Source organism: Lolium perenne, chromosome 5 (assembly GCF_019359855.2).
Source record: "Lolium perenne isolate Kyuss_39 chromosome 5, Kyuss_2.0, whole genome shotgun sequence".
Taxonomy (NCBI): domain Eukaryota; kingdom Viridiplantae; phylum Streptophyta; class Magnoliopsida; order Poales; family Poaceae; genus Lolium; species Lolium perenne.
Window position 1 is genome coordinate 222,035,909 of NC_067248.2, and position 71,575 is coordinate 222,107,483.

Below are 71,575 nucleotides of genomic sequence, written 5' to 3' on the forward strand. Positions count from 1 at the left end.
AAAGTTGCGTACATATCTGAGGATCATGCACGTAAATTGGCTTAATTTTCTAAGCTACCTACAGGGAGATGGACCCAGATTCGTGACAGCAAAGAAATCTGGAACTGCGCAGTAATCCAAATCTAGTACTTACTTTTCTATCAACGGCTTAACTTGGCACAACAAAACACAAAACTAAGATAAGGAGAGGTTGCTACAGTAGTAAACAACTTCCAAGACACAAAATAAAAACAAAGTACTGTAGGTAAAAACATGGGTTGTCTCCCATAAGCGCTTTTCTTTAACGCCTTTCAGCTAGGCGCAGAAAGTGTGTATCAAGTATTATCAAGAGACGAAGTGTCAACATCATAATTTGTTCTCATAATAGAATCAAAAGGGTACTTCATTCTCTTTCTAGGGAAGTGTTCCATACCTTTCTTGAGAGGAAATTGATATTTTATATTACCTTCCTTCATATCAATGATAGCACCAACAGTTCGAAGAAAAGGTCTTCCCAATATAATGGGGCAAGATGCATTGCATTCAATATCCAAGACAACAAAATCAATGGGAACAAGGTTATTGTTAATGGTAATACGAACATTATCAACTTTACCCAAAGGTTTCTTTGTAGAATGATCAGCAAGATTAACATCCAAATAACAATTTTTCAGCGGTGGCAAGTCAAGCATATCATAAATTTTCTTAGGCATAACAGAAATACTTGCACCAAGATCACATAAAGCATTACAATCAAAATCTTTAACCTTCATCTTAATGATGGGCTCCCAACCATCCTCTAGCTTTTTAGGAATAGAGGCTTCACGCTCTAATTTCTCTTCTCTAGCTTTTATGAGAGCATTTGTAATATGATGCGTGAAAGCCAAATTTATAGCACTAGCATTAGGACTTTTAGCAAGTTTTTGCAAGAACTTTATAACTTCAGAGATGTGGCAATCATCAAAATTCAAACCATTATAATCTAAAGCAATGGGATCATCATCCCCAATGTTGGAAAAAATTTCAGCAGCTTTATCACAGGCAGTTTCAGCAGTTTTAGCAGTTTCAGGCAGTTTTTCGCGCTTCGCATTAGAAGTGGAAACATTGCTAACACCAATTCTTTTATTAGTATTAGTAGGAGGTGCAGAAACATGTGTAGCATTAGCATTACTAGTGGTGGTAATAGTCCAAACTTTAGCTACATTCTTCTCTTTAGCTAGTTTTTCATTTTCTTCTCTATCCCACCTAGCACGCAGTTCAGCCATTAATCTTATATTCTCATTAATTCTAACTTGAATGGCATTTGCTGTAGTAGTAATTTTATCATGATGATTTTCATTAGGCAAAACTTTTGATTTCAAAAGATCAACATCAGCAGCAAGACTATCGACTTTAGAAGCAAGTATATCAATTTTCCCAAGCTTTTCTTCAACAGATTTGTTAAAAGCAGTTTGTGTAGTAATAAATTCTTTAAGCATGGCTTCAAGTCCAGGGGGTGAATTCCTATTATTGTTGTAAGAATTCCCATAAGAATTACCATAGCCGTTGCTATTATTATAAGGATATGGCCTATAGTTGTTACTAGAATTGTTCCGGTAAGCATTGTTGTTGAAATTATTATTTTTAATGAAGTTTACATCAACATGTTCTTCTTGTGCAACCAATGAAGCTAACGGAACATTATTAGGATCAATATTAGTCCTATCATTCACAAGCATAGACATAATAGCATCAATCTTATCACTCAAGGAAGAGGTTTCTTCGACAGAATTTACCTTCTTACCTTGTGGAGCTCTTTCCGTGTGCCATTCAGAGTAGTTGATCATCATATTATCAAGAAGCTTTGTTGCTTCACCAAGAGTGATGGACATAAAGGTACCTCCAGTAGCTGAATCCAATAAATTCTGTGAAGAAAAATTTAGTCCTGCATAGAAGGTTTGGATGATCATCCAAGTAGTCAGTCCATGGGTTGGGCAATTTTTAACCAAAGATTTCATTCTTTCCGAAGCTTGAGCAACATGTTCAGTATCTAATTGTTTAAAATTCATTATGCTACTCCTCAAAGATATAATTTTAGCAGGGGGATAATATCTACCAATAAAAGCATCCTTGCATTTAGTCCATGAATCAATACTATTCTTAGGCAGAGATAGCAACCAATCTTTAGCTCTTCCTCTTAATGAGAAAGGGAACAATTTTAGTTTAATAATATCACCATCTACATCTTTATATTTTTGCATTTCACACAGTTCAACAAAATTATTAAGATGGGCAGCAGCATCATCAGAACTAACACCAGAAAATTGCTCTCGCATAACAAGATTCAGTAAAGCAGGTTTAATTTCAAAGAATTCTGCTGTAGTAGCAGGTGGAGCAATAGGTGTGCATAAGAAATCATTATTATTTGTGGTTGTGAAGTCACACAACTTAGTATTTTCAGTGTTGGCCATTTTAGCAACAGTAAATAAAGCAAACTAGATAAAGTAAATGCAAGTAAACTAATTTTTTTGTGTTTTTGATATAGCAAACAAGATAGCAAATAAAGTAAACTAGCAACTAATTTTTTTGTATTTTGATTTAGTGCAGCAAACAAAGTAGTAAATAAAACTAAGCAAGACGAAAACAAAGTAAAGAGATTGAGAAGTGGAGACTCCCCTTGCAGCGTGTCTTGATCTCCCCGGCAACGGCGCCAGAAAAAGAGCTTGATGGCGTGTAACTCACACATTCGTTGGGAACCCCAAGAGGAAGGTATGATGCGCACAGCAGCAAGTTTTCCCTCAGAAAGAAACCAAGGTTTATCGAACCAGGAGGAGCCAAGAAGCACGTTGAAGGTTGATGGCGGCGGGATGTAGTGCGGCGCAACACCAGGGATACCGGCGCCAACGTGGAGCCTGCACAACACAACCAAAGTACTTTGCCCCAACGAAACAGTGAGGTTGTCAATCTCACCGGCTTGCTGTAACAAAGGATTAACCGTATTGTGTGGAAGATGATTGTTTGCAGAAAACAGTAGAACAAGTATTGCAGTAGATTGTATTTCAGTATAGAGAATTGGACCGGGGTCCACAGTTCACTAGAGGTGTCTCTCCCATAAGACAAACAGCATGTTGGGTGAACAAATTACAGTTGGGCAATTGACAAATAAAGAGAGCATGACCATGCACATACATATCATGATGAGTATAGTGAGATTTAATTGGGCATTACGACAAAGTACATAGACCGCCATCCAACTGCATCTATGCCTAAAAGTCCACCTTCAAAGTTATCATCCGAACCCCTCCAGTATTAAGTTGCTAACAACAGACAATTGCATTAAGTATTGCGCGTAATGTAACTAGTGACTACATCCTTGAACATAGCACCAATGTTTTATCCCTAGTGGCAACAGCACATCCATAACCTTAGAGGTTCTTGTCACCCCTCCAGATTCACGGAGACATGAACCCACTATCGAGCATAAATACTCCCTCTTGGAGTTACTAGCATCAACTTGGCCAGAGCATCTACTAATAACGGAGAGCATGCAAGATCATAAACAACACATAGATATAACTTTGATAATCAACATAACAAGTATTCTCTATTCATCGGATCCCAACAAACGCAACATATAGAATTACAGATAGATGATCTTGATCATGTTAGGCAGCTCACAAGATCCGACAATGATAGCACAATGGGGAGAAGACAACCATCTAGCTACTGCTATGGACCCATAGTCCAGGGGTAGACTACTCACACATCACACCGGAGGCGACCATGGCGGCGTAGAGTCCTCCGGGAGATGATTCCCCTCTCCGGCAGGGTGCCGGAGGCGATCTCCTGGATCCCCCGAGATGGGATCGGCGTTGGCGGCGTCTCTGGAAGGTTTTCCGTATCGTGGCTCTCGGTACTGGGGGTTTCGTCACGGAGGCTTTAAGTAGGCGGAAGGGCAAGTCAGGAGGGGGCACAGGGGCCCCACACCACAGGCCGGCGCGGCCAAGGGGGGGGCCGCGCCGCCCTAGGGTTTGGGCACCCTGTGGCCCCACTTCGTTTCGTCTTCGGACTTCTGGAAGCTTCGTGGAAAAATAGGCCCCTGGGCTTTGATTTCGTCCAATTCCGAGAATATTTCCTTACTAGGATTTCTGAAACCAAAAACAGCAGAAACAAAGAATCGGCACTTCGGCATCTTGTTAATAGGTTAGTTCCAGAAAATGCACGAATATGACATAAAGTGTGCATAAAACATGTAGATAACATCAATAATGTGGCATGGAACATAAGAAATTATCGATACGTCGGAGACGTATCACCTGGGTATTTGATACTGGTTCGGTTGCTCATATTTGTAACTCGAAACAGGAACTAAAGAATAAACGAAGACTACTAAAGGATGAAGTGACGATGCGCGTTGGAAATGGATCCAAAGTCGATGTGATCGCTGTCGGCACACTTCCTCTACATCTACCTTCGGGATTAGTTTTAAGCCTCAATAATTGTTATTTTGTACCCGCGTTGAGCATGAACATTATATCTGGATCTTGTTTAATGCAAGACGGTTATTCATTCAAGTCTAAGAATAATGGTTGTTCTATTTTTATGAATAATATCTTTTATGGTCGAGCACCTAAAAAGAATTGCTTATTTCTATTAGATCTCGATAGTAGTGATACACATATACATAACATTGATGCTAAGCGAATTAAATTGAATGATAATTCTACTTATATGTGGCACTGTCGTCTTGGTCATATTGGAGTGAAACGCATGAAGAAACTCCATACCGATGGATTACTTGAATCACTTGACTTTGAGTCACTTGATAGATGCGAAGCATGTCTAATGGGAAAAATGACTAAGACTCCATTCTCTGGTATTATGGAGCGAGCTACTGACTTATTGGAAATCATACATACCGATGTGTGCGGACCAATGAGTGTAGCATCGCGCGGTGGTTATCGTTATGTTCTAACCTTCACAGATGATCTGAGTAGATATGGTTATATCTATTTCATGAAACATAAATCAGAAACTTTCGAGAAGTTTAAGGAATTCCAAAGTGAAGTAGAAAATCAACGTAACAAGAAGATTAAATTTCTACGATCTGATCGTGGAGGTGAATATCTGAGTTATGAGTTTGGCATGCATTTAAAGAAATGCGGAATACTTTCACAATTGACACCGCCGGGAATACCACAACGAAACGGTGTGTCCGAATGTCGTAATCGAACTCTCTTAGATATGGTTCGTTCTATGATGTCTCTTACTGATTTGCCGTTATCATTTTGGAGTTATGCATTAGAGACAGCCGCATTCACTTTAAATAGAGCACCATCAAAATCCGTTGAAACGACACCGTATGAATTATGGTTTAATAAGAAACCTAAGCTGTCGTTCCTTAAAGTTTGGGGTTGCGAAGCCTATGTAAAAAAGTTACAACCGGACAAGCTAGAACCCAAAGCGGAGAAATGCGTCTTCATAGGATACCCTAAGGAAACTATAGGGTACACTTTCTATCACAGATCCGAAGGCAAGATCTTTGTTGCTAAGAACGGAACCTTTCTTGAGAAAGAATTTCTCACTAAAGAAGTGACTGGAAGAAAAGTAGAACTCGATGAGATTGAAGAATCTCTGCTCGTTGATCAAAGTAGCGCAGTACCGAAAGATGTTCCTGTGCCGCCTACACCGGCAACAGAGGAAGCTAATGATAATGATCATGAAACTTCAAATGAGATAGCTACTGAACCTCGCAGATCGACAAGGGAACGTGCCACTCCTGATTGGTATGATCCTTGTCTAAATGTCATGATTGTGGACAACAATGATGAAGACCCTGCGACGTATGAAGAAGCGATGATGAGCCCAGATTCCAACAAATGGCAAGAAGCCATGAAATCCGAAATGGGATCCATGTATGATAATAAAGTATGGACTTTGGTAGACTTACCTGATAGCCGCAAGGCTGTCGAGAATAAATGGATCTTCAAGAGAAAAACAGATGCTGATGGTAATATTACTGTCTATAATGCTCGACTTGTCGCAAAGGGTTTCCGACAAATTCAAGGTGTTGACTACGATGAGACTTTCTCACCTGTAGCGAAGCTAAAATCTGTGAGGATTTTGTTAGCAATAGCTGCATTTTTCGATTATGAAATTTGGCAGATGGATGTCAAAACGGCGTTCCTTAATGGAGACATTGAGGAAGAGTTGTATATGGTACAACCCAAAGGTTTTGTTGATCCTAAAAATGCTGACAAAGTATGCAAACTTCAGCGTTCAATTTATGGACTGAAGCAAGCATCAAGAAGTTGGAACCGACGCTTTGATAAGGTGATCAAAGACTTCGGGTTTATACAGTGTCATGGAGAGGCCTGTATTTACAAGAAAGTGAGTGGGAGCTCTGTAGCATTCCTGATATTATATGTAGATGACATATTACTGATTGGGAATGATATAGAACTATTAAGCAGTGTAAAAGGTTATTTGAATAATAGTTTTTCAATGAAAGACCTTGGTGAAGCATCGTACATATTAGGCATCAAGATTTATAGAGATAGATCAAGACGTCTAATAGGGCTATCACAAAGTACATACCTGGACAAGATTCTAAAGAAGTTTAGAATGGACGAAAGTAAGAAAGGATTCTTACCTATGTTACCAGGCAAAGTCTTGAGTAAGACTCAAGGTCCGGCTACGGCAGAAGAAAGAGAAAGGATGAGTCAGATCCCCTATGCCTCGGCAGTAGGCTCTATCATGTATGCCATGCTATGTACTAGACCGGATATAGCACATGTTGTTAGTTTGACTAGCAGATATCAAAGTGATCCAGGAATGGAACACTGGACAGCGGTCAAGAATATCCTAAAGTACTTGAAAAGAACTAAGGATATGTTTCTTTGTTATGGAGGTGACCAAGAGCTCGTTGTAACAAGTTACACCGATGCAAGTTGGAACACTGATCCTGATGACTCTAAGTCACAGTCTGGGTACGTGTTTATATTGAATGGTGCTACAGTAAGCTGGGCAAGCTCGAAGCAGTGCACAGTGGCGAAATCCTCAACAGAATCGGAGTACATAGCGGCTTCAGAGGCTTCATCAGAAGCGGTATGGATGAAGAGGTTCATTGTAGAGCTCGGTGTGGTTCCTAGTGCATTGGACCCATTAGCCATCTATTGTGACAACATGGGTGTCATCGCCAATGCACAAGAACCAAGGTCACACAAGAGGCTGAAGCATATCAAGCTACGTTATCATTCGATTCGCGAGTACATCGAAGATGGAGAAGTAAAGATTTGCAAAGTACACACTGATCTGAATGTAGCAGATCCGTTGACTAAAGCTCTCCCTAGGGCAAAGCATGACCAACACCAGAATGCCATGGGTGTTAGGTACCTTACAATGTAATCTAGATTATTGACTCTAGTGCAAGTGGGAGACTGTTGGAGATATGCCCAAGAGGCAATAATAAAAGTGGTTATTATATATCTTTATGTTTATGATAAATGTTTATATACCATGCTATAATTGTATTAACCGAAACATTGATACATGTGTGTTATGTAAACAACAATGAGTCCCTAGTAAGCCTCTTAACTAGCTTGTTGATTAATAGATGATTAGTTTCATAATCATGAACATTGGATGTTATTAATAACAAGGTTATATCATTATATGAATGATGTAATGGACACACCCAATTAAGCGTAGCATAAGATCACGTCATTAAGTTATTTGCTATAAGCTTTCGATACATAGTTACCTAGTCCTTATGACCATAAGATCATGTAAATCACTTATACCGGAAAGGTACTTTGATTACATCAAACGCCACTGCGTAAATGGGTGGTTATAAAGGTGGGATTAAGTATCCGGAAAGTATGAGTTGAGGCATATGGATCAACAGTGTGATTTGTCCATCCCAATGATGGATAGATATACTCTGGGCCCTCTCGGTGGAATGTCGTCTAATGTCTTGCAAGCATATGAATAAGTTCATAAGAGACCACATACCACGGTACGAATAAAGAGTACTTGTCAGGAGACAAGGTTGAACAAGGTATAGAGTGATACCGATGATCAAACCTCGGACAAGTAAAATATCGCGTGACAAAGGGAATTGGTATCGTATGTGAATGGTTCATTCGATCACTAAGTCATCGTTGAATATGTGGGAGCCATTATCGATCTCCAGATCCCGCTATTGGTTATTGGTCGGAGAGAGATCTCAACCATGTCTACATAGTTCACGAACCGTAGGGTGACACACTTAAGGTTTGATGTTGAAATGGTAGAACTTGAATATGGAATGGAGTTCGAAGATTTGTTTGAAGTCCCGGATGAGATCCCGGACATCACGAGGAGTTCCGGAATGGTCCGGAGAATAAGATTCATATATAGGAAGTCATTTTATGTGTTTGAAAATGATCCGGTGCATTTATGGAAGGTTCTAGAAGGTTCTAGAATATTCCGGAAGAAAGTCACTTTGGAAGGCGGAGTCCCGAAGGGACTCCACCACCATGGCCGGCCAACCCTAAGGGGTGGAGTCCCAGGTGGACTCCACCTAAGGTGGCCGGCCACCCCCTCCCAAGGGAAGGTGGGAATCCCACCTCTAGTGGGAGTCCTAGCTTGGGTAGGTTTCATGTCATATGGAAGGTTTTGGTTTGCGGTCTTATTCGAAGACTTGTAGACCAACTCTTGGGTGTTCCACCTATATAATGAGGACCAAGGGGAGGGGGCCGGCCAACCCCAACACAACAAGGTGGCCACACCACCTAGATGGCCGGCGCCCCCCTCTCCCCAAACCCTAGCCGCCCTACTCCTCCTTCCCCGCACGCTTAGCGAAGCTCCGCCGGGATTCTCCACCGCCACCGACACCACGCCGTCGTGCTGTCGGATTCAAGAGGAGCTACTACTTCCGCTGCCCGCTGGAACGGGGAGGTGGACGTCGTCTTCATCAACAACCGAACGTGTGACCGAGTACGGAGGTGCTGCCCGTTCGTGGCGCCGTGATCAAGATCTTCTACGCGCTTTTGCAAGCGGCAAGTGAACGTCTACCGCAGCAACAAGAGCCTCATCTTGTAGGCTTTGGAAATCTTCAAGGGTGAGTCTCGATCATCCCCTCGTTGCTACCGTCTTCTAGATTGCATCTTGGCTTGGATTGCATGTTCGCGGTAGGAAATTTTTTGTTTTCTATGCAACGTTATCCTACAGTTTGCACATGTCTATGTCTGGAACCAAAGGCCCCAAAGTGACAGAAATTGGGACAACTGGAGGGGAAGGCTTAGATATGAGGATCACATGTTTTCACGGAGTGTTAATGCTTTGCTCCGGTGCTCTATTAAAAGGAGTGCCTTAATTTCCAGTAGATTCCCTAGAGGCCCGGCTGCCACCGGCTGGTAGGACAAAAGATGTTATGCAAGTTTCTCATTGCGAGCACGTATGACTATATATGGAAAACATGCCTACATGATTAATAATCTTGATGTTCAGTCTTAATGCTATTTCAATCCTATCAATTGCCCAACTGTAATTTGTTCACCCAACACTTGTTATTGGAGAGTTACCACTAGTGTAGATAGCTGGGAACCCCGGTCCATCTCTCATCATCATATACTCGTTCTACATGTCATTGGAAGTAGTATCAACTATTTTCTGGTGCCATTGCTCTCATATTACTCACGCTGTGTTATTCTTATTACGCTCTCATATTACTGCTGCTTTCACATCACCCCTGTTACTAGTGCTTTTCCAGGTGCAGCTGAATTGACAACTCAGTTGTTAAGGCTTATAAGTATTCTTTACCTCCCCTTGTGTCGAATCAATAAATTTGGGTTTTACTTCCCTCGAAGACTGTTGCGATCCCCTATACTTGTGGGTTATCAAGGGCCCAGAGTATATCTATCCGTCATCGGGATGGACAAATCCCACTGTTGATCCATATGCCTCAACTCATACTTTCCGGATACTTAATCCCACCTTTATAACCACCCATTTACGCAGTGGCGTTTGATGTAATCAAAGTACCTTTTCGGTATAAGTGATTTACATGATCTCATGGTCGAAAGGACTAGGTAACTATGTATCGAAAGCTTATAGCAAATAACTTAATGACGTGATCTTATGCTACGCTTAATATGGGTGTGTCCATTACATCATTCATATAGTGATATAACCTTGTTATTAATAACATCCAATGTTCATGATTATGAAACTCTAATCATCTATTAATCAACAAGCTAGTTAAGAGGCTTACTAGGGACTCATTGTTGTTTACATAACACACATGTATCAATGTTTCGGTTAATACAATTATAGCATGGTATATAAACATTTATCATAAACACAAAGATATATAATAACCACTTTTATTATTGCCTCTTGGTCATATCTCCAACAGTATTGCAGCGATGCGTTACACCCGAAGAAGGACGAGTACTCCTAAAAGATGTGCATGAGGGAGTGTGCAGACACCACGCAAGTAGTCGAGCTATAGCAGCCAAGGTTTTCAGAGCAGGATTCTACTGGCTAACAGCAATTGAAGATGCAAAGGACATAGTGCGTACCTGTGATGCGTGCCAAAGGTTTGCTGCAAAACCTCATTCTCCGGCAGCAGAGTTGATGCCAATACCATTTTCATGGCCTTTCGCTCAATGGGGTCTTGATATGGTAGGAAAATTGCATAAGGCATGGCCAGGAGGATACGAGTATATGCTCGTAGCTGTCGACAAGTTTTCTAAGTGGATTGAGGCAAAACCAATAAACTCGCCAGATGTAGCATCGGCGGCCAGTTTCATCAAAAGTATTGTTTTTCGATTTGGAGTTCCTCATAGCATCGTCACAGACAATGGCAGCAACTTCACTTCCAAGGAATTCAAGGCGTATTGTGCAGAGGTAGGCATCAAACTAAACTTTGCCTCAGTTGCGCACCCACAGACCAATGGCCAAGTCGAGAAAGCAAATGGCATCATCTGCAATGGCATCAAGAAACGTCTGCTAACACCATTGGAAAAAGCTCGACACACCTGGCCAGAGGAATTGCCTAGCGTGCTATGAAGTATACGGACGACACCCAATACAGTGACACAAGAAACTCCGTTCTTTCTGGTTCATGGAGCTGAGGCAGTGCTCCCGATAGAGATAGAACACAATTCCCCGAGAGTGGCTGAATTTGATGAAGAAACCTCGAGAAAGGCACTGGAAGATGATGTCGATGCACTCGACGAAGCTCGAGACGAGGTATTGTCAAGGGTCACCAAGTACCAGCAAGATATGAAAAACTACCACAGTCGACGTTTGCGACCAAGGTCCTTCCAAGTAGGCGACCTAGTCCTTCAGCTTATGCAAGATAGCCATGAGAAATTCGAGTCGCCATGGATAGGCCCGTACATCGTCACCGAAGTAATTGAAGGAGGAGCATACAGGATAAAGGACAAGAAGACAGGGATTGCCGAGCCAAATCCCTGGAACGTGGCGCAGCTTAGGCATTTTTACGCTTAAGCCGAAATACAGTCATATATGTAAACATACAATGTACTGAAACACCCGCGAGTTTTCAGACGCACTCTTTTCCTTTCAGGGCACTGAGTGGGGCTGGAAGGTTTTTAATGAGGCAGACTCGCGGTGCTGCAATATAGTAAAGATATTGGTGATATACACCTTTTTTTCTTCGACAGGCTCGGGGGATTGCAACCCGCAAATTCAATATATATACACAAATCTCTACAATATACAATCTACAAAGTTATTTGCCTTGGTCCAAAACACCCCGCAAACCAATAAAAATGAAAACACTTGCCACCAAAACGCTTACAATATACAGGGTCCCTTTGTCAAGAAAAAATTCGACAGAAGAAGCAGACTTTTATTCATGACCTATCAAGTCATCTATGTTCACTCTTTCATCGTCGGCACTGGCACCCATAAACTTGGCATAATTACCTTTCACGAAGAATTCAGCATCCATCCGAAGTAAATCATCTATTATTTTATCGGCCACGGGTTTCACAACATCGTCGATTTTGTCGACGTTCTTCCTCCTCTTCCTCAGTTTGTCATGGAAAAGTTCAACGATGTTGGTCATATCCAATTTCGAGTAGCAGATCTGCAGCATGATCATAGCAAGTCTAGCTCCAGCAATCAATTGGGCCTTCACAAAGTCATGAATTCGAGGAGCATTCTTGAATTTATCCATCAAGTTCGGCTGGGAGTTTCAAGGAAACATGGTGTTATAAACCAAGGCCAGCGTCCTTGTACAGAAATCAAGATATTCACGAACTTGGCCCGCGCGGTCTTGAAATCGGACGATTCGTCGAGTACGATCCAGTGTAGCCCAAAAGCTGGAGCCATGGTCCAGAGAAAGTTTGACAAGAAGGTTTGACCTTGCGTAACCCACTGGTCTTCAGCAGCAACATCCAAAAAGGAACCTACTCGACGGAAGTATCATAGTGAGATATGAAAACAAGTAAACAAAGTAGAAGAGGAATTTCAAACTTGTGAAGCATACCTGCCATATCCAGGCTAGCGTCAGTCATCAACTCAAGCATATAATATTCTCGGGAAGTAGCCTGTGCAGCTTTAGCGACCGCAGCCTCTTTTAAAGCTAAGGCTTCCTGGGCCTGCTGAAGAGCAATTTTCTCCCTCTCGGACGATTTTCGAGATTGTTCCATTACCACAAGTGCTTGCTTCTTCATTGACTAGAGTTGTTGTCGAAGTTCGTTCAAATCCTGTAGTGGATCAGCGTTCGAAGAATCTTCAACGAAATCATCAGCGGAAGTTTTCCTCGAGTAGGAGGAAGCGGGCAAAGCATCCGAAGAACGAGGGGTCGCAGTATAGTTGTCAAAAACCAACTGGAAAGAAAATCCCGACATCAATCATTTTGCAAAATAGAATTCCATTAAATCATTTGGATATTTACACATTCATTACAAGAATTGGCTCCTAGTGAACCAATGGCAGGCTGCCGCAAGACACTACTAAGGCGACATCATCAAAAGAAGAAGAAAAAGAAAAAAACAGAGACATGATGGTCTACTTGACCTCCGGCTTGGCAGAACTGGGGGAAGCAGCTGGCTTGTATCCGAGGATGGAGAGGATCTTCTTTGAGTGCGGTTTGGCAGCTCTAATCAAGGATTGCCACTTCTCTGTCTTCATCCTCTTCGTCTCACCAGCTTTCGCCCAGTCGACGTTCTGTTGGCTTTCGGCAACCAAAGCTATGGTGCCTTCAACGCCAATCTTCAAGTTTTCCTGCCGGAGAGCCAGCCCAAGATCTTCTTCGGGAATGAAGTGCTTGGTAAGGTCAGCGAAGGTATCTGGCTGGTTTTTCTTCGGGAAAAAGTAGGGGAAAAGGCGCGAAAATGCCGTCTTAGCATCAGCGATACTGCGGCGCACCAGATCCCCATGAAGTTCGAGGAGGGAAAGAGCGTCGAGAAGACGGTCATCTTCAGGCTTCTGAAGTTCGAAATCCTGACTCATCTTCCCTGCTGAAACAAATTTCGGGTTATCAACAAGTATAAGGAGAAGATAATTTTGGAAGAAACTTGATCAAAGTGATTTACGAACTTACTGATAAAACGCCGATTCCGTGACTCCAGGCGGGCGATGACATCTTCCTCACGAGCGATCTGCTGAGTTATTTTGTCACTCAAAGCAGTTTCAACTTGATGGAGTCTCTCTCGAAGACTTCCAACAGAGGCAGCGTCTAGCTCGGCCTTTTCGCGAGCTTTTTCACTTTGCTCCAGCTCGAGGGCAAGATCATCGGCACGCTTGTTAGCTTTGGCGAGAGCCTCTAGCAAAAGAAAGGACGGCAATGTCAAGATAAAAAAAGCAAAAGAAAGTTTACTCGATAAAAAGGGATGATAAAAAGGAGTACCTTTTAAACTATCAACAGTGTCACGGTACCCAATAAATTGAGTACCAAGACGAATGAATTCTTTCATGAGAGGCTGAAAAAAGAAAGTCGCTGAGAAGGTCAAAAAGGGAATAACTCAACAGAAGACAAAATAGTGGTAAGGATTCTTACATCGTCCAAAGAAGGAGTTGCCGAACTCCCGGCCAAGAGACTTTGTTCCTCGCGAAGCTCAACTCTCGCTCTCTTCGGCGAGGGGGCACGGGGGCTAGGGACAAGAGTCGACTTTCTAAGTCCTGCTGAGGGGGCGAGTTTCCCTCTGTTGCATGGCGAGTTTCCGAAAGAACTAAAGTTTGTGACGTGCTCGTAGGAGACGTCACATTAGCAGTGGGTTCTTCTTCTTCGTCGCCACTGTGCACAAAAGATAGTATGAGAATATTCAAAAAACAATATACAAAGAGAAAAAGACGGTAGAGTAACCTACGAGCTAACAAGGGCATCATCGTAAGGGTTGAAGGCATCCTCCTCTTTGGGAGAAGTTTCCTCGGCAGGTGATCCGCCGGCTTTGGAGGTGCCGGAGTCTTCGACATCACCCCCTCTTCCTCTTGTTCCGGGAGGAAACAACAGAAGGGAGAGAATGTGCTGACTCGGAAGCCTCAGATTCAGTTTCTCTTTCAGAGGAACGCGCGGATTTGTGAGATCCCGCGATTTCAATCTCAGGGCGAGAAGTACCCTGCGCATCGTCGGCAACGATGGCTCGTTCATCGACTTCCCCACCTTCAGGTAAGGGAGGCAAAGAAAGGGTGAATTTGTGTTTCTGCAAAAGGAAAAACGATAACAAGGGACAATTGACGGAAGTCAACAGCAAGATAACAAGATAGCAGTCGAAATTTGAATCAAAGTCGTGAAAGCAGGTTAATCGAGATAGGAATCAAAAAACTCGAGAGACAGGTTGCTTACTTTGTGGAGAGCGTGGGCACCACTGTATGGTTCCACGCGACAGGAGGTTGGAACTGAATCTTTTTTGCTTAACGACGAAACACGCCGAACAAGCTTCTCCAAATCCTTCACAGAGAGATCTTTGGATATGCGGTCGACATCTTTCTCGCTAGCATACAACCATATAGGGTTTTTACGAGCCTGTAGAGGCTGCACCCTAATCCTAAGGAAATAGGCGGTAATTTGAATACCCGACAATTCTTTGCCTCAGGTATTCTGCAGCTCGTGGATGCGCTTCATCAGTGCATCTGCCGCCGTTTTCTCTTCTTCGGTGGCTTCTGCATCCCAGGATCGGCGCCGAAGGATTTTTGCGCTACCATCAAAGGGTGTGATGTTGTATTCCTGCGAGTCAGAGCATTCCTCGCGGACGTATAGCCACTTTTTGCGCCACCCTTGGACGGAGTCGGGGAATTTGACGTCGAAATACTCGACATCAGGGCAGACACAGATAACAACACCACCTATGTTGTAGGCAATGTTGTGGGAGCCGTTGCGGCGAATGCAGAAAATGCGTTTCCACAGGGCCCAATTCGGTTGGGTCCCGAGAAAGCACTCGCAGAGGGTGATAAAGGTAGAAATATGGAGGATAGAATTGGGAGTCAGCTGGTGCAGCTGCAACCCATACACAAAGAGTAATCCACGAAAAAATTCATGGATAGGAGCGGAGAGACCGCGGATGAGGTGGTCAACAAAGCTAACCCGATATTGGAGGGTGGGGGGGGGGCGCCGGAAAGCATTCTTCGCTGGGGAAGATCAACGCCGCCTCCTTCTTCATCAAGCCAAGCTTCTTCATCAGGTTCGTGTCTTGGTTTGAGATCTTAGATCTCTCCCACTCAGAAACCTCCAGATCTTGTGTCGCCATGCTTATCTCTGGGGTGGTGTGCCTTGTGAGCCTTGCCCGCGGTGGCATCAACGTTCGCGCTGGAAAGATTGAGGATGAAGACGAGCGAGCTTGTTTGGTTGCAATGGAAGCTTTTGGACAGAGAGAGGATAGGAGCGCGGCGCAGCGAAGGGGATCTCTGAGGAAGACGATGGTTATTTATAGCAAGCCAACGAATCGCCGCGCCGTTGGATGGAGAAGAAATGGATCTGGCACCTTACACGTGTTTCTGGGGGTAAAACAGTATTTTTACTTGGAGGTAACTAAACTGGCTCCACAGTGCGCGTGCCAGAAAAAGCGGAGGACGTGTGTCCCCCACTTACGTAACGTGTCAAATACCGCAGAGTTTCGGGCCCACAGGACAGTGACATGACAGAACTCGCGTCTTCCCGATACAGTGGTCGTGGCTATCGTCAGCACTGATGTTATTTTAAAGAAAAACTTCGACTGCGGTGCTTTGAGGATTGGCGACAGAGAAACATTAATGATAATTTCGGGAGCCTTTGATCAAATACAAGTTTTTGTTCAAATGCTCGGGGGCTACTTTATAAAGGGGTTTAATAAGAGTTGAGTCAGAAGGACAAACATTAGTCTACAACCATCATCAACAACAAAGTCACTGAAAGAGAACTTCGAGTAGCTTCATCAAGGATATCGACAGGGAAATTTCGAGTATTTCAACAAAGAAAAGGCGAGAGCCTATAATCAAATACAAGCATTTGTTCATATGCTCGGGGGCTACTCTTATCAGAAGTATTGTTTATACTTCTGATAAGAGGGAAACGCGGCTGATAAATATAGAGTTGTTCAACAATAAAGCAAGTTGAGCCTACAACCAAGTATAAATACTCGACTGTAGCCTCGGGGGATACTCCCATCGGGAGAGCTGTTCGCGCACCCGATAAAGATGGGAGAGTTCGAAGAGATGACAATATAGCGACAAAGGTGCTAAAAAGGTGAGCCTACAACCAAGTACAAGCACTTGGCTGTAGCCTCGGGGGCTACTCCCATCGGGAACGCTGTTCGCGTGCCCGATGAAATTAAAGAAGTCACGGTGAGCATATTTCAAGTTATAAAATAACTCTTCATATACTCCCATCGGGAGGACAAGATAAAAATATATAAGTCATCCGTTGACTTGAATAAATGTGCTATTCCAGCAGCCGAAAAAGGCACTCGACAATATATTCTCAGAGCGCCTCAGTCGCGAATTAATCTCTGAATGCCGCAATACTTTGCGAAGGTAAGTCCCCAGGATCCGTCCTGCGTGGCGTGGCATCGCCTCTGAATACGCTCTGCTACTTTTATCCGTATCAACAGATACGAAGAAAAGTCCTAACGGACACGTTAGATACCCGACAAAACATGACTGGAATTCGGCATCTGGTAAGGCCTTAAGCGGCACATGTCGAATTACGCCAGTATCCCGAGAACATGTCTAGGGACGTGATCTTGAAGTAGGTTTTTGCGGATTGCCACAAGAGCAGTTAAGTGGTACCTGATCCGTCAGATGAACCAGCCCCAACTACCGTTATCCCTCTACAATATACGGCTGTTTTGTGAAAGTTATTTGTTGACTCGAAGAAGTCATATGATAATTGTGAAGATGGAGATTTTCCCTAATTCTTCGATTCAAGCAAAATCTCGGAGGCTACTGACATAGGCATCCCCAATGGGTCTGCCAAAGATGGTACCCGGGATTTACTAAAGGCCCACGACCCGAAGTTTATGAAGCCCGGAAGCCTAGTTACGAAATAGTTTGGAAATATAGAGTTGTATGACTTGTAACTATTACGGGACAAACTCAAAGAGTCTCCCGGACTTTGTAACTTGTACATCACGAAACCCTCGGCTCCGCCTTCTATATAAGGGGAGTCGAGGGACAAAGAGGGGATCGATTTCATTGTCAACACAACCCTAGTTTCTTAGCAGTCGAGTACTTTTCCGGCTGAACTTTTGAGATCTACTTGCCCTTTACTTCCCTAAAAACCCTAGTCTACAATCTGTAGGCATTGACAAGTCGATACCTTGTCAATTGTGTCCGGCGTGCCCGGTGCGTCCCCTGTGGGTTGGGGACGGGCTCAGGGCGCCAGGCACCGTATCGGGGCGCGTCAGACAAAAATCGGCTTTGGGAGACGCGACTGGAACCGTTTTTTTATCCAACGCGCCCAAATAGCTTTGGAGGACGGTTTGAGAGACACGACTGGAGATGCTTTTAGAAAAATCTCAACGGAAACATAGGCACACCCTTAGGTTTTACCTACACCATACATGCGGTGCGCCTAGAGATCGATGGTGGACAATATCTTGGCAGTCTGAAAGAGACTTGCTTGCCTCGAGGTCGGGCAGTTCGTCCGTCCCTTGGTTGCTTGATCCGTTCGCAGTACTCCCGTTCTCCGGGCCCGGCACGGCGATCCGAATCGAATGTTCTTCTTTTTTTGACAGCGAATCGAATGTTCTTTGTACCGTGTGCGCACACGAACAAAAGTGGAGAAATGAGAATAATGTAGGCGTTTCCGAAAAGAACGCACAAAATAAAGATGCTTTTCTTCTTCTGAAAGTATCGATCAAAAGATACCTTTCTGAACTGCAACCATATCAGCTATCCAGCCCCAAACTCCAAGCATCAACTTAAAATTGACAACAAAAAAGTTATTTTTTTAGCATTAACAGTAGGGCAAATCCCTACTGCCTCATTTTATTATAATATTGGTATATTTATAAATTTTGAGAGAAAGTAAAAAAAAAGAGCACTGTATAAACAAGGAGTTTATAACAAATCAACCTGGCGAAGAAAAACAGCCTCGAGCGAACCTCCTAGGTCGCCCCCGCCTAGGTGATCCCAGAGGCCTCCCGTCGCTGTCGCCTAACCTTCCCCATCCCGCGGCCCTGCCAGGTCGCCGTCGTCGCCGACGGTGGTGGCGGCGCCCATCTTTCCCAAAACGGAGGGGTGATGATGACACGTTCGACCGATCTCCTCGGGCGGTGGGGTATGGCACATCGGGCCATGGGCATCTCGCGGAGGAGAGGATGGAGAGGAAGGGCGTGAACGGCGACAACATCGCTGGCTGGCGACGCCACGACAACCTTTGATGGCGGCGGGACAAGCCGATCTAGGCCCAATGGTGTCTGACCGGTTGCCTATGGTGTTGCGTGGTGTCTTACCGGTTGCCTATGGTGTTGTGTGGTGTCTATCGGCCATGCGACTAGCTGTTCCCTGTTTGGCTTTACGAATTCGTCTGCTTCTCCGCCGCTAGGCAATGGTGTGGGTTGCTAGTGTAGTTTTGAATAAAGGTGGTGGTCCTTGGATTTCCCTCTCTCTTCGTGATGAAGAACTACTTGTCGCAGATCGTCATTGATCTTGGACGAACTACCGAGTTCCAGAATGCTAGTGAATTCCAAATGGACGACATGCGTGGAGTTTACCGGTGCAGATGGTTTTTCGATCATGCGCAACCATATTGTTCTGACCGTTTGGTTTCAGAGGTGCCGTTGTGAAGCTCTGCTGTTTGTTGTCGTCATGGAAAATGCCTTAGTTCCACGGTGAAGTCAGACACACATAATGTCATGGAAGCGTGTCAATGGAAGTTTGAGTCCGGGGTATAGGGATTATGGCTTGATGATTTGTGACTTGGAGAAGCGGAATTGGTAAGTGGACAAAACAAGAGGAATTCAGTGCCTAAACCAACCTAAGGTCCGCCCTTAATTGGCCGACAATAACTTTGTTGAAGATATTATTTTATGAGTGCGGACTTTTTGCTGACAATAACCTTGTCGGACAATAACATTTTTTATTAGAGCGATGGTTTCTGGTGCTGTTATAAGGAACAGGTTTTCATAGCGGAACTTTTCTTTTATCTAATTCTTCTTTTTTAACTATGTATGTCTGGTATTACTATTAAGCCCCTACGTTGTTGCAGAGGTCCAAACAAATGAATTCTTCTCCATGACAAATCCAAGGAAAATTGTGGCCGTAAAATTCATCTACCCCACGGAATAGAAAATTTGTGCAGATGTGGGACGAGTGGGACCCATCCGTCCATCCAGCGCGTGAGTGAGAAGCAGGCAAAGGTGACTGACGGTGGAAAGCAAACCGGCCCATCACGCATCGCATGTTACTCTGCCCCGGAAATTCGCCTCCGCGCGTGCCGACGCCCCAACCCATCCCCGTAATTACGCACCTGCCCCCACCGGAGCCCGACCGCCATCTCCTCCTCCTCCTCCGGCGGCGGCGGCGGTCCTCTTTCGGCGGGGCAGACGGCCATGGCGGCGCCGGTCGCGCGGGGCCGCCGGTGCCGGGGCGCGGTGCTGCTGCTGCTCCTGGCCTCCGTGCTCGCGCCCCTCGCGCTCTACGGCCGCTCCCCCGTCTCCCTCCCGGACTCCACAGGTACGTGCTGCGCCCCCTCCGTGTTCCAAGGGCTACGTGGGGCGGCGACAATGCGGTAGAGATCCGTGCCTGATTTTGGTGGTGGTATCTTTTTCTTGCAGTGGCGAGGGGCGCCTTCGATCGGGAGGATGGGTCCAATCTGGTGTGGCCGCATATGGCCGCGTCCGAGGTCTCTCTAGCCAAAGGTGAGATTGCCTTTCCCCCTTTCCTTCTGCTTTGCCCGACTCGTCTTGGAAGGGAAGACACATGTTTCACTGTCCAATAGTAGATCATGACGGGTTTGTTTCACCTCAGTAAGAAAAGAAAAAACCATTTTTTTCGCAATTTTTGGTCAAGCACTGGTGAACAATCGTGCCCTTCGTGGTATTTCTGCTCGCGCCTGATTTTTACTGGAATTTGGGGTGAACTGCTTTTGCAGATTTGACAATGGAGAGGCTAGGGGAGCACAAGAACCGGGTGCTGTCAGCGGCCGACGACTGGCAAGCAGTTGAGATTGCGAAAAGAACCGATACGAGCGTGCGGTGGAAGGAGCCTGTGTCGCGGGATGCTGATGAGGTGGTTGCTGAGGGGAATGGGAGTTCTCAGTCAAGACAGGATGGCGTGATAAAGGAAGTTGTTAGCACCAATGGCAAGGGAGCCGAGGAGGGGGATGGACAAGGGGTGAAGGAAAAACTAGCGCAGGATACAGATGAGGTGGAGAACAGAGATGGATCTGGTGCAGCAGCAGAGAATAATAGCATTTCTGGAATGACTACTACTGGGAACCTGAGTTCATCTTCTTTACAAAAGGTAAAATTCATCTGAGACGACCAATTTACTGCTTGCCAAGGCCCAAGGACGATCAATATCTTGCCGCTTATAATAGGGAAAATTAGTTGAGGACTGTGAATCATACATGCAGACCTGATGTGTCTGGGCCATCTTATTCAATTGTAGGATGCCAAACTAACCTAGGAATAAACCTTGCTCCGTTCCATCTGTATTACTACTCAGTAAACTCATACTCATTTTATGAAGGTGAAATATGTGTGGACTGATTGAATGGACAATAGTGCTGAAATTATTTATTGCACAAAATCGAAGTTATTCTAGCACAATGCCTAAAGACATTGCAGCCATCTTAATAGATTGGCAAGATATGTCAAGTATTACCATTCCTTTTTACTACCTCCGTTTCGAAATGTAAGCCATTAGCTTTCTAACAAGGCTTATATTTCGGAACGGGGGTAAATAGCAGTTTATACTGTTCTCTGTTCTGTTTTACCTGTTCGTGAACATTAGGGTAGAATACAGAGTGAAGAGCATATCAGGACAATGATGTCCTGATATGTATGATTTTTGTTTGGTTTATCACTATTTTGTGAAATGCACTTGTATTTTCCACTATATTGGTCATTATCTTTATAATGTAGCTTGTTATTCATTTACAATCAGAGCGTGTATCTGTCGTCATCATGTTTCATGGTGGTTCTGGCTGCTAATGCTTTGCTTTAATTATCCAGGAAGATGAAACTACACGTGCCACCCCCAGAGAGGAGACGTCCACAGGGGAAGTTAGTATCAATGCTGATCTTGGTACATCACTTAGTAGCGCTGGTCAATCAGCAACTTCCCCAGATGCTACGATCCGCATCATCAAGGACCAGTTGACAAGAGCAAAGACGTATCTTGGCCTTCTAGCGTCTAGAGGCAATCATGGTTCCGCCAAGGAGTTACGTGCACGAATGAAGGATATCCAACGAGCACTGGGTGATGCAACCAATGATGGGATGCTTCCTCAGAAGTACGTTCTCTTTCACTGTACTGCTGAATTTCCATGGCTATAAGTCTATAACTGATGATGTATTTTTCCAGCCTAGTATGATTATCTATGAACTTACAGAATTTTCTGTTGTCTGAAGTGTCCATAGCAGAATAAAAGCAATGGAGCAGACACTGGGGAAGCTCAAGAGAACTCATGATAGTTGCTCAGGTGCTGTGAGCAGGCTCCGTACAGCCATTCACTCAACAGAAGAGCGGCTTCAATCTCACAAAAAAGATGCAAACTATCTTGCTCAAATAGCAGCAAAATCTTTACCCAAAGGACTTCATTGTCTCCCATTGCGTCTTACAAATGAGTACTACTCCACCAACTCCAATAATAAGGATTTCCCAAATATGGAAAAGTTGGAAGACCCCAAACTCCATCACTATGCAATTTTCTCGGATAATGTATTGGCTGCTGCAGTGGTTGTGAACTCCACTCTTGTTCATGCGAAGGTATACCACTTGACTAATGGGATATATAATTGTTGCTAATCGGGCTGCTGATTAATCACTGTGAATCAACTTTTGTTTTACTATAAATAAACCTCATTGTAGCTAAGCTTGTTTCTACCACACTAATATGAACTATTACTCTGCCCTGCAGAAACCAGCAAACCATGTCTTCCACATCGTGACAGATAGACTTAACTATGCTGCAATGAAGATGTGGTTCTTGGCTAACCCCTTGGGCAAAGCTGCAATTCAGGTTCAGAATGTTGAAGAGTTTACATGGCTGAACTCAAGCTACAGTCCAGTTCTAAAGCAGTTAGAATCCAGTTCGATAATTGATTACTACTTCAGGAGTGGGAAGGCTCGACCTGGTGAAAATCCGAAATTCCGGAACCCAAAATACCTATCAATTCTCAACCATCTGAGGTTCTATCTCCCTGAGATATTCCCGAAGCTTAATAAGGTGTTATTTCTAGATGATGATACTGTAGTGCAGCAGGACCTAAGTGCGCTTTGGTCGATAGATCTCAAAGGCAAGGTGAATGGTGCTGTTGAGACCTGTGGGGAGACCTTCCATAGGTTTGATAAATACCTCAACTTTTCCAATCCTCTTATCGCCAGCAATTTTAATCCACACTCTTGCGGTTGGGCATATGGCATGAACATGTTCGACTTGTCTGAGTGGAGAAAGCAAAACATCACTGACGTCTACCACACCTGGCAGAACCTGGTGAGTTTATGAACTTATGAACAACATATTATGGAAAAAAAAGCTCCACCAAGAACTGAGGCAATCATTCCCTAGTTCGCTTTCAGCTATTCTTCTATTAGTTTGACCTACAAGAAAATCCCTAGATTTCACCAAAACTGTGATACCCCCATTCTTCACTGATGTATTGTCTCATTTGTGCAGAACGAAGATAGGCTATTATGGAAGCTAGGCACCCTCCCTGCAGGCCTTGTAACATTTTGGAACCGTACATTCCCCCTTGACCGCTCCTGGCATCTTTTGGGACTTGGGTACAATCCAAATGTCAACGAGAAGGATATCAGGCAGGCATCCGTTATCCACTACAATGGAAATCTGAAACCCTGGCTTGAGATTGGACTGTCCAAATACCGCAAATATTGGTCACGCCATGTAAACTACGATCAAGTATTTGTACGGGAGTGCAACATAAACCCCTGACCCTGAGTGGCAAACACTTTGTGAATGATTTTTTTTACTTGCTAGATTAATTTAATTCTTTGTGCTCTAGGTTTTGGAAGATGTCTAGAGCATGTGTTCCTTTTTTTCCCAGTTGTAAGGAGGCAGTTCCTCCTATATAATTGTAAAGGTGCCAGATGTTTAGTGGTAGTCTTTAGAACAAGACATGGGCTTAGGTTAACCATCACGTAGATTTATGTTATGCCTTGGACTTATAGTGATGTGGATGCAGCTAATTGTTTGATTGTAACAGCACTAAGCACCAACAGTTCTAATAGTAAATTTTTATCTCTTTTTCTTGTGAGCGATCTGATCAGTTCATGCCTAATTGGGCATATGAAAGTGTAGTCAGCTCGTTTTATGTTCCGCCCACACGATGCCGATCTTTCCCAGGTTGCTAACGACGGCTTTGCCAGCAATCAACGTTCAGGACGTGATCAAACTGAAAAACAGAATATCCAGTGCCTTATCTTTTATTAACAAGATAAAGATGAAAAATATCTTAGTTATGGATGCCACGACGACTAGGCAAGGTTTTGTTAAGGTTTGATTCCGTGCAAGCTAAGGGCATGTTTGGTTGGTGCCCAAATTTGCCTTGCCAATTTTTTGGCAACCTATGGTATTTTGGTCCTTGTTTCATTGTTTGATTTGCTGCCAAAATTTTCTCACATTTCATTCCCTAATCTTGCCAACTTTTTTGTCTAAGGAATCTCTAACGAGGTAAGGCAATCTATATCATGAACCAAACATACCCGGAGTACCCAATGTCCCAATCCATCTATATATATACGCCTATACGGCTAATTGCCGATAAACTCAAAGTTTTTGCAACGTACATGGTACACGCACATCGGAATCTCATCTGTTAACTCTGTTCACGATGGCGATAGCACTCCTCGAGTCTGCCGGCGGCGCGGCAACGGGCTTCCTCCCGCCGTGGTTCGCGGCGCTCGGCATGGTCGTGGCATCCGTCTGGATCGTCTCGCTCGCCGTGTTCCTGTGTGGCCGCATCTCTCACGCAGACGACGACCTCCCCAAGAAGAAGCCCGCTGCAGAGACGACGAGGATGCCGATCAATGTCGCGCCCCCGAAGGCGATGTCACCGTCGAGATCCGGGAGCACGATGGTTGATCCGACGGGGATGTACGGAGCTGCGTCCGTCTCTGGTGTCGCAGCCGGTGGGTCCCATGGCCACGGCGGTGGTGGAGGTGATGGTGGCGGCGGTGACGACCTCCCCAGGAAGAAGCCCGCTGAAGAGAAGACGAGTAGACCGGCCAGCGTCACGCCCGTGACGGCGAGGTCGTCGGCGGGGTCCGGGAGCACGATGGTTGACCCGACGGGGATATACGGAGCCGCGTACGTCTCTGGTGTTGCCACCGGTGGTGGAGGCTGTGGCGGTGGAGGTGGCGGCGGCGGCGACGGCGACCTCCCCATGCAGAAGCCCGCTGCAGCGAAGACGAGCATACCGGCCAGCGTCGCGCCCGCGAAGCCGAGGTCGTTGGCGAGGTCCGGAAGCACGGTGGTTGACCCGACGGGGATGTACGGAGCCTCGTACGTCTCTGGTGGGTTCCATGGACACGGCGGTGGTGGAGGCTGTGGCGGAGGTGGAGGTGGCGGCGACCTCCCCAGGAAGAAGCTCACAGCAGCAAAGACGAGCATGCCGGCCAGCGTCGCGCCCGCGAAGGCGAGGTCGTCGGCGACGTCCGGGAGCACGATGGTTGAGCCGACGGGGATGTACGTCTCTGGTGTCGACGCCGGTGGGTGCCATGGCCACGACGGTGGTGGAGGTTATGGCGGTGGTGGAGGCTGTGGTGGAGGTGGAGGCGGCGGTGGCGGCTGTGGGGGCTGCTAGAGTTGAGCTGGCATGTGCAGCAGATTAAAATGATGCATGCGTGCTCATCTTATTTAAGTTAGTGATCTCGTCGCCCGGTGTTAATGTCAGGATCGTTCATGGTGTTTTTTCAGGGATACAACCATTGTGTTGGACAGTTCTCCTTGAAACGAAGGCAATATCTTTAAATAATTTATTAATTAAAAAAACTGTTCAGTTTTTAGAAGAAAATAGATCGAAAAACTATAACGACAACACACAGCTCACAAACACACCTAAACACACCCACAGCCAACACCACGAGAGAGCAAATTATTAGAGGCGCTTTAAAATGCCTTTAAAAATAACTAAAGTGTCTCTAATTATTATTATGAGCACATAAAAAAGTGCTGAGTTTAATCATATCGCTAAAAACGATAGACACACTTCGGAAAAATGGCCATAAAAATAGTACTTTCTGCCGCACTAAAAAATTTCTGTCCTAATTTTCCAACATTTTGAAAGTGTATTTAAAACCAAGTGTTTGCTTCCAGGTGCCAAAAACACCCATCCCCATAAAATATCTAAGGGCATGTACAATGGTGATATCTTAGCAGTGCCTCGTAGGATAAGCGCTGAGGTAGAGAAAAGAGAATGTTTTAAAAATTTTTTATCTTTTCTTAATTAAGAGATGATCTCTTAGTACAATCTCTCTCATCACAAATTTAGGATATCTGATTACTGAAAATAAGACTACAAAATAACCCAAAAAATAACCCGTTATACATCATGTTTTTATATCTAAATTGTGTGACAACGTTAAGACAAGACAGACTTATCAAGCATTGCACATGCCCTAAATGTACATGCAAATTTTATTTTAAAACTTTTTGTTATTTCAAATATGTTTTTACACAACATGTTCATATGCACCCGAGACCTGAGTTTTCAGATTATCTTTCTTAATTCGTTCCTTGCTATTTTATTATCACCCGAGACCCAATACGAGAAGATGACCCGAACAGTCGAACCTTAACAGATCCCTTATCCAGTTCCTCGTTAGTCGGCGATTAGGCATGGTTTAGTTAAGCTTTGATCCCGTGCATGCTAAGTACCCTCCATCTCTATATATACGTCTTATTGCCGATAACCTCAAAGTTTTGCAAAGTACCAGGTACACGCACCTCGAGATCTCATCTGTTAACTCTGTTCACGATCGATGGCGAGAGCTCTCCTCGAGTCTGCCGGCGGCGCGGCAACGAGCTTCCTCCCGCCGTGGCTCGCGGCTCTCGGCATGGTTGTGGCATCCGTCTGGATCGTCTCGTTCGCCGTGTTCCTCTGCGGCCGCAGCTCGCACGCCGACGACGACCTCCCCAAGAAGAAGCCCGCCGCAGCGAAGACAAGCAGGCCGGCCAGCGTCGCTCCCACGAAGGCGAGGTCGTCGGCGCGGTCCGGGAGCACGGTGGTTGACCCGACGGGGATGTACGGAGCCGCGTACGTCTCTGGTGTCTCTGCCGGTGGGTGCCATGGCCACGGCGGTGGTGGAGGCTGTGGTGGAGGCGGAGGCGGAGGCGGAGGTGGAGGCTGTGGCGGAGGTGGAGGCGGCGGTGGAGGTGGCGGCGGCTGCGGGGGCTGCTAGAGTTGAGCTGATATGCATGCGCAGCAGATTAAAATGGTGCATGCGTGCTTATCTTAATTAATTTAGTGATCTCGTTATGCTCCTGGTGTTCATGTCAGGATTATGGCTTACAACCATGGTGTTCTTTTAGCGATACGACCATTGTGTTGGTTAGCAGCGGATTTGTGTTTCGCCTAGTCAGTCTTTCTTGTGTTCCGTCCAGTATCATCATATTTTTTTTTCGTGCCTCGATTGTAATAATACAACAATAGAGTTACTCCCTCCATACTGGTTTTATCAGTTGTGCTTTTGGATGTGCTTTACAGTATTGTTTTCGTCAGTTGAGTACACCCCGTCATGTTCACCATCGTTCTCCCGGACCTGGCCGACGAGCAAAGTTTTCATGCTAACTTCTCAGTAGGGAATTCTGACTCAACGAGATCTAGTGCTTCTTTCATTTTTTAAAAATCGAAAACCATTTATAAGTTTTTTTTTTGGTAAACTTTGCTTTCATTGATGCTTCCATACAATTCTGGTTTCTATGAAACAACTACTCCCCCTGTCCCATAAAATTTGTCATGTGATCACAACAAACAATTCGAAATTGGTTTAAAAAATGCGTTCTGGTTCCTAGTATCAGAGTTTCTGGATCAGCCCCCATTTATACAGAGATGCAAAGATCCAAAGTCCATGCCCATTCAACCAAAAACTCCAGAATCAGGCCGTGCCCCTCTGGCTCTGGGAGATGTCCACCTGATATTCCAAATGCGTCTTCGTGCAATATAAATCATGTCGAGGGTGAATCATGCCGACCACTGCTTCAGTCTCACCGCGCTGGCAAATTCCACTCCGTCTTAGAATTTCAGCACAACTGCACACAAAATTCCAAAACATGATTGCTAAATTTGTTTCCCCTAGTATGGTGCACACTTGTACACCTGAAGATTCACTGGAATGTGGGGAGTACAATCTATGAGTTAAATGAGTAACCAAGACAACATTGGAAGTAGGAGTATCATTAATCCCAAGGAATAAATTCTACCCATAATTGATTAGCCTTCTATCTCAACAAATGCGAGAACAAGCTTCTTGTTGTGCTCAGCAAGAAAGGTTATTTTTCTCCTCATCATCGACATCGTGCAGCGCAAAATCTGTCTCGGGGACATAACACATAGATTTGATGCAATCGACCAATCTCTCCATAAGAGCATAAATCTGAGGGGATAGAGAATGTGATCTATCTCCAACATCCGGGTCTTTTCTTAACCCCTAAGTTCTTTGACCGGTTTCTGATTCTGGCTACATCCTTCCAGCGCCTTGCTTTAGCATATATGTTGGAGATGAGTGTGTAAGATCCATCATTCTCTGCATTCATCTTAACTAGCTTGCTAAGAGCATACTCAGCAAGATCCACATTTGAATGTACTCTACAGGCACTAAGTATCACAACCCAAAATACTGCAGTAGGCTCCAGAATGACTGCAATGAGGGGCATCGTTTGAGTCGCATACTGTGCAAATTAGCAAATCCACCTATCATAACAGTCCAACTCACTACATCAAATATGGAACGTGCAGCTTTGAAGATTCTGCATTGTGCACCATGAGATCCTCATCATCACCATCACCACCAAAAAAATTATCCGAAGATAGAAGACCATTCTTCAAAGAGTAGGCATGAGTTTTCATACCCCGAGAACATGTACCCAAGGAAGCTCAAGCTGTTGTAACAGAATTTGGCTTTGACCGAGGAAAAAACATTTGTCGGCAAATGTTGAGTGCCTATTGGCCGCATCCTACCTGAGCATACCCGACAATCACAGCAGTCCAAGTCACCAGATTTAATGATTTTTTTTCCTTGCGCATATTCTTGAAAATCACGAAGGCTGCCTCAAAGTTCCCACTTTGGGAATACCCAGTCACCATTACATTCCAAGAGACATCTTTGAATTCCATCATATTGAAAACCTTCGCTGCAGCCTTCATCGAACCACATTTTGCATAAGTATCAATCAGAGCATGGTCTACAAAAGCATCTGGAAATGTACCATGTCGAATGGCATGGCCATGAATTTCTCTAGTTTGAGGTAGTGCTTTTAGAGAAGCACATGCAGGAAGAATGTTCACAATGCTAATGATGTCAGACCTGTCATTTGTAGCCTTCTCATGGACAATCATTGCCCTTTTCGAGAACATATCCAATGCAGTACATGGATTATTATTTTTAACATGGGGTGCAACAATTGAATTCCATGAGATGATGTCATCAATTCCCTTCTGAGTTATTTCCTCAAACATCAGACTGGCTTCCTCTAGTGAACCACATCGTAAATACATCAGCACATCGCCACCAACGCATTGCGTATAAAGATGTTCAAGTCAAAGCCATCGCGACATATAATTGCATGGAATGTTATACCACCTCGGTATGAAGGTAGATCTCCACATGCTTTTAATGTATGCGGCAGAGTAAAATGGTCTGGCCTAGTTCCAGCACGCAGCATGCGGCAAGATATTGCAATTTCATGGTCAAGGTGGCCCTCTTTGATGTGTTTTCAGATGAGTAGACTCCATCAGACAGCTGGTGGCGGTATAACATGCTCCAACGCTGAGAGAGCTTCATCTGTAGGACCACAAGCAAGATAAGAAGCTACAACACCAGTACCCAAAGATCTTGGTGATACAAATGGTTGAGATAGCAACGGTGGACTGCCAACAGTGATGCTGGATAAGAGAGAAGACCTGAAGAAGTTAGCTGCTGGTGAACTTGATGAACTGCATTCACATACCTGCATTCCTTTTATAGGGCAGCAAAATGAATAGGAGAAACATCTTGACCAAAGCACACTGCAGATTGATCATGTGAATTTTAGCAAGTTGAAAAGCATAATATTATGCAGAATAATCCCTCAAAGCAGTCATTGCATCACTACACAATGAAAAAGGGAAAAAAAGAGAAGGTATCATACGCATTGTTTTTCAATTAATTCAACATGATGTAAGGAGCAGAAAAGAAGAGCAGGCAATGATTAGAAAAATATAATGCACACCTCTCCAGTATTACTGTGGCCGAGTTACACCAAAATGACAGAAGGACATAAAGTATGATACAAGTTAAAAATTTAGAATTTTCTTGTCCACATTTCTTACAATAATACATTTCTGAGTTTGGAGAATATACATGTCTGAGTTAAATAAGCTACTAAACCATGGCACTCTCCAATTGCCCCCGTGCCCTTTCTCAATCCCAATAAAAGGAACTGGTTTGAGCTGAAGATTTGTTTTTCTATTCATAGTTGCTTTTAACTATCATCCACAGAACCAATAACTTGAAGGTTTCTTGCAACTATCATCCACAGAATGCTGCAACTAATAATACTACTACTCACAGTTCTGTCTTAATAAGAGTACTTGTTTTTAGATTGAAACAAGAACACATGAGAAGCATCTTGACGAAAGAACATAGGTTCAGGCAAGTACACGTAATTACAAGTTCAAGGCCATTCATGCTAGTCCGGCATGCAAAGCTGACAAGATTCAGAAATCTAAAGGCAGAGAATAAATTTACCAAACATAATAAATTTTCCCAAATTTGCATGTAACAAATCAAGAGTTCCCAACCAGGTGCTCAAACCAAAGGCATAAAAATGACAAAGATGCACATCGGAATCTTAATGAGAGTAAAATGACAATTGGAAAAGAACAGATTATGACGCTCAGACCAACTGCCTACTTTCCTCAAACTAATCTAGCATTTCAACAATCATATCATCAACTAGGTAGTTAAGACATGCTGAATATATATTCCATTAGAAATCATTTCAGATATGTTTTTTCTCACCAAGATTGGAGAGCTGACTGAAACATGGATTACAACAGCCAAATATTAGTAAATTCATTTTGATATTTCATCAAGTAATCATCATCACATAGACTAATTTCCATCTACTTAACATTAGTCTCTGCAAAGCTGAACTAGAACTACAAGACCAGTTGGATAATATCCTATTTGCTACAAGTTTTGGTTTCAAAACCAAGTATTAAGCATCTTAATACTTGAGCTTGCAATCTCAAACTTAATAAACCACAGGCACTACATCTCTCAATAAATCAGCATAGCTGCATAGGTACTCTATTTCTCGAACTGTTGCACTGTGAAATCCATTGCTCCATTCTAAATCAAGAACTTGAAATAATCCTCAAATCGGGGCTGAGAAGAAGAGGGCAATGAAGACAACGAGGAGGAGCTTTACCTGCGAGAAGACCGACGCCGCAGGCGTGGACGCCGTTGCCGCTGTGCTCGCCTCTGGGTCGCCCGTCATCGTTGCCTCCGGGTCGCAAGAGAGGAGCCGCTCTATCGCGCCGCTGCAGTAGCCTTCGGGTCGCGCCTCCGGGTCATAAGAGAGCAGTCGCTCCCTCGCGCCGCTGCAGTCTTCGGGTCGCGCGCCGTCGTCGCTTCCGGGTCGCAAGAGAGGAAGCGCTCCCTCGCGCCGCTGCAACAGCCTTCGGGTCACGAGTGAGGGGTCACCTCTGTGTCGCGCCGCCGCCGCCGCGGGGCGCCGTCGTCTCCATGTTGATTGCGGTATTTTTAGCCGACGCCGGTTACGAAAAGTGGCTTTAGCTCCGGAGCTCCCTTTATTTTTGAAAAAAATCTAAAACCATATTTATGTTTCAAAAAATTCTGTAAAAAATCCTGAAAAGTTAACTATGCAACCTACAAACAGACAATATTGAAATACAAAATTAGTTATATTGTGGGCTACATAAAAATGAAAAAAAATCTGAGAAGTCGTTTGGTATCCATTTTGGGTCTTCAATCCTGGAATTCATTTTGAAATTTTACAGGTGGGCTGTTTGGTTGCCACAGAATTGGACCGTCATTTTATTTAAAAAATCCAGTAAAATGACTCCATGGGTAAACACGATTCCGAGCTGAGACCTGTCATTTGCGTTTCTCTATGAAAGTCATTTACAAATTCAATATTGAATTCTGTTGTTATTTGCAATTCCTGTGGCAACCAAACAAGTGTTCATTTCTGAAATTATAATGTAAATAAAATAAATACACATATTCATTTTAAAATGCTACAAACGAAATGAAAGTATGGTTTCCAAACTTTTGAATATAAATACATTGCCTACTATCTTTCCATCAGTTCAGACTTTTGATTCAATTGGCTAGTGCAGCAATCTTACATGGTATCAGAGCCAAGAGTTCTCACGTTCAAGACCCTGCTCACGCATTTTTAAAAATAAAATAAAAATTCTGTGGCCCGCACCGAACCCACGCTAAGGAATAAAAATAGCCTAGACGTGAAGAGGAGTGTTAAATATAAATATATTTCCTAGTCTCTTTCCATTAGTTCAGCTTTTGGTTCAATTGACTAGTGCAACAATCTTTCATAAACGACTTCTGATAAAATTTGAAGATTTGAAAATATGCACTCGTATTCACACTTTTGTCATTTTTGTGTGTAGCTTAAAATATAAAGTATTTAAGACTAATGTTTTACATGTGTGTCAGATACATCATTGCCTATGACCTGCTATTCATTTTTACACCAAATCTATTGGTGAACGTGCCCGCGACGTGATGTGAGAAGGTTAGATCGAATTTTGTACGGTGATGGCAAAAAGAAAAAGGCAGCTATAAGTTGCCGATGCCCATAACAAAATTACCCTTGCAAGTTTCTCGCCGGGGTGATTTTTGGCACATTCAGAGCATCATCTTCAGTCGCGTCTAAAAAAACGTCCAGCACGATGATGTGGGACGTATTTGGGGATAGCATCGGACAAAACAAAACCAAAAATCTACAAAAAAAATAAGCCCTTCCTAGTCGTGTCCCTCAAACAACATTCAGATAGATACATGCATTTTAATAGAGGAAACCATCTCATGTGAAAAAAGTAGGTGAGAGAAAGTGTGAAAAAAGAGAATGACATGTGAGGACTAGGGGGTGCATGCATACATGCGGACGCTGTTTTTGTGTCCGGCGTCCCCGGTAGAGACTCTATACCGGGGACGCCGGACACAAAATAAGGCGTTATTTAGCTTTGAAGGACAACATGTTTTTCTCCATTTCTTTTGGGGGATGCGACTAAAGATACTCTCAGGCGCTATTAGGATCTTGTTTTTATTGTTTGCTTTGACATCTCTTAGGAGAAACTTAAACTTACACGACTGAATTAGTATAAAACTAGGAACTATAAGTTTTTTGGAATTTGCTAACGAGAGATATGATAAATATTTTTTCACTCGAATATAACAACAGGAACAAGAATTTATCGAAAACCCAAAGTTCTTAAAGAAAGGCACCAAGCTGTTACAGCCTGTAACCACAAACTATGTAGGAATAACAGTATAACACACAACACACGCTCACAAAAGTATTAAACATAAACTACAGTATGCATACTTTCTAAATTAACAAAATACCTTTGAATCGAAAATTTTCCATCACCACCAATCTACAAGGAGAACAGGAACGGAATGTGGATGGACGTGTACTCGTGCCAAGCGACCATGCCCTTTTTTTGAAGAGTCACCAACTCTTTCCTATAGTTTGATGGAAACAAAAAAAATCATGCGATAAAGATATCTAGAAGAATGTTCTCCACTTCTCCGATTTTAAGTAACTCTAAAACTCTTCTCCTCTCCTCTCCAGGTCTCTCCCGAAATCTTCCCCTGCCTGGTCTTCTTCTCGGTGACTCCGGGCCGGAGCGGAGTCGCTCCTGCCGGAGTTGCTGGTTGGAGTAGGCAAAGGAATGGTGCCGGTTCTACATCTAATGTAGTTCTTAGGTCTTCTCCTCCCTATCCTTGTAGGTGTAGCTCTAGGTCTAGGATTTGGGCTTATCATGGTCTACCTTTATGGAGTCTGGTGTAATGCCATGGAAGCTCATCGCTCTGGTGTCATGGCACGACATCAAGCAGTCACCGGTGAAGTCGTTCAGCGACCCTCCAAGGTGGAGGCATGGTGGAGGTTGCAGTTCATGCGAGGCTTCCTTTAATAAGCACTGTTGTGGATCTTGCTTCTCAGATCTTGTGGAGTTACTCTGCCTCCCTTGCCGTCAAGGTGGCGGCGGAGGAAGAGGATCTCTCTTCGGTCGGCGGCAGTGTGATTCAACATGCTTCAGAGTTGTTCATGTGCGCAACACATGGCGACGTTCGTCGTTGTGATCTTCGGCCGGTATGGCGGCCCGTCTTCAACGTCCATGGCAGAGGCCTGCTTGATCCATTGCCAAAGCTCGACGCAGCTAGCGTGCCAAGAGGTTCGTCCCCGGTGTCCTAGAGGCGGCTGATGGTTGGATCTATTCGTCGTAGGAGAGCCAACGAGTAACTCGCTCTTGGATCTTGGCGGAGATGGCTGGAGACCGCTGACGTTTAGTGCCGGAGGCACCCATGTCCTTGATTGCTTTTTATTTTTCTCTGCCAGGGTGCTTTTTGTAATTTAGAAGGCCTTATCTTCAAATAGCTGGTTCTTTAGGGCGAGTGTTGCAAAGGGCCTTCTTGCAAATTTGTAGTTGCCACGTGTTACATCAATGAAGCTCCACAGGGGTCTAGTACCCCTCTGTTTGTTAAAAAAAAGTAACTCTAAAACTATTTTTCATATATCCCCATAAATCAAGTAGTTTTTTCTTTTGGTATTTAAATTTCACAATAAATTTAATAATGAAGATAATAAGAAAAAATGAAGATAAAAGGGGGCATGTCAGATAATTGACAACCATCTTTTCTTTGCTTTTCTTAACTAACTCGTCCTTCCGTTTCTTGTCGTTCTCCTTTTTACGCATGCAAAATATATGTTAATTACTTCATACTCTTTATGTTTCAATGAATAAGGAAAGTTATAAATAAAAATACATTTCATGATGTATCTAACGACGAGTGTGCATTCAGTGATCACATAGATAATTGGGCTAAGTAAACTTTGATCGACTTTTAGAAAACTACTAAAACCTTTAGTATTATGTAGATATCGTATGAAAACACATTTCATGATGTATCTAACGACGAGTGTGCATTCAGTGATCACATGAATAGTTGATGAAAGGGTATTTACCTCCCTAAGTGTATTTTGCATGTTTGCTGACAACACAAGGATATTTACCCATATTCTTAAGTGATTTAGGTTGTATCTATATTAAGCAGTAGACGATGATCTGCCCCTCAAAAGTGAAAAGATGAAGATGATGTTTGTAGTTTTTTAGGTTTTCTAGCTATATGTGATGTTGCTGTTTGGAGGGGTTGCTAGGAATAATTGTTGGAGAGGAACTCCAAGAAAGTTGTTGTCGAGGAGCTCTAGAAAAGAGACTCATGTGTGTCTATGACCGGAGACTCCTGCCCTCACAAGCGAGAGACTCCGGACTGGGGGACTTGGTTGAGAAGCACGTCTGCCTTGCTCTTAGTACATTGTCTCGAGACTTTGTGTCACGCCAGAGACTTCAATCCAGATACTCCGGCCCACACTATTTCCAGGCTTGCTCAGGAAGGAGATTTTGGTCGGTCCGTTACCGACACAGTGAAGACCAGAGACTCTGGGTTAAGTCACCAGAGTCTCCGGGGTTATATATGTTACATGCAATGGCTCTTTTCGTGGACTTACTATAAGAGCCACCCTTCTTCCCCAAGTGAAGGTTGTCGCTTCCACTCACTCTCTCCTTCATTGTTCTAAAGCTCAAAACTCATATATCTCCCTCTGTAGATACTCAATCTTGTTGCTCTCTTGGGAATCAATGGAGGAAATCTTGATCTACACATCCACCAAAGGAATTTTAACTATCCCACCCATTTAATCGATAAACTTGTTACTCTTGGTTATTTGGAAACTAGTTGGAAGAAGTCGCCCTTGAATGTTTTTGTTGTTGTAGAAGCTTCGCGGTTGGTTGTTGAGAGCCTCCAATTGAGTTGTGGAGATTTCCCCAATGTTGTGTAAATGTTTCGGTTGCCACATTGAAGGCCACTGCTTAGTGGAGCGTGAGCTGACCTTTATGGCTTACTCACCAGAGAATAGGGCGAGACCTTAGTGGCGTTGGTTGGTACCACACTCCTCCAACATAAACGCACGTCCCTTAGCAAGGAAAGGACTACGAGAATCATCCTTGTGTCGCCTTGTCTCTATTGCAGCTTTGTATCCTTTATGTGTCGTATCGTTAGTTACTTGTTATTGTGATTGCTTGTCATATAGGTAAATTTACGTAGTTGCACATCTATGAAAAAAATGATGTTTCCTGTCAAACCTAATCTGATAGAGAAGCCCCTATCAACCCACCCCCCCCCCCCCCCCCCCACCCCCCCCCCCCCCCGGCACATACCATCCTTTCAGTTGTGTAATCAAATTTTATAAGAAACCTATTAACATCGTTCAGTAGTATATTGATATCATATAAAAATAGGTTTATGGTTTCCATTGATCCATCCATTATAATCCAGTTTTGTGGTAAAACACTTCTTTGTGTACAAAATTAGCTTCAAATTTTTGGTTTTAGTTTTTCGGGATCAAAGTCGACTCACAAACAAGTTTCCCGTTGACTTTTGTTGTCATGAGTTGTCTTTGACAACAATAAATCAAACCCAAAATCTGAAACCCGTTTTGTGCACCAATAAAATCTCCGATTTGTCAATACTCGTGCACCTTACTAGTTACACTACTGTAGGAGCGAAGACAGGCGGCGGCGGTCAAGGTGCGATGCATACCGCGAGAAAGTTTTGGCCGCTGCCACGCCAAGCTAGCGGATGAATACCTCGATCGTTCGTCACACGTGCAGTCGCACTCCGTGACAAGTTTTCCGTGACGGCTGATATATTTTACAGTACAGTACATGTCACGAGCGTAAACTAGCATTTCCTTTTGCTTAATTGTTAAGTAAACGCCGCTCGATCGCCATCGTTTCGTCTCTCCCTGTAAGTAAACTACCTAGCGTGACCGCAACGCCAAAATAACAAAACCATTTACCGTAAGGGGAACCTATCTTCAAAAACGATTAAATAAGAGCATCTTCAGTCGCGTTTTCCAAAGCATCCCCCAAAGCAATTTAGGGCGGCCGGACCAAAAATACGTTTCAGCCGCGTCCCCAAAGCCCATTTTTGTCCCCGAGCCCGTCCCCGTCCCACAGGGGACGCTCCGGGCACGCCAGACACAACGAAAAGCGAGGCGAACCGACGCGGGGCCGACGCGTCAGCGGCTCGGAAGGCTAAAACCCCGTCGTCTACCTTTGGTCAAGCGACGTTAATGGCGTCCCTGTTTTCCCAGGCGACGTAGAGAAGCGTCTCGTCGTGCATGGCCGCGTGGCCGTCCGCACCGGCGTTATTGCGTGCAACCACCCCGCTGCCGCCGCTGTACATTAAGACGCCCTGCAGTTCGTTCCAATTTCTCACCGCTCCCAAACCTTCTCGTCGCCGCCTCCCCCCTCGCAGATCTTCTCCTCGCTGCTCCAAACAATGTCGACCTCGTCCTCCCGCAAGATGGCCGCGGCGAACGGCTTTGGCCGCGGCAGCCTGACCGTGCCGGAGGCGTGGGCGATGTACCACGCCGGCTATACAGTCCCGCCGGACATGCGGCTGACAAGCAGCGGCGGCTGGAAGATGGCCGTGAACGGCATTGGCGTCCCGCCGCCGCCGAAGCCGGGCACGGAGCAATGGAGGGACGGCATCAGGGCCCGGCGGGCTCAACTCACCGCCGCCGAGCGGCAGGATCCGACGTGGGAGGCCAACAACAACGACGAGTGGTGGAAGACGTACTTCAAGGCGAAGTACGACGTCGAGATGCACAGCACCCAGGGGCTCGTCGGCGGGCCCAACAGCTGGAACAAGGACGGCTGCGCCCTGTTCTGGGGCGTTGTCGTTGCCTATTCGACGGTACCCCGGAGGAGGGATCCTCACGAGGGGGAGAAGAAGTAGGGGCCATAGGGCGAAGTGCTCTCGGGACGGTGGTACGCGATTTACCCAGCTTCGGAACACCTGCACGATGACAGGGCCTACAGCTACTTGTCTGGAATTATCTGGGCGCTTTCGCGTTGTTACAATGAGTTGTGGTTGTCTCGCTCCTCGCTCTAGAGCTCCCGGGATCCGGCTTATATAGGCGCACGGATCTAGGGTTTACATGGAGAGTCCTAGCCGGATTACAGGTTGCCTAACTACGGTACAATGTCTTGCCGTGTACGTCAAGGATCCGCCTTCCATCTATGTCGTACTGGATCCGGGTTCCTTATGGGCCTCCACGGATCCGGCTTCCTTCATGGGCCTTCACGGATCTGACTCCTGGCATAGACCTCTTCGGATCCGGGTACCTCTGTAGGTCGGTTCGGATCCGGGTACCTCTGTAGGTCGGTTCGGATCCGGCTACCTTCGCAGGGCGGTTCGGATCCGGCTCCTTGTTCCTGGGTTGGACATCTTCCATCTTGATCAACAACAACTGGGCTGCCCGGTGGGCCATATGCTACCACCACCATCTGTGGGTCACCCGGGCTTGCCGGAATCGGACCATGTCGATGATATACCTACGAAGTATATCCACAACAGTAGCCCCCGGAGTTCTCCAAGATTCACCGTTCTTCCATCCAGCTCAACTTGCGCATGTATCTTCATCCTTTGGCTGGAACGAATAATAGAGAATCTTGAAGGACTCCAAACTTCATATCTCCAACCAAGTATTGGTCGGAAACTTCATGATCCAATGGTCAGATTCTTCGAAGACACCATCCAACGTAATCTTCGGTATGGATCCGACTAGCCAAAATATAGGTGTGGATCCGACTACCCAAAATATAGGTGCGGATCCAACTAACAAAAAATTAGGTGCGGATCCGGCTACCGAAAATTAGGTGCGGATCCGGCTACCAAAAAACTAGGTGCGGATCCGGCTACCAAAAAGTTAAGGTGCGGATCCGACTACCAAAAATTAGGTGCGGATCCGGCTACCAAAAAATTAGGTGCGGATCCGACTAGTTAGCCAGATTTTCGCCATCTTTGAAATTTTTCTTGACATAACCATATGTATGTAGCCCCCGAGCATTGAGTCGGCTTGCTCCAAGGAGACTCGATGCTCAGAAACTTAGCCCCCAAGCGTCAAGGTGGAAATTTTTCGGTTAGTTGCTCCAAAGAGAACTTCATCGATATAGCCCCCGAGCGCCAAGGTGAATTTACTTGAAAATCCGGCTTGGAGCTCTTAGAGTAGCTTTATCTTTATATGTGACCAAGGAATAGTATAAATCCCAAGCATCTAGGTGGAAATTTCCAGCACTAATACTCCAAAGGAAACACACTTTTCACTTAAGATCAAAATCGCAGCCCCCGAGGGTTGGTTCCGGCTAAGCATAGCGGAATCAAGACTCAAGTTGCTTTTCCAGCTGTGCATGCTACGGATCCGCCTAACCTTATCTCATATGGATCCGGCTAGCTTCCCCTGGGCTTCTCGCGATTGCTAGGTCTGCTTGAAAACATCTTAGTTCGAGGACTGTTGAAGGTCCAAGCATCATGTACCTGATATATAAACACAAAAACACATTTGTATTAAATTGTTTCTTTGACCATGTTCAACAAACAAATGTAAGGCGGAACAAAAACGGCCTTTGAACAAATGTTTTGAAGCTGAAACTATGCAGCAGTTGAACAACATAAAACTGTCAAGGCGGAAAAACTCGACTATATTGAATAGTTAATGTAATTTATATGTTTTAAGCAAGTGCTGGTTTATCCGTTCTTCTGGTTTATATGCTTGACTTTTCGCGAGACGGCAAACTTTAAACACAGAACATCTGCTGAGGCGATAGCGCTTAATAGCGAAACAATCAAGAACCTCAGAAACAGAGGCCGGCATTAAGTTCCGAGATGTCACTACTAAGGAATCCACACATAAAACAACAGAAAACGTGTAGGCCAGAAAACTTAAGCTAACGCCCGAAAGCGGAATTTTTGCAGCGTATTGGAGCATTAAGCGGCAAAAACAGTACAAAGTTTTTCACGAGCGCGAGGCAAATCGTGGAAAAGATATGACCAACAGCGAAAGCGGTAAAAGACTCAGGATATGAGTGAACCAATCTTAATCTCATGATCATAAAATATTAAAATATAAAATATAAATAGGGACTTAGCTATTTGAGCGGAGTCAATGTGGGCCGATGAAGGTGACAAAATTTCCACCTAACCGGATGAAAGCAGAGGAGACGGATACGGATGCAGTGTTTGGGGAGCCGGAGTCGACCGCGGTAAAAGAGCACCAGAGCTGCCCAATTCCTCGCGGTTCCGGCATCCTCTTGTTTGTCAGTTTACCCTTATGTGAGCTGAGCACAAAAGGATATCTTTGATCGATTGAGCAACCAAGGTAACTACTACTCCTTGGGACTTGGGCCATGCATGTGAGGCAACAAAATCAATCTTTCTTTTCTAGCTGATCGATCCGTCCTTGGGCTTGAATTCGACAGCAATCAGGATGTCATGAACGGAATCAACCAGCTAGGCGGAAAAAATTAATGGCCTACGGATTTATTCCGCCCATCGTTGTCTTCGATCATGTCATGCGCGCCCTTTCAGAACTGTGACCGGATCCTGTCATCGATGGTTCCGGTTTAGATTGGTCTTCCGCAAATCGTGTCCATCTCAAAAGCGATCCGTGCGAAATTTGGTAGATCCAAAATAGAAAAAACTCTTAAGAGGATTCTGATCCAGAGCCATCTTCTCCGAAGGTCCCCAGCTCAACGGCGGTCCGTGCGGATTTTGGTAGATCCAATGGTAGAAAACTCCTGAGAGAATTCCTAACCGGATCCACCTTCCGCGAACGTGTCCAGCTCAACGGCGGTTCGTGCGGATTTTATTCGGCCTTCCGTCGGGCCGGTGCGAGATTGATTATCGCGGTCCTGTCGGTGCGGATCCACCTACCAAAATTTAGGTGTGGATCCGACTTCCAAAAATTTAGGTGCGGATCCACCTACCAAAATTTTGGTATGGATCCGGCTACAAAAATATAGGTGCGGATCCGACTACCAAAAACGTAGGCGCGGATCCGGCAACCAAAAATATAGGTGCGGATCCGACTACCAAAAACGTAGGCGTGGATCCGGCAACCAAAAATATAGGTGCGAATCCGACTACCAAAAACGTAGGCGCGGATCCAGCAACCAAAAATATAGGTGCGAATCCGACTACCAAAAACGTAGGCGCGGATCCGGCAACCAAAAATAGGTATGGATCCGGCTACCAAAATATAGGTGCGGATCCGACTACCAAAACCAGAATTTGAAATTTCCAGGTCTAAGGCGGATTCTTCCGTGGAAAGCTCCAGCGACTCGGATCGGATCTTTGCAGCTGCGTCCTGCTCGGCGGCGGTCGTAGCTACAGTACTTACCAGTGCGTTTCCGTCGAAATCAACGGTCTCGCAGATGAAGATGTGGAACCCGCCCGGTTCCGGCCTCCAGACGCCGCAGGCCCCACGGTGGGCGCCAACTGTCGTTGCCTATTCGACGGTACCCCGGAGGAGGGATCCTCACGAGGGGGAGAAGAAGTAGGGGCCATAGGGCGGAGTGCTCTCGGGACGGTGGTACGCGATTTACCCAGCTTCGGAACACCTGCACGATGACAGGGCCTACTGCTGCTTGTCTGGAATTATCTGGGCGCTTTCGCGTTGTTACAATGAGTTGTGGTTGTCTCGCTCCTCGCTCTAGAGCTCCCGGGATCCGGCTTATATAGGCGCACGGATCTAGGGTTTACATGGAGAGTCCTAGCCGGATTTCAGGTTGCCTAACTACGGTACAATGTCTTGCCGTGTACGTCAAGGATCCGCCTTCCATCTACGTCGTAATGGATCCAGGTTCCTTATGGGCCTCCACGGATCCGGCTTCCTTCATGGGCCTTCACGGATCTGACTCCTGGCATAGACCTCTTCGGATCCGGGTACCTCTGTAGGTCGGTTCGGATCCGGGTACCTCTGTAGGTCGGTTCGGATCCGGCTACCTTCGCAGGGCGGTTCGGATCCGGCTCCTTGTTCCTGGGTTGGACATCTTCCATCTTGATCAACAACAACTGGGCTGCCCGGTGGGCCATATGCTACCACCACCATCTGTGGGCCACCCGGGCTTGCCGGAATCGGACCGTGTCGATGGTATACCTACGAAGTATATCCACAACAGGCGTTCCGGGTCGCACCCTCGAGAACGTCATCCGCGGCATCCGCAACGGCACTCCAAGGTTGGAGACGCCGTCGTCACCGCCACCGTCTCCTCGAGGACCACCGCAATGGCAGCCGAGGACGGCACTCGTCCTCCTCGCACTCTTCTTCCTCAGGACCGACGCGATCGACGCCGTCCTCGTCGTATCGCTCGGCGCCCTACACCGTCCCCAAACGGGAGGTGAAGGAGGAGCCGGCGACGCCGGTCAATACGAGGCGTGGCGGCAGCGGCAGCCGGCGGCAGCAAGGGAGGCGCGGCGGCGCCCTCCTCATCCCGAAGCCGGAGGTGAAGGAGGAGCCGGAGGAAGCGTCGTAGGCGGCGCTGCTGGCGGAGTACGAGCGGCAGCAGCGGCTCATCGCCAGCAGCGACGACCCCGAGGATCGCCTGTGGCTGCGGGCGGCGTTCTTGGCGTCCATGAACGACAAGGACGCCTGGAGGGGCGACGTCGACATGGCGATCGCCATGTCCATCCGCGACTCCGGCAAGCCGCTCGTGGACCTCACCGACGACGGCGAGGCAGGACCAAGCGGCTTGGTGAAGGACGAGCCCGTCGACGAGCCAGTCGACGAGCGCGTCAAGCAGGAGGTCGTCACCGACGAGATGTACAACTTCCGCCAGTACTACGACGCCTCCGGCCGCCGCAAGTACTTCTAGATTTGATTTAGTTTAAATTTAGTCAAATTTCGTTCGAATCTATGTAAGTTTGGACGAATCTAATCGAATCTCGTTAAGTTTAAATTTCCAAAATTTTATTTAGAGACGCGACTGGGGAGTGGTGTCCCCCAAACGCGGCACAAACGAAACACGTCCCCCAAACGCTCAATCCGACGCGTTTTGGGGACGCGGCTGGAGATGCTCTGAGGAAGGATTGTAGTTGTGCTATACTCCTAGTACAGTCCTACTGCTATAGGCGGTGGAGATTACTTAGCTCGAGCTGCCAACTACTCGCACAGTCACTCTCGCCTCTTACGTGCCAACACATCTCCGCCGTGTCCATGTCATCATTAAATTGCCATGCAAAAATATTGTCACCGGATTGGACTTTTGCCGACTGTGACACCGTCGGCACTGTGCTAATATAGCAGCAGCAGTAATTAGTCCAGCAGAAACCATCCAAAGTGATCGAGGTCAGTAGGATTTGTGGGGAGACGTGGCCTGCCTAGACGGGGTGAAGAAATGGACCGGTTCCACGGAGGCGCCCACAGGTGGCCGTGCGAACACCACCCCGCTAAGCAAAACCAGCTTCCGTTTTTCCGCCCGTGGCGGCACGCGACTGCGCTTGGACGTCACGTCGCTTCTACCCAAACCCCATCCGCCCAACCCAACCAAACCCCATCCCCGACCGCCGCCCCCGGCACGGGGTCGGCTATAAAGCCGGCGCCACCACGGGGCCAGATGGCAACGGCGACACCAGCACTCCACACTCACCCATCCATCAGCAACAAGCAAGCAACACTCTTTCTAACCGACCGGATGGCTTCGGCGCCGGTGGAGTTCCTGGGCGGCGCGCAGGGCGGGCTGGGCGGGGAGGCGCTCTACTGCGCCGTCATCCTCTGGCTGTCAGCCATGTCCTGGATCATCTTCACCTGCGTCGGCAGCGACGACGGCGGCCACAGGCGGAGGGGCCGCCGCGGCAGCCGCGACACCAAGGTCTTCGTCGGCGCCGAGCGCCTCTGCGACGGCACCGGCCCGCGCTGCAGCGGCGGCTACGGCCTCTGTGGCTCCTGCGTCGACTAGCCGCCTCCCCAACTCGATCGCCGGCGCGCTCTTCTACGTACTGTACGCTTGGTTGGTTACTACTTCTTCGTGCTACGGTGCGAGGAACTCCGAGTTCATCTTGATTGGCAACTTGTAGAGTTGTAGCCTGTATGTAAATAGTTCTAGGAGATCGAACCGATCGGCGAGATGATGAGCTAGCTATGTATCTATCTATCCCCTTTGTGAAGACAATAAGAGGGAGCGTCTATGCTACTGTGCTACGTTTGATCCTCGCTTGCACGCAAGAATCAAGCTTCATGTTTTCTGTGTTCCTCCTTTCGATCGTGCGAGTGTTATCGGTTGCGCAAATATCTGTTTCCAGTGGACAATTTGCTTTTGCTCTGCCGGTACTTTTCGGCTGTGCTCAGCATGATTGCAGAGATATCATTTTCAAGTGGACGATTAGCGACGGGTTTGTTGGGAGGTTGGAGCGGCTTTAATTCCTGCGAGTCGAGCCGCTCCTCCAATGGCTGTGGTGGATCAGGCGGCCGGAATTGATTGGCAAGGAGTAAATTTCCGCATCGATGTGTACGAGACTGTGATTGCGACACCTGGGAACGTTGGAGCTCAATGGACGTTTCCTTTTCTCCAACCGGGCCTCAACCCATTTCCAATAATTCTCAACAAAAACATAAAGAATCTTACAGCCACCACTCGACAAAGAAAAAAAGAAAAACAGAGGGAGACAAGTTGGGGGCTTGGGGTACCAATGGAAAACTCACGCACCGGGTCCACCGGGAGTGCTCGCCATGTTCTCTTCCCTTGCGCAATGGGGTGGACGCCGTGGCACATCTCCGGGCAGGGCATGGTGCCTGCATCGGGGGCCATGGCGGCGGTGTGCGGGCATGGCATGTGCGACGTTGTGGGGCGGCAAGGTGGCGGTGCACGCCTGGTTCTCAGGCGGCGAGGGTTGTGGACGGCGCGGCTCACCGGTCGTCATCTCTACCTTTGGTGGAGGTGATGTGGTGGCGGCGGTCTAGGTGGATAGACGAAGGAAGGTGTGGAGACATACTCCTTTCCTGCAGATCTGCCATTGGCCTACATATGCGAGTTTGCAAGGCGTGCGGCTAGTGAGAGCTGAGGTTTGACTCGTCGGAGTGTTATCACCAGATTTTAACCAAGTCAGGAGGTGGGCCGTGATTGAGATGGGCTTGGAGAATATACACGGGAAATATTCATGAATCGGCCTCGTGCAAGAGTTTGGGCTAGATTGCCCGTGTATCTGTAAATTATAGTAGGTTACGTGTCGGTTAGAATTAAAAAGATAGAGTTTAGCTCGTGCACGGTTGGGATTATTCCCAAGTTAGAAAGTCTACGGACTATAAATATGTATCTAGGGTTATTGAGAAAGGAGGACGATCACGTTCACAACAAACCAATCTAGGCGCATCGCCACCCCTTGTTTCGAGGGTTTCTTCCGGGTAAGCGCTATGCTGCCTAGATCGCATCTTGCGATCTAGCCAGTATCTTGTTTATTCGTTGTTCATGTGTTGCTCGTACTGAAGCCTTTTTGATGGCAGCACCATTATCATAGATATATTAGGGTTTGCATCGGTATTTACTTGATGTATTCGCTTAGCTTTGCTATCCCTAGATATCTAGCTGTCCTTACATCTATCTTAGGTGTAAGTACAGCACCCTGCTTAGTCTTTATTTAGTGGATCCGATCTGTTACGGTTGTTCCTTGTTCTTCAAGGATTAGTTTAATATCCATATGGTTAGGCCTTGCAAACGGGTTGAAGGATCCAGTAGGGCGTGAGGTACGATTTGCTGATCCTAGAAGGGATGTTCCGAGGATCAACTTCATGTTGGTTTTTAGGCCTTTTCTAGGGTTGATTTTCCATCATCTTTCGTACCTGCCAGGCTCAATCACGTGTAAGATGTTCCGGTTGTGTGGTGAAAACCCTAAATCGTCGTAGATCGTTTTAGCTTAGTATTGATCAAGCAGGATCACCATGTTATCGTAGATCCGGATAACCTGAGAGCCGATCGAGGCTCGTATTTAATGTTTACGTGTATGCCATGCAGGAAACTAGTCGAAGCAATCCATCACCTTCCTGACCAGGTATAGGTCAGGTGGCACGCCCTTGCACCAGCTTGGACGTGTGCCAGAGCATTGCGGGCCGTCGCCCGAGGGACCAGGGCCCACCAGCAGTCCTGGGAGCCTCGCGGCTCTACGTGTTGCCCGTCGCTGCTCGCCGGTGGGTTTTGGTGGTCAACACGGAGCTGACAACGGCGGTGTCCTCGGGCGCCGTTATCTTGTTGAAGACGTCGTGGTTGTGTATCTCCCGCCTTCTACTAGATGTTCCGGGGAAACCCTAGATCTGGATCTCCCGGATCGAATGATGTCGACATTTTGGGTAACTCACCCTCCGAGGGCCATCGTATTAGGAACTTGTGGTGCCTAAAGGGGTCAGCTGGTGGAGCGGTGTTTCATCTACCACGTCGATAGCAGCGGGTCTCAATGGCAAGCATGTGATGATGGATCCACGCATGGCAGAGGTGTTGTGTGGCGCCGATGGCAGGCCTGGCAAGATCATTGCCTTGATCCTTCTTGAAGATGGGTTAATGGAAGATGGTGGCATGAGCTTGTGCAATGGTGTGCATTCAGGATTTGGTGGACCGGATTGTGTTCCTAACTCGATGTTTGGGCTTCTTATGAGTAATAAAGCACCCATTATCTAAAAAAAACTCGATGTTTGGGCATGAGGCCTCAACACGGTCACCCCCTTCATCAAGTTTGTAGGTGTTGCGACATGCGCCTTCATTTTAATCTTTGTAGTTTCCTTATAAGGTTCCGTTGAATAATTTTAATAAAAAATATTATTTTGATGCGGAGCCGGGAGCAGTCCATCATTCAATAAGGTGGAGTTGAAAAGTTGTACGCAACATTTTCATGTTGCTATGTGTGATCTTTGACCAAGAGTGTTTGACCAAAACTTCACACATAAATATGGTGGAGCTTGAAAAGCCCTAGATACTCACAACGGCGCAAGGATGACACCGGATCGTGAAGAAGGTTGGCCCTTATAACATATCACACATCCAACAGAGAGCAACGCCCAACCACCGCTAGCAGCCAGCCCCGCCCCCACCACCGCCAGAAGCTAGCGCCGCCACCACGACCCCCGGCTGAATGAACGCTCTAAGCAGCTGGCACCATAGATCGATAGTTCGGCATACATGTTTGTGTCGATGAGGGAGAGGAAGAAGATGGGGAATTCTGTGATGAAGTGGGTGCGAGGTGTGCAAGTCTAACGCACCCAAAGACGTCCGTCCGATTCAATCCGACGGTACGGACAAGTGCACGCTGTAAGACTAGACAGTGCTCACGCAAGAATTAGATTTTGAGATAATGAAATATCATTCATATATTTCTCAATAATTATTATGTGGGCTGCGATGGCTGTGCGCGAGATTGCTGAAGCTCCAGGTCTTGAATTCTCAACCCGCCCTTGTAATTTACTCTTAACCTAAATCTGAGTATACAGAGATTTTCTTGTCTCTATCAATTTCGAAAGGTGCAACTACTACAGCTGGGTACCGACTTATTACAACTAAAAGGAAGATCTCGATCGAGCGAGACGCCGAAAAACCAAAAGAATTAAGGTCTTGGATGTGTTGGCAGCACCCAACATGGTCTTGATTTCCTGACTATTTTCATCGTCGCTTCATCATCTGGTTCGAGGTTGTGCACTTCTGAAGTCCCGTCTTTCAGATTAAAAATCCGGTAAGTATTCTTGGCCGAAACCAGCGAGTAGACGCAGTCCTGCCGGATCCCACCGCCGGCCACGGGCACGCACGACGCGCCGAAGTACATTTGGGCCACGAAGAAGGCGCGGCCGCCGAGATGGTCGACGAGGCGCCACCGGTGCTCGGAGAAGTCCATCCTGAAGACCATGGCTTTGTCGAAGCTTCCTCCGTTGTGCAGCAGCACGACCTTGTAAAGATCCTCCTCCTCGTCCTCCCCGTCGGCCGTCAGCATGAACACCATCGCCTGCGTGTACCTGTCCGCCTCCGCACGCTCCGTCGCCACCGAGCCGAACACCGGCGCTGCTCCGGCGCGTAGCTCCAGCACACGCGTCTCGGTGGACAGGGCGTTGAAGTAGAACCTGCCCCTGCAGGCGGCAATCGGGGCGATCAGGCTTTTGTCAATGAAGGTCCCGTCTCCCACGGACCCGATGTCGTATTGGTGCTTGGTCCACTCGCCGCCGTCGCCGACGCGGCAGTACCATATGAAGGCGGCGGCGGGCTCGACCAGGAGCACGAGGCACCCCGCAGCCGTCGGCTCGCCTCGGAGCAGGCAGCTGCAGTACGGGATCAGGCGTTGCTCCACCGCGAGATGCGGCAGCTGGATCTTTTGGAGGCTCTTAGCATCCAGCAGGTACGTGGCCGCGTGATCGTGGACTAGTATCCAGCCCTGCGCTGTGGGGCACATGGACTTGTTCTTCAGCTCCTCCTCCAGGCCATGGCCGCCGCCGCCGAGGGGCCTGGCGTCGGCGACGCTGAACAGCGTCGTTGCAGTAGGGTGTTGGTTCTGGACCCCTGTCCAGTGCACCATGGCGAGGAACGGAAGCCGGGGATTCGGCGACATCTCCATCTTGAGTTCCTATGATCCTCTAGATCACGAGATCCTCCTCCTCTAGATCGTCACCGGGATCCTGGATCTCCAAATAACTAAATAAGGGGCAGGAGATCACGTCAGATCACAGTCGGGAACCGGGAAAAGTGCAGGTCGGCGAAGAATCGGTCTCCGCCTTCCTCACAAAGTCTCCGGGATGTTTTTGCAGGGAATTTTATAGACAGTTTTATACTATAAACTAAAAATATTGGCTGGGTGTAGTCCGCAAGGAGACTGCTACGAGCCTACGAGGAAGCTAACACCGTTTTCAGTCCGACTACGAGTCCGAGAGGAAGATTGGCCGGGCCGAATCTATATAGCCGTCCCCGATTAGCCCGGACGCCGTCAAATCCCAGGCTCGCCGCTTCTTGCCATTGCTAGAGAGAAAAGAAAGTTTGGGAACATCGACGTGGAGATGGCGGCCGCCGGTCTCAACGCCCAAGAGGCGGCGCCAGCGGCGGAGGCGAAACATAAAAAGAAGCGGCCCAGCACACAACTCACCGGCGATGATCACGAGGAGGAGGCCAACGGGAACAAGCGGCGGCCCCGCACAGAACTGGCCGCCCGCCATGTGCACAACGAGGAGGAACTGAAGGGGAACAAGTGTTCTTGCACAGAGCTGGCCACCGAGGAGACCAGCCACTGCCAGGAAGAAGAGACGACGAGGACAAGGTACCCGCAGGAGCACGTGGACTTCATACTGTCCTGGAACACAGACTATAAGATCCCGGAGCTACCAATCGACGACGACGGCGACATGACGGATGAGCAGCGCAGCATGCACCGCTACGCCATGTACTACTGCAGGGAGCTCCGTGACAGGAAGCGCGCGGTGCAGGAGTTCATCAAGGCCCAGCTCGCCGACCGTGGCTACGCCGAGATGCCACAGGAAGACGCTGAACCTCCGAAGGAGTACGACGAGGACGGAGAGGAAATGGTTTATCTGGGGTTCGGTATGTATGATGGCTAGCTTCTGTTTCAATGTTTTGAGCCGTGGTTAATTGCTACCTCTCCATTGACTGAAACCAGAGGTGTGTGCCTCGTCTAATTTTTCAACCATGTATCTTCGTCTGACGATTCAGCTTAATTATATCTGCCGTCTTTGAGGGCCGGCAACTACATAACTTGCACTCTTATCCGATTGCCGGTGAGAAATAGAAACTTGTTCAGTGTACAAGACTGACAAAATCAATAACGAAGAATGAGTCGACCAAACAATTTCTTTTTATTTTGAAACGGCCATTCATTAATTATTAAGGAGAAAGTGTCTTAACAAGACAAAGTTTTGGACCAAATAAAAACAAAAGAATTAGTCTTCCGTTATTACAAAACTCAGGCACTTGTGGTTGAAAACTCTAGCATTTCGCTCCTTCCATATGATCCAAGTAACGAGCATGGTTAGGGAGGCCATAGCCTTCCGGTTAGCCATTGCATCCTTCACCTTCGCCCACCATTCCATAATGGTGAGATCGCCCGTCCATTCATGGGTGCGAATGGAGGGGATGCCAATCCAACACTTCACTAAATCCCAAAGGCGTTTGGAGTAGCGGCGATGAGAGAAGAGGTGAGTCGACCAAACTTTGATTTTAACGATCGTCGCCAGGCTTTTATTTCTCATAGACGATAACATATCTGACTGAAATCCAGGGATCACTTCAAACAAAGAATCTAAAGTATCAATCGAGGGAGTGATGCAACCACAAGCATGTGCCGCCCTATTTGCATCTCTCGTAGTAAAAGAAAACGAAAAACCCTGGAACTCAGAGACAATAACACTCTTGAGGGTTGGCATAAAAGTAGTCCTCTTCCTTAGGTTTGCCAGGAATCACCTGCCTCCTGGATGGTGCACCCATGCGGCTGTTATGGGATGCCTTCACAAAGGAGGAGAAATCAGTCCGGCTCAGTGTGCCATTTTTCTACCGATCAACGAGCTCAACTATAAGCTTCCGATCTAGTAGCACCTTCTTCTTGAACCCTAGATATATGTGATCATGGGAAAAAATGAGACATAAACCCATTAACATGTCAAACGTGGCTCATTGGTTTATTCTTTAAGCTTTTTTTCTTTTCCTTTACCATTTTCTTCTTCTAAATAGTGGCTCAGTGGTTCAAAGGTTAGAAGGAGGTTGGTTAGTCAACTAAAGATACAATCAACCGACTTACATATGATTCAACGATGAGGTTCACCATTTAAAATATTGGACTGTCACACAATTGTCACACAAACATCAACCTTCATATTTTAAATACACATAGGAATATAGTTATTCATCATTGAATATGTGCCAAGTGTGCAATAACAAGCATAATAAGATGCATAGACTTTTACTCAAAGCTACTATTTTTCAATCAAGTCTAAGTAACTTTCCTCAATAGTATCTCATTTGCATCATATATAGCGAGGAGAACACAAAGATAGTAAACATCTAATATCACTTCCCCTTGCATACTTGACTTTCAGCCTTTTGTTTTCATCCCTTTTTTTTCTTTTCATGGAATGCAACTTATTTTCGTTGAGGTATTCAAGAATGGGATAATTTATTTCAATAGCTCTTTCATATGTATGCAAAGTATTTATTATGATGATATCATTTATTTCTAAGCAAAACTAGACACAACAAACATAAAAGACCCTCCAAATTTTTGCAATAACTCTATGTTGCTAAAAAAAGGTTTAGGGGTGTGCAAACCAAGAGTTCAAAGGCAAGTCCAATGGGGTTCCTTGGTCATCCCTAAGCTCATGGTCTTCACCATTCTTATTTAGCTATTTATTTGGTGTTCCTTTATTCCCTATGAAAAAAATTCAACACAAAATTTTCTCCCATTTCTTTTCTATGAGGTGACATTAGTGGCACAAAAATATCATGCTTGCTGCCATTTTCTTCAAAGAAAAACTATTCATTTATGAACCAGAGATTAAATAATGTCCTAATTATTCCTAGTACATCAAAATACTTAAGAAAAATCATTTTGAAACGTAAAATAATGGTTTAAACATTAGGGGGCAGAATCTGTCAAGATTTTTAACAACATGAAAACATAAAAAAACTGACTACCTAGACATGTAAGAAATTTTAGCCAATTTTTGTGCATATATAGGGTGAAAATTTGAAACTTTAGTGAATTTTTAAAGATTTTAGGATTTGTCAAAAAAATTATAAAAATCGTGCACTAAAAAGTAGCACGCATAAATCAGCAAATCTCATTTTGTTTCACAACTTTAAACACCCAAATGGGTAAAAATTTGTACTTTATTTAAATGAAAAGAGAGATAACTTAAAATAATCTCTCTTGATACTTCAAGAGTGCATAGTAAAAACAAAAAACAATCAAAGTTAAATAAAAACATGGTCCCCGCAAATATTCAAAAGGGATCATGAAGATAAAACTAGAACATGAGTTTGAAATGATTTACTTGAGATATTTGAAAGAAGTGGGGATGCATGGGCGTCCCCAAAATTATGATCTTGCTACTTATTGTTCTCTACTTTTTTCCTCGTCATATCATGTTACTCATCTCAAACAAAGAAATATTTTCATCTCCATGATACTCCAATGCCTACGAAATGGTTAGTTCTCCAAGCATATGATATGATGATTTCTACCAAGATGGAAACTATTGGAATTATTGGGAAACTATTTTATTCAAGAAGCTAACATATATAGAAATGAAACACACTTTTTTATTTTGTTTTAGTGTAGGAATATTTTTAATGATATAGACATTGCAATAGTTCCATTGGCATGAACAACACATGCTCAAGGTCGACCCCAACTTCTCCATTGCTCATTCTTCTCATTTACTCTTCCATAGTTAACTTTTATTTTTATTAAAACTTATAAGCTAATTACTTATGTAAAGTTATTTGACAATTTAATAAGGACATAAAGGCGTGCTCAAACTAAGTTTTACTTGAAAGCATATTGAGCAAACCACAAAATTTGAACCTATTAACTTTTAAGTCTCTCTCTTCCTATGCATTGGCATTTTACATATGAATAAATAACATCAAATTAGAGGTAACCAATGCATATAATGATCAGTAGCTTGCATTTTAAATAACATGGAAACATAAAGAGAGCTCTTATCTCTTCCTCTTTCATAATATTTTCAAGCATCAAAAGTAGACTCAACACCATAGTTGTGAATAGAATCAGCACATAAATACAAAGCATCTAATGAGCTTACGGTATCATCTATTTCTTTTACATCATCATGATCATCCCAAATATTAGACAAACTTATATTACATAGAGTATCATCATCAATAGTATAAGAAGGGGTGTTCATAGGAATTTCTGTGTTACCATTGTTGGGAGTTGGAGATAGGTAGCTACTCCATTCTCCCTCCACTTGATCTTCTTTATCCTCTTCTTGAATTTGCATGGGCATCCCCAAGCTTATGCTTTTATCATCCTTCTTCTTTTGTTCTTTCTTGGCACTCTCAACATGATTTCTTGCATTCAAATAATTAGTACCAAGAGGAATATGCAAGATTTTAACATATTTGTATAGCATATTCTTCATATATTTGTGAGACTTACGAGAAGTCTCCAGAGCATCTTCCATTATCTACCTTTTTGTGGTTTTAATTTTACATGCAAGGTACTGAAAGCAAACTAGCAATGCAAGCAAAAATAGAAGTCTAGCGCTACGCTCCCCACAACAACGACGCTAGAAAAGAATCTTGATAAGTATTTGAGTATCGAACCTACGAGGAGTTGAAGGTAAACTATCTATTCTATGAAGCCATATAACCCACTTATATGGTCTTCTATGCAAAGCTAGGATCTATAATGTGTGTATATGTGAAGAGGTTTCTACTATAAAACTATAAGTGCTGAAAATAAAATGCAAGAAGTAAAACTAATGCAAGACAAGTAAAGTGAGGTGAAGTGGAGTAAGATGAAGTAACTCAAGGGATTAAGTGTTCTGGCAAATTTCTATTCATTTGTGTGGTTGTCATTAGTGAGGCCCAGTATAGTCTTTTTAGTGTTTCTTATAGCGAGGAATCATAGATAGGTGTAGCCATAGATATGAGCAAATACACCCCTAGTGATTGATCCCAAGGCTAGTTAAGAGCAAACAATGGAATTATTAAGACACAAAGTCCAACCACCGCTATAAGTTTAAAGGTTCTCACAGTTATATCCCCCTTTTGATTAACCATGAATTAATATAACATGAATCTAAGAATTGGGACATGGTTTCTGTCAAGCTCCAGTTGTCCCTCCTCCTATCATCATGCAATGGTGACAACGTTATGTATTCTCCAACATATGTGTGCACTCATATATTAGTACAAGAGATCATCATAGAAGATAACAAATACTTATATGCAACCATAAACAAATTATCTCACAATTTCCAGGAACAAGTCACTACTCAAACAGAGACATAGAAAAACAATAGATAACGGGAAAATGATAGATTGCAATACACATCATTTTTGCCTAGAGATTGCGGTAGGGATATGATGGAGAGGTTCTATGCATGGTGATGAAGAGGTGCAGCCTAAGGTGGAGGTGGCGATGAAGATTCATGTACTGCCAGCGCCTGCGTGGAGAGGAGGCATCACCGGCGGCTCCCTATGGGTGGTAGCTGTCCTTAGGGGCAGCGGCCCCTTGCCCCATCTTCTTCCTTGTACTTGGTGCCTCTTTGCACTAATATTTGTCTCCATTACAAAGGAGACTCATGACCTTCTTGCTTCGTTATAAAACGAAGCTCACAAACTACCTGATGGCTCCCAAGCCCTTGGCAGTTTAAACTCGCACAACTCATTGACCTGGGTAGGGCTGCATCGCAGCCTGCCGAGTTTGTTGGTGTAGGTTTTTTCCTTTTGGGATCATGAGCATCATCCCCCACATCAGTAATCACCCGAGGCGAATCTGTAACTGGGTTGTCATACAAGACCATAACGTTATTCGCGGGCAGTTCAGACGCCGCGACATTGTTAAGAAGAGGTTCCTCAACCTTTCCGTGGACTCGATTTTGCGTCCCCGGCTTACGCTTGTTCATGTTGCTCTTTAAAGGGAATGTCGCTTCAGAACTCGTATTACCAGCTATGCTTGAGTTCCGAGTCTCAGTCTTGCCACTCTGGGGAAAAACTCATCCATTGAGCCATACTATAGCTTGACTTCCTCCACTTATCCGGCCTGTGCCTGAGATCTTCCCCAAATGGATGCTCACAATTAGGTCCCTTAGTTCCAGTAGTAGGACATATGAGATCAGCATATTCTAGTGTCCACAGGAGAAGCAAAAGTGCGACAATTGTTCATACTGGATCTTGTATATATCAACACATTGTCGCCTGACCAAATCAATCAAAATCCACCATCTTAGAGGACATCAAACATCAACTCTAACTCTTGCCCTTGAATAACCACCAACATGATCAAAAAGTACCTCCTTCGCACCCTTGTCAATCTGTTTTGCAGTTGGTAACCACAACTTCTTCAGCCTTAGATTAAAAGAAAAATTTATGAACCTAGCCGAGAGAGATAGCCGCTGATACGTCTCCGACGTATCGATAATTTCTTATGTTCCATGCCACATTATTGATGATATCTACATGTTTTATGCATACTTTATGTCATATTTATGCATTTTCCGGCACTAACCTATTAACGAGATGCCGAAGAGCCGATTCTTTGTTTTCTGCTGTTTTTGGTTTCAGAAATCCTAGTAAGGAAATATTCTCGGAATTGGACGAAATCAACGCCCAGGGGCCTATTTTTACACGAAGCTTCCAGAAGACCGGAGAGCTAACGAAGTGGGGCCACGAGGTGGCCAAACACTAGGCCGGCGCGGCCCAAGCCTTGGCCGCGCCGACCTACTGTGTGGGCCCCTCGTGATGCCCCTTGACCTGCCCTTCCGCCTACAAATAGCCTTCGTCGCGAAACCCCCAGTACCGAGAGCCACGATACGGAAAACCTTCCAGAGACGCCGCCGCCGCCAATCCCATCTCGGGGGATTCAGGAGATCGCCTCCGGCACCCTGCCGGAGAGGGGATTCATCTCCCGGAGGACTCTACACCGCCATGGTCGCCTCCAGAGTGATGAGTGAGTAGTCTACCCCTGGACTATGGGTCCATAGCAGTAGCTAGATGGTTGTCTTCTCCTTATGTGCTTCATTGTCGGATCTTGTGAGCTGCCGAAAATGATCAAGATCATCTATCTGTAATGCTATATGTTGTGTTTGTTGGGATCCGATGGATAGAGAATACTATGTTATGTTGATTATCAATTTATATCTATGTGTTGTTTATGATCTTGCATGCTCTCCGTTATTAGTAGAGGCTACGCCAAGTTTTTACTCTTAACTCCAAGAGGGAGTATTTATGCTCGATAGTGGGTTCATGTCTCCGTGAATCTGGGGGAGTGAGAGAAACCTCTAAGATTATGGATGTGCTGTTGCCACTAGGGATAAAACATTGATGCTATGTCCGAGGATGTAGTTATTGATTACATTACGCACCATACTTAATGCAATTGTCTGTTGTTTGCAACTTAATACTGGAAGGGGTTCGGATGATAACCTGAAGGTGGACTTTTTAGGCATAGATGCATGCTGGATAGCGGTCTATGTACTTTGTCGTAATGCCCAATTAAATCTCACTATACTCATCATATCATGTATGTGCATGGTCATGCCCTCTCTATTTGTCAATTGCCCAACTGTAATTTGTTCACCCAACATGCTATTTATCTTATGGGAGAGACACCTCTAGTGAACTGTGGACCCCGGTCCATTCTTTACATCTGAAATACAATCTACTGCAATTGTTCTACTGTTCTCTGCAAACAATCATCATCCACACTATACATCTAATCCTTTGTTACAGCAAGCCGGTGAGATTGACAACCTCACTGTTTCGTTGGGGAAAAGTACTTGGGTTGTGTTGTGCAGGTTCCACGTTGGCGCCGGAATCCCTGGTGTTGCGCCGCACTACATCTCGCCGCCATCAACCTTCAACGTGCTTCTTGGCTCCTACTGGTTTGATAAATCTTGGTTTCATACTGAGGGAAAACTTGCCGCTGTACGCATCACACCTTCCTCTTGGGGTTCCCAACGGACGCGTGCTGTACACGTATCAAGCAGATTTTCTGGCGCCGTTGCCGGGGACGTGAAGGAAAATTACACCACAGAGATTTCTAACTCCCACGTCAACTACACACCAGTAAGTAGATTTTCTGGCGCCGTTGCCGGGGAGATCAAGACACGCTGCAAGGGGAGTCTCCACAATCCAATTTCTTTACTTTGTTTTTGTCTTGCTTTATTTTATTTACTACTTTGTTTGCTGCACTATATCAAAATACGAAAAAAATTAGTTGCTAGTTTTACTTTATTTACTATCTTGCACTCTATATCAAAAACACAAAAAAAAATAGTTACTTGCATTTACTTTATCTAGTTTGCTTTATTTACTATTGCTAAAATGGGTACTCCTGAAAATACTAAGTTGTGTGACTTCACAACCACAAATAATAATGATTTCTTATGCACACCTATTGCTCCACCTGCTACTACAGCAGAATTTTTTGAAATTAAACCTGCTTTACTGAATCTTGTTATGAGAGAGCAATTTTCTGGTGTTAGTTATGATGATGCTGCTGCCCATCTCAATAACTTTGTTGAACTTTGTGAAATGCAAAAGTATAAGGATGTAGATGGTGACATAATAAAATTAAAATTGTTCCCTTTCTCACTAAGAGGAAGAGCTAAAGATTGGTTGCTATCTCTGCCTAAGAATAGTATTGATTCATGGACTAAATGCAAGGATGCTTTTATTGGTAGATATTATCCCCCTGCTAAAATTATATCTTTGAGGAGTAGCATAATGAATTTTAAACAATTGGATAATGAGCATGTTGCACAAGCATGGGAAAGAATGAAATCTTTGGTTAAAAATTGCCCAACCCATGGACTGACTACTTGGATGATCATCCAAACCTTTTATGCAGGACTGAATTTCTCTTCACGGAACCTATTGGATTCAGCTGCTGGAGGTACCTTTATGTCCATCACTCTTGGTGAAGCAACAAAGCTTCTTGATAATATGATGATTAATTACTCTGAATGGCACACGGAAAGAGCTCCACAAGGTAAGAAGGTAAATTCTGTCGAAGAAACCTCTTCCTTGAGTGATAAGATTGATGCTATTATGTCTATACTTGTGAATGATAGGACTAATGTTGATCCTAATAATTTTCCGTTAGCTTCATTGGTTGCTCAAGAAGAACATGTTGATGTAAACTACATTGAAAATAATAATTTCAACAACAATGCTTATCGGAACAATTCTAGTAACAACTATAGGCCATATCCTTATAATAATGGCAACGGCTATGATAATTCTTATGGGAATTCTTACAACAATAATAGGAATTCACCCCCTGGACTTGAAGCCATGATTAAAGAATTTATTAGTACACAAACTGTTTTTAACAAATCTGTTGAAGAAAAGCTTGGGAAAATTGATATACTTGCTTCTAAAGTCGATAGTCTTGCTGCTGATGTTGATCTTTTGAAATCGAAAGTTATGCCTCATGAAAATCATAATAATAAGATTGTTACTACAGCAAATGCCATCCAAGTTAGAATTAATGAGAATATAAGATTGATGGCCGAATTGCATGCTAGGTGGGAAAAAGAAGAAAATGAGAAAGAAGATAATATAGCTAAGGTTTGGACTATTACCACCACTAGCAATGCTAATGATACACATGTTGCTGCACCTCCTACTAATAATGGTAAAAGAATTGGTGTTAGCAATGTTTCCACTTCTAATGCAAAGCGCGAAAAACTGCTCAAATCGCTAAAATCATTAAATCGCTCGTGATAAAACTGCTGAAATTTTTTCCAACATTGGGGATGATGATCCCATTGCTTTAGATTATAATGGTTTGGATTTTGATGATTGTCACATCTCTGAAGTTATAAAGTTCTTACAAAAACTTGCTAAGAGTCCTAATGCTAGTGCTATAAATTTGGCTTTCACGAAACATATTACAAATGCTCTCATAAAAGCTAGAGAAGAGAAACTAGAACGCGAAGCTTCTATTCCTAGGAAGCTAGAGGATGGTTGGGAGCCCATCATTAAGATGAAGGTCAATAACTTTGATTGTAATGCTTTGTGTGATCTTGGTGCAAGTATTTCCGTTATGCCTAAGAAAATCTATAATATGCTTGACTTGCCACCATTGAAAAATTGTTATTTGGATGTTAATCTTGCTGATCATTCTACAAAGAAACCTTTGGGGAAAGTTGATAATGTTCGCATTACCGTTAACAATAACCTTGTCCCCGTTGATTTTGTTGTCTTGGATATTGAATGCAATGCATCTTGTCCCATTATATTGGGAAGACCTTTTCTTCGAACTGTTGGTGCTATCATTGATATGAAGGAAGGTAATATTAAATATCAATTTCCTCTCAAGAAAGGTATGGAACACTTCCCTAGAAAAAGAATGAAGTTACCTTTTGATTCTATTATTAGAACAAATTATGATGTTGACACTTCGTCTCTCGATAACACTTGATACACACTTTCTGCGCCTAGCTGAAAGGCGGTAAAGAAAAGCGCTTATGGGAGACAACCCATGTTTTTACTACAGTACCTTTATTTTATATTTGAGTCTTGGAAGTTGTTTACTACTGTAGCAACCTCTCCTTATCTTAGTTTTGTGCATTGTTGTGCCAAGTAAAGTCGTTGATAGTAAGGTTCATACTAGATTTGGATTACTGCGCAGAAACAGATTTCTTTGCTGTCACGAATCTGGGCCAAATTCTCTGTAGGTAACTCAGAAAATTATGCCAATTTACGTGAGTGATCCTCAGATATGTACGCAACTTTAATTTAATTTGAGCATTTTCATTTGAGCAAGTCTGGTGCCTCAATAAAATTCGTCTTTACGAACTGTTCTGTTTTGACAGATTCTGCCTTTTATTTCGCATTGCCTGTTTTGATATGTTCGATGGATATTTCGATTCCATTGACTTTCAGTAGCTTTGTGCAATGTCCAGAAGTGTTAAGAATGATTATGTCACCTCTGAACATGTAAATTTTGATTGTGCACTAACCCTCTAATGAGTTGTTTTGAGTTTGGTGTGGAGGAAGTTTTCAAGGATCAAGAGAGGGAGATGATACAACATGATCAAGGAGAGTGAAAGCTCTAAGCTTGGGGATGCCCCGGTGGTTCACCCCTGCATATATCAAGAAGACACAAGCGTCTAAGCTTGGGGATGCCCAGGGCATCCCCTTCTTCATCGACAACATTATCAGGTTCCTCCCCTGAAACTATATTTTTATTCCATCACATCTTATGTGCTTTGCTTGGAGCGTCGGTTTGTTTTTGTTTTGTTTGAATAAAATGGATCCTAGCATTCATTGTGTGGGAGAGAGACACGCTCCGCTGTTGCATATGGACAATATGTACTTAGTCTTTACTCATAATATTCATGGCGAAAGTTTCTTCTTCGTTAAATTGTTATATGGTTGGAATTGGAAAATGATACATGTAGTAATTTGCTATAATGTCTTGGATAATGTGATACTTGGCAATTGTTGTGCTCATGTTTAAGCTCTTGCATCATATACTTTGCACCCATTAATGAAGAAATACATAGAGCATGCTAAAATTTGGTTTGCATAATTGGTCTCTCTAAGGTCTAGATAATTTCTAGTATTGAGATTGAACAACAAGGAAGACGGTGTAGAGTCTTATAATGTTTACAATATGTCTTTTATGTGAGTTTTGCTGCACCGGTTCATCCTTGTGTTTGTTTCAAATAGCCTTGCTAGCCTAAACCTTGTATCGAGAGGGAATACTTCTCATGCATCCAAATCCTTGAGCCAACCACTATGCCATTTGTGTCCACCATACCTACCTACTACATGGTATTTTTCCGCCATTCCAAAGTAAATTGCTTGAGTGCTACCTTTAAATTTCTATTCTCTACCTTTACAATATATAGCTCATGGGACAAATAGCCTAAAAACTATTGTGGTATTGAATATGTACTTATGCACTTTATCTCTTATTAAGTTGCTTGTTGTGCGATAACCATGTTCCTGGGGACGCCATCAACTACTCTTTGTTGAATATCATGTGAGTTGCTATGCATGTTCGTCTTGTCTGAAGTAAGGGAGATTTACCACCAAAATGATTAGAGCATTGCATAATGTTAGAGAAGAACATTGGGCCGCTAACTAAAGCCATGATCCATGGTGGAAGTTTCAGTTTTGGACAAATATCCTCAATCTCATATGAGAAAATTAATTGTTGCTACATGCTTATGCATAAAAGAGGAGTCCATTATCTGTTGTCTATGTTGTCCCAGTATGGATGTCTAAGTTGAGAATAATCAATAGCGAGAAATCCGATGCGAGCTTTCTCCTTAGACCTTTGTACAGGCGGCATAGAGGTACCCCTTTGTGACACTTGGTTAAAACATGTGCATTGCGATGATAATCCAGGTAATCCGAGCTAATTAGGACAAGGTGCGGGCACTATTAGTATACTATGCATGAGGCTTGCAACTTGTAAGATATAATTTACATAACACATATGCTTTATTACTACCGTTGACAAAATTGTTTCTTGTTTTCAAAATCAAAGCTCTAGCACAAATATAGCAATCGATGCTTTCCTCTTTGAAGGACCTTTCTTTTACTTTTTATGTTGAGTCAGTTCGCCTATCTCTCTCCATCTCAAGAAGCAAACACTTCTGTGAACTGTGCATTGATTCCTACATACTTGCATATTGCACTTGTTATATTACATTGCATTGACAATTATCCATGAGATATACATGTTATAAGTTGAAAGCAACCGCTGAAACTTCATCTTCCTTTGTGTTGCTTCAATACCTCTACTTTGAATTATTGCTTTATGAGTTAACTCTTATGCAAGACTTATTGATGCTTGTCTTGAAGTACTATTCATGAAAAGTCTTTGCTATATGATTCATTTGTTTACTCATGTCATTTACATTGTTTGGATCGCTGCATTCATTACATGTGCTTACAATAGTATGATCAAGGTTATGATGGCATGTCACTCTAGAAATTATCTTTGTTATCGTTTACCTGCTCGGGACGAGCAGAAACTAAGCTTGGGGATGCTGATACGTCTCCGACGTATCGATAATTTCTTATGTTCCATGCCACATTATTGATGATATCTACATGTTTTATGCATACTTTATGTCATATTTATGCATTTTCCGGCACTAACCTATTAACGAGATGCCGAAGAGCCAGTTGCTGTTTTCTGCTGTTTTTGGTTTCAGAAATCCTAGTAAGGAAATATTCTCGGAATTGAACGAAATCAACGCCCAGGGGCCTATTTTTACACGAAGCTTCCAGAAGACCGGAGAGCTAACGAAGTGGGGCCACGAGGTGGCCAAACACTAGGCCGGCGCGGCCCAAGCCTTGGCCGCGCCGACCTACTGTGTGGGCCCCTCGTGACGCCCCTTGACCTGCCCTTCCGCCTACAAATAGCCTTCGTCGCGAAACCCCTAGTACCGAGAGCCACGATACGGAAAACCTTCCAGAGACGCCGCCGCCGCCAATCCCATCTCGGGGGATTCAGGAGATCGCCTCCGGCACCCTGCCGGAGAGGGGATTCATCTCCCGGAGGACTCTACACCGCCATGGTCGCCTCCGGAGTGATGAGTGAGTAGTCTACCCCTGGACTATGGGTCCATAGCAGTAGCTAGATGGTTGTCTTCTCCTTATGTGCTTCATTGTCGGATCTTGTGAGCTGCCGAACATGATCAAGATCATCTATCTGTAATGCTATATGTTGTGTTTGTTGGGATCCGATGGATAGAGAATACTATGTTATGTTGACTATCAATTTATATCTATGTGTTGTTTATGATCTTGCATGCTCTCCGTTATTAGTAGAGGCTCTGGCCAAGTTTTTACTCTTAACTCCAAGAGGGAGTATTTATGCTCGATAGTGGGTTCATGTCTCCGTGAATCTGGGGGAGTGAGAGAAACCTCTAAGATTATGGATGTGCTGTTGCCACTAGGGATAAAACATTGATGCTATGTCTGAGGATGTAGTTATTGATTACATTATGCACCATACTTAATGCAATTGTCTGTTGTTTGCAACTTAATACTGGAAGGGGTTCGGATGATAACCTGAAGGTGGACTTTTTAGGCATAGATGCATGCTGGATAGCGGTCTATGTACTTTGTCGTAATGCCCAATTAAATCTCACTATACTCATCATATCATGTATGTGCATGGTCATGCCCTCTCTATTTGTCAATTGCCCAACTGTAATTTGTTCACCCAACATGCTATTTATCTTATGGGAGAGACACCTCTAGTGAACTGTGGACCCCGGTCCATTCTTTACATCTGAAATACAATCTATTGCAATTGTTCTACTGTTCTCTGTAAACAATCATCATCCACACTATACATCTAATCCTTTGTTACAGCAAGCCGGTGAGATTGACAACCTCACTGTTTCGTTGGGGCAAAGTACTTGGGTTGTGTTGTGCAGGTTCCACGTTGGCGCCGGAATCCCTGGTGTTGCGCCGCACTACATCTCGCCGCCATCAACCTTCAACGTGCTTCTTGGCTCCTACTGGTTTGATAAACCTTGGTTTCATACTGAGGGAAAACTTGCCGTTGTACGCATCACACCTTCCTCTTGGGGTTCCCAACGGACGCGTGTTGTACGCGTATCAGCCGCTCAAACTTCAGTTCTCATGGCTTCTTGCAGTCCTCAAATTCAGACAAGACCAAAACATTCTTGCTAACGTGCCATGGCGAGCCAGCCCATGCACGATTGCGATCCCGCTACATAGCAAACTCGGCCACAAATATGTTCTTCCCCACAGATCGGAAAAGCAAACCTCGCATGTTTCCCCAGGAAGGTCGCAGCGCATTGGCAATGATTTGGATATGGAATATGTTCCAGTGCAAGACCTTCCCCGCCACCATCCACTTCCGCTGCTCCACCTCTTCACGATCATCAACAAGAAGAGGCGTGGCCTCTTCCTCGGTAATATATAGCTTTCCCAGTTGTTTCTCCAACTTTGCCAGGGCCGCTCTGGGTGACAGAGCCTCCTTGCCCTTCTCCTTCACACCTATCATCGGATCCATGTCCTGCCCACAGGTTTCAGGTGCCTCGCCCAATCGAATAAACGAGTGCCTCCACGGGTCCAGGAAACCCTAATCGCCTAAGCTTAGGCTCCGAGAGTTACGATAATAGATGGCATGCACTATAATCTTGATTCATCTAATCTGCTTGCGCATGTTGAACATCCTCATAGATTATGTATTAGATAGATGTATGTACCTATGTATAACCTACACATGTACATGTACATGTATACCATTATATAATAGAGAGGCCAGATCTATTTGGTGGAGTGTAATACCCTACCAAACCCTACCTTATCACATGGTATCAAAGCATAGGTGATCCGCCGCCATCCTACCCCGCTTCGGCCTACCCGATCGATCTGACCATCCCCGAGCACACCACAGAGCACCGCCAGTTCCTACGCCACGCTCGCCATGGCGCCCAACGCAACCGCCTCCTCCCCCCTCTCCAGCGGCTCCGGATCCAACATCGTCGGCTCATCCATGAGTGGGAGGTCAATGGCGGCTCGCATCCCTACCTCGTCGATTACCCTTGCGAATCAGATCACTATTCGCCTCACCACAGAGAACTACCTCTACCCGCGCACTCAGGTCGTTCCAATCTTATAGATCAATCTCATCTACAGGTTCGTTGACGGCACCGTTGCGTGTCCTGACGCCGAGATCCCCAATGTGGGGGCCACGACGGCTATGACCACCCATATAAAACAATAGAAACTCCGTACGAAAGATACCAATACTTTTGCATTCGGATTCGATTTCGATGAGCTTGGGCTCATTAGAATCACAAGAATGAGATCTAAAACTTTATGTGTAGAACCATCATATTACAACCACAGAGTAAGAACATCAAGATGAAAGGTTCCAAAAAGACAAACCGATAAAACTTCCAAACTCAAAAAAGCAATAGAAAATTCATATGAATTCCGTTTTCGATAAACTTGGGCTTGTTAAAGAGCTAGAAACAAGCTCAAGAACGTCAGACAGAGAAACACCAAGAAGCAACAAGAATTAAGGAATGCAAAATATGCAAAGAATTGAGCTTCCTAAGATGATGTGATCAAGTTACCCAACCGAGAGTCCCTCTTGATAATGTGGCTATCTATCCTATAACCCGGTCCCCAACAACCACCTTGAGACCGGTTAAAGAAAAACCTAGAAAAGCCATACCTTTGGCTTGCGTATCCCGCTTGATCTTGATGATGATGCTTCAAACTCCATTCAAGTCGAATGCATCACTTGATCACGTTGGTTCGTGAAGGCTCGCAATTGCTTCCTCATACACCACTATGGTATAATTTCATTGAGGCACATCTTCATATATCCATCATCATAAAATGGATGGCAAGCTTCAAGCATATGATCTTCTTGAAATGCTCATCTTGAACTTGCCCTTCTCATCCTTGATGACGATCACCACTTGATGTGATTCTCTCATGGGCTATATGAGATCTTACTCCTCATGGATACCCATGGAAAGATACCTAACCTATATAGACAACACAAACACACATATATGATGGTTAGTTCACAAAGCATAATTGACAAGGTTTACAATACCACAAGATCACATAATTCAATGTGGTACATTCTTTATGCTTCATGAATTGACCAACTTGAGTTCAATCTTCATACTTAGTCTTGGTCAACCTTATATCTCCTCATACTCTATTTGGCTATTTGTGAGGGGTTAGTGTGGCAGATGAAATATACAACGGTGACCTCTCTATTCTGGAGTGTAGATATTATGAGTATGAAGAAATGATACTACTAGATGGAGGAAGCGTTTAACCAAGCTAATTAATGCTCACATAGTTGCATGCAGCTACCGCTCGTGAGTGACGGGGCTAGGCGATCAGATAAGAGCAATGTACATGAGCCGTGGTGAGTTAAACCTCACGCCGGCCCCAAAATTTCTACCGATGATTGTTCGATAACCCGGTTTAGCTCATGGTATACATACTGCCATATAAGTCACAATGGTACCCTAGAATACTTGGAGCCCCGTGCAGCCACACCGATTTCACTCCCTCAGAACCGGGCCTAGTCGTCATCGTCAACCACCATCCGTAAGCTACTCCATTAGCATCTGCTTAGTTAATAACACGATAAAGACGTACATGCGAAATTCTTTGTTGGAATTTTTGACAATTAAAAATATGTTATTTAGGTGGCGGGACATATGCCTAGGAACTGAATTGATTTTTTTAATTATTATCTTTAAAATGGAAACTATGTTTCTTGCACGTGTATAGTGTGAGTACTACGGAAGACTACACTCCTATTTCTTCTAGGCCATTTCTCGGGAGAAAGATAATAGTAGTAGTACTCCAGCTGCAGCACCAGCTGAAAAGCGTCATCCCCTTCCTTGCTTCCTCCCCCAATCCCCTTCTGCCTCCTACCCACAACCCTAGCTCGCCGAATCCATGGATCCCACCAAATCCAGCACCCCACCGCCGCCCCCCGTCCTGGGCGCGCCCGTCGGCTACCCGCCGGGGGCGTACCCTCCCCCTCCCGGCGCCGCTGCGGCCGCCTACAACCCGCAGCTCTACGCTGCGCCCGCCGCCGCCGCGGCCCAGCAGGCCCTGGCGCAGCAGCAGCAGCAGCTCCAGGTGTTCTGGGCGGATCAGTACCGCGAGATCGAGGCCACCACCGACTTCAAGAACCACAACCTCCCGCTCGCCCGAATCAAGAAGATCATGAAGGCCGACGAGGACGTCCGCATGATCGCCGCCGAGGCCCCCGTCGTCTTCGCCCGCGCCTGCGAGATGTTCATCCTCGAGCTCACCCACCGCGGCTGGGCGCACGCCGAGGAGAACAAGCGCCGCACGCTCCAGAAGTCCGACATTGCGGCCGCCATCGCGCGCACCGAGGTCTTCGACTTCCTCGTAGACATCGTGCCTCGCGAGGACACAAAGGATGCCGACGCGGCCGCCGCTGCGGCTGCGGCCGCGGTGGCTGCCGGGATCCCCCGCCCTGCCCCCGGTATGCCCGCCACCGACATGGCATCCTACTACTATGTACCCCAGCAGTAATGTATCATCCTAAACTTAAGAAGAATCTGTCGGTCTGTGTCTGTCCTTGATGCTGTTGTAAGTACCGCGTAATAAGATTTGTAAGATCGTTTATGGGCCTCCCCTGAGCTTATGAATTGAGCTGCTTCGTTCTAGTATCACGGTAGTAGGATTGTTGTAGTGGGGGAGGCCGTATGATTGCAGTGGTAGTGCATCTCTAAGTCTAACTGGCAGGCAGTGTAATGTGACGATTATTATGCAGTTATGTCGCAAGATTATCATGCAATTTCTGTTCTTCACTATTGTTGTGTACTACTCCGTAGTAGGATTTTGTTGTCCTATGACAGTGTTGTGCTGTGATCACTACATGTTAGTTTGCAAGGTTCTCACATCTATCTTTCAAGCAAGGTTGGTTGTAATTAAGCATTCGAAGCCAAAACGTGGAAACTAACTTTCAAAAAAATCAGTATAATACCTGAGTGGTGTAGCTTCTTGCTTCATATTTATCAAAAGCTCGTCTTCTTAGAGTACCTTTGTAGACTTTTTGCAATTTTAGTTCAGACATAAGGAAACCAAACAATTGGATGCTGCATTGTATAAATTCAGTGAAAACCTATATTTTCAGAGTTCAAAGCTTAGGCAAATGTTGTAACGTGCAAGTGTAGTTCTTTGGGGGCCTATGAATCAATGAATGCATCTCTAGTACTAACTCTGTCTATAAATAGACGTCTGAGATTTGTCTAAATTTGGATTTATCAAGACGCTCTTTAGTGTCTAGATACATCCAGATTTAGAAAAACCTCAGACATCTATTTATAGGCAGAGGGAGTACTTGGTTATGTGTTTCGTTCCAGTAAATTAGAGTAGCATCTGAGCTTTCCACCAAAATTCGTGGTGTAGTTATAATGATAAGTATGATAAAGATGCAAGGAGAGTAGACATGCTGCATTTTTAACAGCTTTACAAACTGTTTTTTATGATACTTGAGACTTTCAAGTTATTATGCCATTTTCAAACAGTAATGGTCACTGAAATCATATATCTGAGCCATGTAATGCTTTGGAACCTCATTGGTTAACCTTCGTGACAAATGCTTGCATTTGCCAGGCACACTACTCTTTTAGGTCATCAACTGTACTGATTGTGTGAGCATTTCTTGGCACTTCTATTTGGTTCTGGAATAATATTTTTTTAGCTTGATTTCCGTTTGGATTTTTTTCTGATATATTATTAGGAAGTGCTCTGTATTTTTTGAAATCTCCTTGGATAGATTTGCGTAACTGAATCCCAGTAATCTACCGGAACAAAAAATTAAAAATTTGTTGAAATATAATGGCCTGAAACCTAACCAGCGACGCTAGTTTTTGCATCATTAGCATGTCTTTCTTTCAGCGGACATCGAGAAGCCAAGGAACATGATCTCAGTTCACTTAACATGTCTCCTCCATTGTTTGTCTTCAGTGGTTGTGGTTGCATACTTGAATATCATATGGGTAATTATATAACTATTTAAAGCCGTTATGATGGATAAGCATCAAAGGATTGGGGCAGACGAGTGATATTTTTATAGGGGTAGTAGTTGTATGCATGTGAGCGGCAGAGGATTTCATTGCCTTCCCTGGCAAGTGCCAACATCTTGGTAAGATGTTATTAGTTCATCAGGTTGGTACCTTGAACATACACCATGAGCTTTGCCGTGGCGTGTGTGTTTCTGGGAAGATGATCAATTTTTGTGGAGATACCTTCCATAACTTTTCAACCTGCGAGTGATGGATTTGGAGGCGATGATTTTGAATGTATCTTTTCGTTTTCTTGGAAACACATAATTTTACAATATGTACATGTGTGATTTTGTTTCTGATTTGGTTTTGGCCGATTGTGCTAGTGCCCCAGGACTCCATTTTTAATTTTCCGGCGGTTCTACATGAATCTGGTGAAGGAAGTGTTCCATTTTCTTTTCACGAATCAAAGTGTTCCCCTCAGATGAACACAGAACTGCAAGTACACAGGTTACTTAGTGTGATGATTGATGAGTGCATGTATTATCATCATTTTTTCTCCACTGTATGCACTTGTGTCCACATCCTGGTATTGCTTTGTAATCGTCAGAGCAAAATTCCTGTTTGATGTGTGAGTCATGGAGACAAGATAGATAAGGTATGGACTGGAAGTCCACAACTATGGCGAGGTTGCGACAAAGGTAGAAGACGACGGGTCTGTTCTGTCACCTCTCGCAGCTGTCATGGTCTCTAGCAACTCGTTCCTGCAATGACAAACAATGCCGCGCTCTGCAGTAAACCCGTGCTCTGCTTGACTGAAATCTCCTGGCCATGGAGCCCGTGGAAGCGCGGCAAGAAGGCCATGCGCCGAAGCCAGCGGCTGCGGCGAGGGGTTACTGGCGGTGGAGCAAGGAGGACTTCTTCCCGGAGCCGTCGTTCGCGAGCTGGGTCGCGTACCGCGGTGCGCTGGCCGCGACGCCTTCACGGCTCATGGACCGCCTCATCGCCGGCCGCTCCACCGACGCCGCGGAGCTCGGCGACATGCGCCGCCGGAGCGAGAACGAGATGCGCCGCTGCCTCACCTGGTGGGACCTCACGTGGCTCGGCTTCGGCTGCCACCTCGGCGCCGGCATCTTCGTGCTCACCGGCCTGGAGTCCCGCGACCACGCGGGCCCCGCCGTCGTGGTCTCCTACGTGGTGGCCGGCGTCTCCGCCATGCTCTCCGTGTTCTGCTACGCCGAGTTCGCCGTCGAGATCCCCGTGGCGGGAGGCTCCTTCGCGTACCTCCGCGTCGAGCTCGGCGACGTCGCGGCCTTCGTCGCCGCCGCGAACCTCATCCTCGAGAGCGTCATCGGCACGGCCGCGGTGGCGCGCGCCTGGACGTCGTACCTGGCGTCGCTCTTCAACAGGCCGGCCAGCGCGTTCCGGGTGCGCGCGCCGTGGGTCGCCGAAGGGTACGACGAGCTGGACCCGATCGCTTCCGCGGTGATCGTGGCCACCGCGACCATGGCCATGCTGAGCACCAAGGGCAGCTCCCGGGTGAACTGGGTGGCATCGGCGGTGCACCTGCTGGTGTTAGCGTTCATCATCGTGGCCGGGTTCCTGCACGCGAAGCCGAGCAACCTGACCCCGTTCGTGCCGTACGGCGTGCCGGGCGTGTTCCGGGCGGCGGCGGTGGTGTACTTCGCGTACGGGGGCTTCGACAGCATCGCCAACATGGCGGAGGAGACCAAGAACCCGTCGAGGGACATCCCGGTGGGGCTGATCGGGTCCATGTCGGTGATCACGGCCATCTACTGCACGATGGCGCTGGTGCTGAGCATGATGCAGCCGTACACGGCGATCGACCGGAGCGCGGCCTTCTCGGTGGCGTTCGGCGCGGTGGGGATGCGGTGGATGAAGTACGTGGTGGCGGTGGGCGCGCTCAAGGGGATGACGACGGTGCTGCTGGTGGGGGCGCTGGGGAACGCGCGGTACGCGACGCACATCGCCCGGAGCCACATCATCCCGCCGGTGTTCGCGCTGGTGCACCCGAGGACCGGCACGCCCGTGCACGCCACCACGCTCATCACCGCCGCCAGCGCCTGCGTCGCGCTCATCTCCAGCCTCGACGTGCTCGCCAGCCTCCTCTCCATCAGCACGCTCTTCATCTTCGTCATGATGGCCGTCGCGCTCCTCGTCCGCCGGTACCACGCGCGGGGCGTGACGAGCCGGGCGCACGGGCGGCGGCTCGTGGCGTTCTTGCTGGCGATCGTCGGCTCGTCGGCGGGCATCGCGGCGTGCTGGGGCGCGGCGCCGGAGCGGTGGGCGGGATACGCCGCGCTGGTGCCGGTATGGGCGGCGGCGACGCTGGGCGTCCAGCTGCTGGTGCCGGTGGCCCGCGCGCCCCGGCGGTGGGGCGTGCCGCTCATGCCGTGGCTGCCCTCGCTGTCCATCGCCACGAACTTGTTCCTCATGGGCTCCCTCGGCGCGCAGGCGTTCGTCCGTTTCGGCGTGTGCACCGCCGTCATGATGCTCTACTACGTGCTCGTCGGGCTGCACGCCACGTACGACGTCGCGCACGACGGGTCCGGGGAGGAGCCTCGGGCGGACCACGGGGATGCTGCCGGTGACGAGAAGGCAGCGGTGGCGGTTGCTGCCACCGATGTAGAAAAGTCCGGCGGAGATGGTGGGCAATAAGATGGCCGGCATCGGTCCGCGTCGATCTGGATCACCACGCTTGATAATGTTGACATGGTACTGTTGGTGTTGGACAACGAAGATAAGATTTCGCAGCAGAATTATGTGGCAGCTGTGTCGTGTAGCATTTACCTTTCGAGTGGAAATGAAATGAAACACGCGATAATCCACTGACCGACGAGCCGGTGTTAGCATCGCCAATTCGCAATTGTCGCAAGTTTAGACAAATCTTTATGAAAGCATAAAGTGTTATGGTAGTATTAACAATCAAATAGTTTGTAACCGTTGGGTCAAAAATAAGGGACGCGGCTAGCTAGCATCCGGTGCTGGTTTGTCCGACCTAGCATCCGGGTGCTAGCTGGTCCAACCCAGCACTCGGGTGCTAGCTGGTCCAACCCAGCACTCAGCCAAAAAAATACAACGCACGCCACCGGCCAGACTCCCACGCGCCTCCCGAGTTCCTGATTAGTACGTCCACATCCTAGCTTCCAAGCGCTAACCAAGCCCAACCAAGCACTACGTGATGACGCCTCGCAGCACTCTGGCAGATCTCCATTAAACCTGTAATTTATTAGATTTTCCATGATTCGAGACCTAGCTCCAAAAGGAAAACAGAACGAAGGAGGCAATTATATCACAGGACTAGATGACTGCATGTCTCTAAAGTTCTGGAACAAAACTTTCCTTAAACACAACAATCAAAATTAAGCAAGGGTAAACTTCTGTGCATATTAGATCCATCCAAAGCAC

General features: G+C 45.6%; 5 protein-coding genes and 2 long non-coding RNA genes across 8 annotated transcripts in view; 4 read left to right on the plus strand and 3 right to left on the minus strand.

The window, feature by feature from the left end:
* The first annotated feature begins 19,783 nt into the window (after positions 1-19,783).
* On the plus strand, positions 19,784-23,837 carry LOC127302016 (probable galacturonosyltransferase 4). The gene is made up of 7 exons (XM_051332360.2): positions 19,784-20,070; positions 20,172-20,255; positions 20,489-20,859; positions 21,573-21,853; positions 21,972-22,329; positions 22,481-23,056; positions 23,240-23,837. Exons 1-7 carry the CDS (start codon positions 19,947-19,949, stop codon positions 23,513-23,515), a joined length of 2,070 nt encoding a protein of 689 aa, XP_051188320.1. The 5' UTR covers positions 19,784-19,946; the 3' UTR covers positions 23,516-23,837.
* Positions 23,838-29,545: 5,708 nt separating this feature from the next.
* On the minus strand, positions 29,546-31,549 carry LOC127302017 (uncharacterized). The gene is made up of 2 exons (XR_007852586.1): positions 31,214-31,549; positions 29,546-29,889 (listed from the first exon to the last, which is right to left on the minus strand). It is a non-coding gene; the product is annotated as an uncharacterized lncRNA (long non-coding RNA).
* Positions 31,550-43,398: 11,849 nt separating this feature from the next.
* Positions 43,399-44,149, plus strand: LOC127302018 (uncharacterized). Its single transcript, XM_051332362.2, has one exon. The coding sequence runs from the start codon at positions 43,515-43,517 to the stop codon at positions 43,854-43,856; it is 342 nt and encodes a 113-aa protein (XP_051188322.1). The 5' UTR covers positions 43,399-43,514; the 3' UTR covers positions 43,857-44,149.
* Positions 44,150-47,313: 3,164 nt separating this feature from the next.
* Positions 47,314-49,582, minus strand: LOC127302019 (uncharacterized). Its single transcript, XM_051332363.2, has 2 exons — positions 49,000-49,582; positions 47,314-48,554 (listed from the first exon to the last, which is right to left on the minus strand). Exon 2 carries the CDS (start codon positions 48,475-48,477, stop codon positions 47,482-47,484), a length of 996 nt encoding a protein of 331 aa, XP_051188323.1. The 5' UTR covers positions 48,478-48,554; positions 49,000-49,582; the 3' UTR covers positions 47,314-47,481.
* A 16,367-nt stretch (positions 49,583-65,949) lies between these two features.
* On the plus strand, positions 65,950-66,946 carry LOC127302021 (nuclear transcription factor Y subunit C-6). Its single transcript, XM_051332365.2, has one exon. The coding sequence runs from the start codon at positions 66,060-66,062 to the stop codon at positions 66,666-66,668; it is 609 nt and encodes a 202-aa protein (XP_051188325.1). The 5' UTR covers positions 65,950-66,059; the 3' UTR covers positions 66,669-66,946.
* A 1,719-nt stretch (positions 66,947-68,665) lies between these two features.
* On the plus strand, positions 68,666-71,003 carry LOC127302020 (cationic amino acid transporter 5). The gene has a single exon (XM_051332364.2). It carries the CDS (start codon positions 68,978-68,980, stop codon positions 70,823-70,825), a length of 1,848 nt encoding a protein of 615 aa, XP_051188324.1. The 5' UTR covers positions 68,666-68,977; the 3' UTR covers positions 70,826-71,003.
* Positions 71,004-71,040: 37 nt separating this feature from the next.
* LOC127302022 (uncharacterized) overlaps positions 71,041-71,575 on the minus strand; it is a 4,073-nt gene continuing 3,538 nt past the window's right edge. For both annotated transcript variants that reach the window (XR_007852587.2, XR_007852588.1), the window contains one exon: positions 71,041-71,386. This is a non-coding gene — a long non-coding RNA (uncharacterized lncRNA). The remainder of the gene's footprint in view (positions 71,387-71,575) is intronic.

Coding starts and splice junctions, on each gene's coding strand:
- LOC127302016 (XM_051332360.2), top strand. CDS start 19,947: ATGGCGGCGCCGGTCGCGCGGGGCCGCCGGTGCCGGGGCGCGGTGCTG. Junction 20,860..21,572: donor GTTCATCTTCTTTACAAAAG/GTAAAATTCATC, acceptor TTAATTATCCAG/GAAGATGAAACTACACGTGC. Junction 23,057..23,239: donor ACCACACCTGGCAGAACCTG/GTGAGTTTATGA, acceptor TCATTTGTGCAG/AACGAAGATAGGCTATTATG.
- LOC127302018 (XM_051332362.2), top strand. CDS start 43,515: ATGGCAACGGCGACACCAGCACTCCACACTCACCCATCCATCAGCAAC.
- LOC127302019 (XM_051332363.2), bottom strand. CDS start 48,477: ATGGAGATGTCGCCGAATCCCCGGCTTCCGTTCCTCGCCATGGTGCAC.
- LOC127302021 (XM_051332365.2), top strand. CDS start 66,060: ATGGATCCCACCAAATCCAGCACCCCACCGCCGCCCCCCGTCCTGGGC.
- LOC127302020 (XM_051332364.2), top strand. CDS start 68,978: ATGGAGCCCGTGGAAGCGCGGCAAGAAGGCCATGCGCCGAAGCCAGCG.